At 47.8% G+C, this 70201-nt stretch overlaps 2 protein-coding genes and 1 long non-coding RNA gene across 10 annotated transcripts; 1 reads left to right on the plus strand and 2 right to left on the minus strand.

The window, feature by feature from the left end:
• Nucleotides 1–8355: 8355 nt before the first annotated feature.
• LLGL2 (LLGL scribble cell polarity complex component 2) lies at nt 8356–42074 on the minus strand. Of its 8 annotated transcripts, none has more exons than XM_035342310.1 (27): nt 41928–42074; nt 34535–34642; nt 28111–28208; nt 27032–27113; nt 25642–25757; nt 24865–25023; nt 23920–24082; nt 23659–23791; nt 22823–22877; nt 22490–22644; nt 18975–19192; nt 18405–18472; nt 17335–17488; nt 17121–17225; nt 16537–16829; nt 16125–16278; nt 15653–15803; nt 14845–14961; nt 14131–14297; nt 13118–13382; nt 12290–12443; nt 11604–11641; nt 11105–11152; nt 10536–10578; nt 10245–10299; nt 9747–9808; nt 8356–9038 (listed from the first exon to the last, which is right to left on the minus strand). In XM_035342310.1, the coding sequence occupies exons 2-26, from the start codon at nt 34607–34609 to the stop codon at nt 9755–9757; spliced, it is 3120 nt and encodes a 1039-aa protein (XP_035198201.1). In that variant the 5' UTR covers nt 34610–34642; nt 41928–42074; the 3' UTR covers nt 8356–9038; nt 9747–9754. The 8 variants fall into 8 exon arrangements, with proteins under 8 accessions (XP_035198201.1, XP_035198194.1, XP_035198193.1 ...); XM_035342303.1 differs by lacking the exon at nt 41928–42074 and adding an exon at nt 40570–40818 and having other exon boundaries at nt 8356–9035; XM_035342302.1 differs by lacking the exon at nt 41928–42074 and adding an exon at nt 40570–40817.
• Nucleotides 40911–48373, plus strand: LOC118175773. Its single transcript, XR_004755126.1, has 3 exons — nt 40911–40921; nt 46715–46722; nt 48244–48373. It is a non-coding gene; the product is annotated as an uncharacterized LOC118175773 (long non-coding RNA).
• On the minus strand, nt 43685–53161 carry TSEN54 (tRNA splicing endonuclease subunit 54). The gene is made up of 11 exons (XM_035342311.1): nt 53050–53161; nt 52777–52938; nt 52053–52116; nt 51824–51907; nt 49891–49989; nt 49568–49620; nt 49119–49217; nt 47400–48034; nt 46778–46838; nt 46075–46191; nt 43685–44996 (listed from the first exon to the last, which is right to left on the minus strand). The coding sequence occupies exons 1-11, from the start codon at nt 53076–53078 to the stop codon at nt 44846–44848; spliced, it is 1554 nt and encodes a 517-aa protein (XP_035198202.1). The 5' UTR covers nt 53079–53161; the 3' UTR covers nt 43685–44845.
• Between the last annotated feature and the right edge of the window lie 17040 nt (nt 53162–70201).

Raw genomic sequence — 70201 nt, forward strand, 5'->3', positions numbered from 1 at the left:
GCAGATGGAAGAAAGGAACAGAAGGCTTTAAAGGAGGCTTCATTCCTTAAGAGAATACAAGGCTCTCCCATTTTCCTAATGATTCCTTTATGTTCAGAAAACATTAGGTCCTTTCATCTAGCATTTGGCCACTGCTATTTTTAAAATGTTATTAAAGAGAGAAAACATATCAGACCCAATTTTCCGTGCAAATTCTTCTTAAATCAAAAACAGAAGACAAAAGCATTCATGTCATTGCAGAAAAGAGCTAAGAAAGTCACTGAATTAAACAAAAAAGGCTAAATCACATGAATAGATGACTAGAAACCAGCCATGACTGATCAGAAAAAATTACACTTTGCATAGGTTCATAGCAACCTTGTTCATCTAGTGGCAGTCTGAGAAAGGGGGATGGCCAGTGCTGTGCATAACAGATTTTAAGATGAAGCTTCATAGATGTACATGTAGGGTCTTGATATCATTTCGTTCTGTAGCAAGCAGAGGTGACAATCCAGACAGGACCCTACAAGCCCTATGTCCTCTAATGGTGGGTTGAAATATTCCTAACTTTCTTTGCATTAATATAGAATATCTGTGCTGTTTCTTCCATATTACATCCTTCCACACATTGAGGGAAAGCATCCTTACTTCAGCCTGTACCTCAGGCTGAAAGAGAATTCCTGTCCTCTCTTTGCCTCAGTCGTAAGGCCTCTGACCCCTTCCTCCAGCTATTTGAAGATGAGCTAGGAGGTCTCCAAGGTCCTCTTCCCCGGCAGTAACCTGAGGAAGCCAAATAAAATATTCATGACTGCAAGAAGAAACCGAAACAATTAAGCTACACACGTTTGAGAACAGCCTCCTTGAATATTTCAGGAGCGCTTTGTTGCCCTATTGTCTGCCATTCCGGTAGGCTGGATGATCCCCTTGCACTGGAAGCCAACATCCCATGGCCTCTGCCCGAAGGTCAGCCAAAATGACAGACTGACACCCTGTACAGATGGTATTACGCCCTACTGAAGGGATGGACTTTATATGGGTCTGAGCCAAAAGACTCAGCCAAGACCCAGCTCAAGCTTCCTCCTTTTAATCCCTTCATCTAACTCTGTTGTTATTGCCTAAAAAGACCAAAGTGAAGATGCACGGTCAGGTGAATCTCTACTAATTTTTATCTTGCTGGTTTCATAAGCAGAACAGGTAACAGACTAACTGCTAAAGTACCAACAGTACTGGGAACCATGGCATGATTAGATAGAAGCAAACAGGCCCACCTGGCATTCTACTAAATCTTTGCTAGTGTTGTGTCCTGTGCTAGCTAGAGTGTAACCAGAGAGAATGCAAGCACTTGAGCTTGCATCATACCTTTTTACTTGGCACACTACAGTGCCTGGGTGGCCCCAAATAAAGCACCATCCTTGTTCCCCTTTCCCTTTTCTGTATGGCTGGGAACCACAGATTTGATACAGAATTCATCTGAGTTGGTGAAATCCCCTGGATTTCACCTGGTTTTCAATCCAATTATAGACAAATTTGAGTTTCCCCACTGCGTGGGCTACAGCTGTGGCTGCCCCCAGGGCCCGTTCTCCTATGAGAAAGGATTTCTCTGCAGAAGGCAGCATAGCCCCTGAAGTATAAATCAAAAGATCAAAGTAGAAAAGTTAAGATTGTCCAGACTGAAGCGATTACACCCAGGTATTTGAGAATCCCCAGCAGAACCTAATGAACTTGCAGAGATAAAGGTAGAAGGAATCAAGCAGATAGAGGTGAGGTTTCACATTACAGCTAAACTGACTTTATTTATGACTGTCATCTGAAAGGGGCTGCTCCTTACTTCTAGTCTCACCTGCATTCCTCAGTTGTTTCCCTTGCACCGGTTCTGGTGGTCATGTAGGTACAACAGCCTATCTAATAACAGAGGAAAAAGATTTGGCAGACATGTCTTTTTCCACTGTAAATATTTTATTTCTTTAACCTGTAAATAGATTCCTGTTGATTTTAGAACAGGTAATGTCTCTCCCCATGCACAGGACATCTTCATAAGTAATAAATATATCTTAACAGATACCATTTTAAAAATGAAACTTGAGTCATTTCCATACATTATACATTCTAATGGAAAGTTCCTTTTCTCTTCGTAAGCAATCCTGAGACAAGCACATCAGTGAGCAAGCAAACCTGCTGAACAGCAGCATATGTTTAGCCTTACAAAATAAAGGATTGCAGCTACTATCTGCTGCTTCTTGTCAAAGAAAATCTACCAGTGTTAATGGCACCTGCCTCCAATGTTATCAACTAACGAGGCACACAGAGGTCTGATACATTCCTTTATGGCTGTGATGCAAACTACTGAGACATGAGCATTTTTCTTATGCACTAAAAATATTTACCAGATGAAGACCCTACCCTCAAGCAGGGTTTTCTAATGGTTGAACACACAAAACAAACCAACCTCTATGTAACAGTTGAATGGGCACAAAGAACAGTAGGTAGGAATCTGCTTGTGCAGCATCATTAAACACCGCTGACTAGGAGCCATTTACATTCAACCCAAGCTTGGAGTCTTTGAAAACGCAATGCACTTCAGAGAGATGACATGATACCATTTCCCTTTGAAATTCTTATGTCCCACTTGTCCTGAAAAACGCTGGGTTTAGCTAGGGTAAAACCTGAATGTTGCTCAACTGAGAATCCAGCCACTGTGACTTCCAGTTGTTTTTAGTAAAGGTTCCTTTTTTTGCTTTCTGAGCTTTAGGACTGAGGCATCACTACCTGCAGGGGTTCATGTGGAGTTCCCAGCAAGTCTATGAAGCTAGTCTGTTAAAGGTTATTTCTGTAGTAGGTGGTTAACACAATGTGCTTAATTATTATTATTTTTTTTTTTTTCAGAAAATGTGCCTCATGGGCCTAACTTGACCTAACTGAATTTCCTTGAAATGGATTCTTTAAAGTCTTCGTCACTGTTCATTAGCATTCAAAATGTCTTCCTGTAATGAGTACAGGAAAATACCACCAGGTCTTAACAGATAGCCAGTTGGGGACTATCATACCTCCTTTAGTTACAAACCTGCATTTCATCTGCTCTTATCTGTGTTAGTTAGAATCAGAACAGCAGGACGTATATAACTGTAAAATAACCAGACCCTTTAAGAATACTTCCACCAAATTTGTGTGACTAAAAGAACAGACACTTCCACATCCAATAATCCTCGGATTTTGAAATAAAGCTCCCTCAGCAATAGCTTAAACTGCTTTCAACTCAATATACTACCTAAGCTACCTAGTTCTCCCAAAGCAACACTAAACCTTTACTTGAACTTCTGTAGTCCCTGTACTCTTCCTTGGACTCTTACCTCTATCAAGACTTGAGCCGTAACATTTGACTTTGAGATGGCATTCAGCAGCTCAGAGATGTCCTTGTGTAGAACATACGTTTAAGAGCTCAGCCTGTTTTTCAAGAGCTCGGCACAGTAATCTGATAAAGCTAAATTCCCTTTGAGGAGAGTGTGAGCAGAATCCAAGCATCTCTTTTTGAAGTCACTGCCCTAAGCACAAGCAGAGAACAGGAGATTGACTTCAAACAAGTGAACAACATTCAAAGACTCTTTAGGAATAAGCACGCAAGACGCAGACTCATTTGCCACAGAAGCTTATAGGAGGAAGTGAGAGCTGAATCTTCTGAGGATGAAGCACAGGCTGGGCTCTCCTAGAGAAGAAATGGGTCCCTCCTACCTAGGGGAATTCTCCCCAGCTGCTGCCAGCATGTGCTCAGGACTATTCATCTTGAAGACTAACCCTCACCAAAAAGGCATCTTTAAACATAACTTAACTCTGGACACAAAAGCTATGCCAAAAAGTGCTGGAGAGCAGTACTCTTTACTTATTTAGCTGAGGAAAAGGTGTGTAGTGTGGTAATTTAAGTACCTTCTTGGCTAATTTCCTCTCACCTGAAGCAGGCCATAAGTGCAAAGAGCTTTTGTTGTGCTTTGGCCAGCTCTCTTCCTGCCACCCCCACCATTCAGTCAACATTTAGAAAAATATCTTGAGATACATGAGGAGAATAAGGAGTTTGTTCAGAGTCTTGTTTCATTACAAGAAAACTAGTCCCTCTGGAGTCCCTGGCAGACCTTTCAGGGTTTGACTTCTCTCAGCACCAGGGCTGCTGGTGGAAGAGACCGCTCACTTGAATTTCACCCACCTCCCACACACACTGCTTCATGGTTTTCAGTCTTATTTTAGGTGGTGAAACAGAAGTTGCTCCAGAAGCAACAAGAGAAACAGCATCACTTGACTCTCTGTTGAACACCCAGGCCCAGCTCGAGGGTGAAGTAGCAGGGAGGCACAATATTTTGTGCATTTCTACCAAGCTCAGCAGGCATTCAGCAGGGGCAACCACTCACCCGGGACACTTTTTAGCCTCACTTTCTAGGGGACAATGGTGCATTCTAGGGCTTTTCTGGCCTTCCGCAGCCGTTACTCGTTTATCACGAGAGAAATGTTTTAACTGCCTACCTCTAGACGGCGGCGCGGCGGCCTCCATGCACGTGGGCACGGCCGCCTCACAGCAGCAGCCATGGCGGTGCCGAGCAGCAGCGCCCTCTGCCGCCCCCCGCCGGGCAGAAGGGTTGGAAAATGCCGGGTCTCGCCCTGAGGAGACCGAGGAAGCCTTTGGGTCGCCAGGGAGGGCGACTGGGAATGGGGTGGGTAGCACCCAAGCCGAAATTTTCGCTCCTGCAAAGCGGGAGGAGACGGCAGGGTACCCCACAAGCAGCTGTGAGAAGGGAGGCTCGGCCCTTCAGCTCTAGGAACCCATCATGACAGAAAAACATCAAAAATAATGAAGACTCACCTCTCAGTAGGCTGCAGAGCATCCAGCTTAAAGGGAAGAAACGTAACCCTCTGCCGAGGGCCTCAATTTTTTACTGAGACTTAAGCCTACACAGCATTGCAGCTACACTCGGTCAGTGGAAGGCGACCACACATGCTGAGAAAAGCATTTAATTCAGTAACTTACTTCCCAGGCTGTGGGGAAGACTAAGTACAGGGTAAACTAGTTAGGGGTGGGAAAATAATCTTCTCTACCCACAATCATTTAGTATTATTGTGGAATTTGCAGCTGCCACCCGAGAGAGCCAGGCCTTTGCAGCCTGCCCATCTCCACAGGCGCAGCACAAAGGAAAGGCCTTTCCTCAGCCAGAAACCGCTACCCAAGGCGCTTGTAAGAGCACTGTGCTAGAGAGAGGGACCATTTCTACACCTAAACAATAGCTGGGACATAAATTAATCAACAGTAGGATGATCTCAAGGGCTATCCTTCTGCTACAGCATAAGAATTTGTTGGTCCTCTTATATGTGCAAAGCTTGTCAAACTCTCCACAGCCATCATGACTAAGGAGGTTGATGAACTATGTGGAAATAATCCCATCACGTGGACTTGCAGCTGTCAGTTTTCTGTGACCAACAACTTGTGACAGCCATTGAAGGATCCATAGTCCTCCCACTGAGGTTTACCTCAGTGAATCAGCTACAGTTGCAACACAATCTCGGCCTTTTCTTGAGGGAGATCACCAAGTCAAATGTGCCCTTAGGAAGGGCTGTTGGATTTCCAAGAAGAACATTTCCACACTAAACAGTGTCTCATTCTTCACCACCCATGACAATTCAACTCCAGGTCACAGTCCTCCTCTTAACATCCCAATCCATGAGGCGATGTAGCCAAGAGCTGAACATTGCAAGCTGAATTCAGGCAACCAACGGGGCATACATTTATTCTAGCTGCAATAGATACAAACCATACATTCTAAGAAACGGACCAATTAAGTTGTAAAAAATTTCATTCTCTCACTAACCAGACCTGCCTTAGGCCTTATGACTACAATGAGAAGAACATAATACTGGAAGGAAAAGTACTTTTTATGGAATTGTTAGACAAATTCAGCAAAGATGCAATTACTAAATATCTGAAGAAGTCTGCTTTACTATTGAAAATGAGCCCCTTGCCAAGATTTTCTAGAACCAGTGAATTTGGGCACTAAATATGCAACCCTATGAAAGAGCTCACATTACAAGGAAGCATATGACCTGAAACACAGGCTACTGTAAAACAGCATCCTATATCAGGTACAAATATCTGTATTCAGATGTGGAAGATTTGGACCGTTCTTTAGTTGTGGATACAAGACTTTCCCCTATGCAGAGAAACAGGTCTGCAAGGGCTAGGGGACATGCTGCCAGCACAGCTATAAGAAGGATTTTTTTCAAGCACTGGCAGCCACTGTTTGCAGCTCAGTTCCTGCAGTGAAGGGGCACCATACAATGCCAGATCCCAAAGACTGCATGGAGCACAGGAGGGCGAGAACACTGCCAAAGCCTGACTGGCAGTAAAGTTAATCAGGGCCAGTGAGACCTTTGAGTGCTTCCAAGCATTAAGCATTAGCTCTTGGAGACAGCAAGCTGCTAACAGGGATCCCAGACAAGCAGTTCAAGTGAAACTTAGAGGTGGGCACAAAACTCAAAGAGTTTGGCAGCAGCTGAAACCTCTGATCAGAAATGAGCTATTATTACTACTGTCAGCTGACAGGCACAGTAATGTTAACAGCAAGACTTAGAAGGCAATTCCTGAAGGGGAGAGATGCAGAGGGATTTTTTTTTTCCCTATTACATTCATAGTCTGCTTACAGACATTCATTAAAGCATGTCCTTCACGAAAAACCCATCCTATCATTGATTTTACTTGGTTGGGGTTTTCTGACAGCACAAAATAATCCAGCCTAATTCTGAATATCACATGAGTCTTTCCACCCTCCCCTCAGCTCAGAATACAATTGAAAACACAGCATATGAATTCCAGTCTTCCTCCTGCTTTGCTCCTTTTCTTTCTTCTGCATTTAGGCATGGCAGTTCTAATAAAGGATTCTTAATGCCTCACTCGCAACAATAAGCCAAGCAGCTTACTCCAGTGAATCCTTCAGCTGTAGCTTTTAAATAAGTATTGCTAGTAAGAATGTCCCATACTTCAGCACACAACCTAACCTACTCCTATGTTTGCCTTAGCTGCAATCCCAGTAATAGACAGGCTTGTGCTTACAATCAAATAATGAGAAGCTCAGATATGTAAAGTTTGTTTTATTTTTTAAACCAAATTCACAAAGGGGTATGAATTGTGACTTGTCCAATAGGGGACTTATTTAATTTTTCAAGCAATGTGGGCAAGAAAGGGGAGACATCATAAACTGCTTTGACCTTTCTGAGCAGTGCTGCCATGTCACTTTCCCCAAGCCTGCCAACAAATGAAATACTCAGAAAAGTTATTAGAATCAGTCCATCTGTGAGGAGCAGAAAGGAGCAGCTGGGTGCAACCAGGGCAATGCACATAATCACACCAGCTCAGACACCGCTGATTAAATCATAACTTCCTATAAATTTGCAGCATCAACATCTGGCACAAGAAGTGGAAAACAGCAGGCCACCTTTCTGTTAGCAATCCTGCAGCAACAGAGACAAGGAAATAATGAAGCTAGTAGAAATAAGGAAATGGAAACTAGTTTGTCAGACCCCGCCGAGTCAGATGGTAGGCTCTCTAAAACCTTATTAAATTGGGTCTCAAATGAGATACCAGTACTCCTAGACAGAGGAGCATCTGAAACCTCACCTGAACAATAGAAACTCAACAACCATGTTCTCCTGCAGGATAGGAAGTGCCACCTTAGCACTCTAGAAAATAAATGATCACTCTGCCTTGCTCAAGAAGATAAAAACAGAGCCTAAAGAGGGCTTCCAGAGAGAGGTTTCCAAAGCATGCCAATGACGACAGCTCAGCACACAGCCTGGGAGGATTTAGCCTTCTTTGTCACTGACTTACATCGTACTACAAGCAAGTTACAGGAAATAAATACTCTGTTCTCTTTCTTAGCTGGAAAAGAGGAAAGTGGCATTAGGTCAGGGACAAAAGAACAAACTAGTGCTTCTATACCAAAATTTTAAAGTTTAAACTTGTCTTTGTGGAGTTTCATCAGCTTCAATTCATAATCCAATGGCTGCCTAGTACAGAAGTGTTGCCAGATCAACTTTTCCTCCCTTCTGTGCCATTGTCATCCAAGTTACTTCAGGACAAGCTAGCAGGTGACTTTCCAGGGATCTGAACCAGTGCTCTTTTCTGGCACGATGATGTACGAATTGCAGGACTGTGATATATCCAACTTGCTTGCCATGTGCATCTTCTCCAAGCAACCACCTTGCTTAAGAAGGACACAATCTACAGTAGTGTTCACTGCCTCTGCAGCTCAGAGAACAGCTCCACCTTCTTCAAGAGGTAAGTGGTCATGAGCCTGTTGCCTGTATCAAAAAATTTGCTGATAGAAAGGATATGAGAGCAGACAAGGATCACAAAGGGGAATTCAGAGTTTTATTTCAAAAAAGCAACGTAGTGTTGAAACAAAATCAAATTCAATTAGTTTTCCTCTGATTTGAATGTCTACAAAAATAGATTCTACTCAAATCCATAAAGCCAGTTAACAGTACCATAACAAATAAAAACCAAAGTTACTCATTTAGATACCACATACAGCAGTCACAGGAATCTAGCATATATTATTTAATGTATTGTTTTTTTAAAGTAAATTTCTAAAGTGTTTCTGTTAAAACTGAAATACCCATATGATTTTTAAAAATTGTACAAAAAAATAATTTTAAACCAGTTGGAGGTAACAGTGTGCGTTTATTAAAATCCTGCACCAAGGCAGTAACATTTATAATTTAAAACCCAGCCCAGTAGAAAAGAGAAATGTGCAAACATTTAAAAGTTAGATGTACTCAGAGGCTTGTGGTGCATCAGACCTGGCAATCCACTTCTGTCCTAACGCAAGGCGGGCTCCAAGAGGAGATGTGTAATGAGGCACTAAAAGGGGAGGCAGAGGCAAGCATGCATATGCATGCAAGTTGCAGCTCAGTAGCCTGCGATGCCAGGAGCAATGATGCCCTCTCCCCAGGGACGGTTTGCCCAATCAGTAGTGTTATGGCACGCAATCCAATGCCAGGAAAGTCCTTGATGGATTCTGGTCAATCTGCTGTGGGGTATAAGAAAGCAAAAGCCATTTTTGAAAACAGAATTTGACAGCTAATTTGGCCTACTGACCTGTGTCAATCCATCAGCTACAAGAACTCTCACTGGGCCCAAAAGCTCTAACAAAGCATCTTTTCCACATACACACCTACGCTAGATGTGGGCTTATTTTGAAGGACAATTTCCTACATCATAACCTTCCATTCCCTCTACTCCCATATTCTGCCCATGGGTTTTCAGAATTAATACAGACTCTCATATTGCTGTGGTCACTATTCAGACATTTTTTCAAGCCCAGAGAATGGGAAAAGGGTAAAAAGCAGCAGCACAGAATTCTGTGTGTCCTGTTCTGCTTAGTGAAGGCACCCATATATTTGAGAGTCCTTAGTAAGTCCCAACAGATTATTGCTGCGAGCAATGACTACCCTTCAGGATTGTTTCATGGTAAGATTAAGAATCACAAAGGAACCTTCAAAGGATTCTTCTCTCTTCCTTTACAACTGGTGTAGCAGATTTACTTGTGTGGCACATAAGGTGCTGAACAGTGGTACTACATGATACAGCCAGCGGATTCCCAGCCTGAAAATTCAGACCAGAGTTCTGCACTATCACAAACCATTTTAAATATGCTGATTCTTATAAGAAATTTCATTCTACTTTCTCTTTCCTTTGGCTGTTTCACTTGGCCTGAAAGGTCTTTAGCCTCACCTACCTCCTCCATTACTTAGTCCATGTCCTAATGGACTTCTTGCCAAATTTCTTTCTGCATAGCTCCTGCAATGACACAAGGGAAGATTCATTATCGCAATGCAGTATCGTGCCATCCACTCCCAGCTGCTGATAGAAGACCAGGATTAGGTAGTGTCCAGAGGAAGTGCGCAGAGCAGAGCATGTCAGGCAGTCACTTATCCTTAGACACCAGCAGTTACCAATCCCACCAAGCTTCCTGCATCCGTTGCAAATAGTAGTCCTTTGTCTCCACTTCCGTAGCCCCTGTCACCTGAACATCAGTTCTCTAGGGAGATAAGATAAAGCCCCGCACCCATGGTGGTAGTTTAGCTTTACTGTATAGACAGAATGGGAGCAGAGATGCTGAACACGTCCAAGTGGCAGTGTCAAGACAGGATTAAAACTACAGAAGTCCCATCCTCGGCCAACTAAGCCCGTGTGGCCTGCCCTTAGATCAGTACGGGTTGACACAAATAGAAACCTGTATGCGAATACTCAGAGTCCTGTTCCTTTGGGATGTGGGAATGTGATCTCTCCTGCTTTTCGGAGAGAAAGAGACAAAGCATTATTCATTAAAAAAAGTAAAGGGACAACACGTGAAAGAGAACCTGCATCTCTCATTATTTTCACTTCGATAGTCTGCGGGACACACACATGACCAGATTCCAGCACAAGGAACACTACCATCGTGGTGGACATCCCCCTGCTTTCACTAGAAAGGCCCTCCCTTGCCATCCCCAGCCGTTAGGAACAGCAGTCAGTTGATACTCACCCTCTGCCCCCCTCCAGAGTACTCTGGATCTCCTTCAGGACCTCTGGAAAACAGAGAGTTAAACAAAGCAGTGAGCCAAGCCAGCGGAGATCTGCTTTCAAGACAGCAGACGAGCACATTCCACCTCCCGGCGGCTGAACAGCCTCTAAATCCTGCCTCCCACCACAGAGGTTGGACCTTACAATATCATTCCCTCTTCAGTAGTACGAGATCTTTACTAAACAGGCTGGCATAAAGGACTGAAGCAGTCATTTGCCAGAGGAAACATTGCCAGTCCCAGCGTACCAGAGAACCAAAAGGAACAGTCTGTTCCAGCTGTCATTTGACACAAGTCCTACTGGAACTTCTCTTATCACTGTGGTGAATGCAGCTATGTGGAACAACCCCAGCCTTAGGGCATGACTATCGGTCCAACCCCTCACTTCTACTGATTCATGAAAAACCCAGTATTTCTACCAGTCTGGTGTAATTGCAGATCCCTTGGAACTGAGTGTCGGAACACACAAAATTCCCAGCAACTTTTTTTCCCCCCACCCGGAAAGGTGCCCTGTCAGCAAGACTTTACTCACTTTCATCATTGAGTAAGGCATGTTCCATTAGCCTCCCAGATTTTCTTTCTAAAAAATAGAAGAGTAGAAAAACACTTATCTAACAGTATTTCCACTTCTCATGAAGCATGCATTTCTGGAAACCCAAACCAGAATTGGATATTTTTCTCTTAAGTACCTTTTGACTTCACTGAACGCTTCACAACTAATCCTTAAAGCCTCTCACAGATGGAGTTGTTTTTACCAGCAAGACAAGTTCAGCTAGCAAAAGGTATAATCTGTAATTTCAGACTTCACCTTCCCACAGCCTCTTCCAGCAAAAGCTGTACTCTATCCTCCTAGGCAATTTTGCCACAAGCAACCTACCTTCAAGCTAGCAACTGCTGTGTCGCAGTGTTCCCCACATGTCCCTCTTTGCTTTCCCCTTTCTAATGTAGGGAATACCAACTGTAGCAATAGGAGAGATGTTGAAGGGTTTACTTGTCACCAGGCTATATTAAGGGCAATCATTTGTGCTTACCATCTTCTCCATAGTCACTTGAACTCCTTCCTGATCCCCTAGAAAACAAAAGGTGGCAGAAAAACAAACACTGAGGCAGAGGATGCAAAGAACTCATCAATACTCCTGGCATTAAGAAGCTCCCCTGCGTGCCAACTAAACAGCCTGCTGAGCAAATATGTAGTAAGGGTTTCAGCACACAGTGGTGATAACGAAGTCTGTGGGCACCAGAGAACCTCTCTGATCTTTTGGGAAAAAAAGAAAAGGCCTATAGGACCTCCATGAGCATCAAATCTACTGTTATTTGCTGAGCTCCTGAGTGGAGAAACATTGGATCTTCCCCTTCGAGATAAAGGGTTCAGCCTCTTCAGCAACACACAGCCCCCAAAGTATGCAAGAGTCAGGTGTCAGAGACATCACTGGGAAACAAGTAAAGCAAGCCAGAGCTTACACGTTCCGACTCTAGCTTGGGGACACCAATTCCAGTGCTTGACTGCTGTGTACTGCAAGTAGGAAGACCATCAGGGAGGTTATGCTTCCTCATGCCTATCCATCCAGGAATGTTGTAATCAAAAGACTTCTAACAGCTTGGAAAGGGAGACAGACTACAAGAACTCATACCAGAGCCTTGTTTATATCAACTACAGGACAGGAGCAGATCTCGATACTCAGACATAGTCAGCATGTGTGAGTTTTACAGATTTTACCTGGATTTTCTTGCAGCATTCTCCATGCCAGACCTGGTGTGCATGTGATTGTTGCTTGAAACTTCTGGCATGTCCACAACACACCGGGGCTCCACTAACCATTTGGTAGAAAGAGAAAACCTCTCAAACTCTGATGGTGAGATCAGATAGAAACCTGTAGGAGATGGTGAATTTATGAGCAATTCTGAAGTCCAGGAAAACAGAGGTGAGCCAAAAAAAACAAAACAAAACAAAACCAAGTACCATGGACCTAAGCGTATTCTCTGTTTGGCAGAAAGGGTTTGCATAGTCACTGAGGAAGATAATACCCCAGTTTCCCAAGGAGTGGCTAGCCTCCAGCCCGGGTAACTTATTGTGCTGAAAGATTGCTTTGCTGCTCTTCAGAGGCATCAGCACAGGACACAGAAAGATGCAAACACTGAACTGAAAAGCAGACATCAACTTTCAGCAGCCACAGGATGTTGGATGCCAGCTTTGCAGTTTGAGTGTTGAGCCACAGGAGGTACAATGCAGCCTGCAATGCCCGCTGCTTAGAGAGCTATTCTCTTATCTCCAAAGAGCAGGAGGATGGCCAGATGGAAGCTAATTCTGGGGCACATCCAACCTGTTAGCTGAAAAACAATGTATTCGTTAACAATAATGGAATAAACTCACTTCTGATGATTTGTGTCAGTACCTGTTGGCAACTGGTATTGGCCAGAAACCTAGAACAAACTCATGTAATACTCACATACGTATACAGCCAGTTCTAACCATTAAGCCCTACAATCACTACTCTGCTGTTTCTAACACAGCAGAAGGAGGTAATGTGGGAGAAGCATTTCTTACCTTGGCCGTATTTGGTGAAGACGCAGGATGCAATGCCGCTCACATCCTCTTTACGGATGCAAGGGTAGCGGATCTGTAACTTGAGGAAGGGCAGCGAGATGATCTGGATGTCTCCCAGGTTAGTCAGGACAGCCAGGTCATTTTCACTGTAATCGTCGGTCTTGCAGCTGCCAAAGTTAGCAACCGTCACTTTTCGTACCCTACAGCCTTCCAGTGCCGTCAGCTTGAGCTTCAGTTTGGAGCTAACCTTGGGTAGCGTGAAGACCTGTCAACAGAAACAGAACGCTGACATCTCCTTCCTGCACAGTGGCAGCCGCCACACCCCAGGACATCTGCTGCTCCCCCGCCTCTAACAGCGTTTTCATTCACAGCAAACACACACAAGTGTAATCTGAGCCAACCTGGCTTCCTGGGATAAAAAGTAATCAGCCACAGTCAGGGCTAGGATCTGTCTCTGACATCAAGCAGTTTTACCCTTCAGGCTGCAAACTGCATTTCTCTCCTGGTTCTCTCAAAATCCTTCCATATTTGGCTATAAATTATTACAGAAAAAAATGGGTTTACACTAACTGTGCATTCTTCTGTTTTAAAAAGCCAGGGTGAGCCTACAGCAAGCTACTTAAAGCCTTCTCTTTTGCGCTGACTGGTTAGCATGCCAAACAAGAAACTTTTCAGTTGCTTCATAGAAATGCCTACCAATTGCTGCTTCTGTACAGCATTACACTCAAATAACCACAGCAAAAGCTATTTCCCAAAAAACAGAGGCAGCCTTGTCTAAAGGGTACAGGAATAAAACGTGTACGTTCAGCATGCACACCACTATGCTGAGTACCCCGTTTGTCAGCACGCACTTGATTTCTGGACTGTACTGAACAGAAATGCTGTCCTGGGAGCATTATGTAGGTACAGAAGAATAAACATTCCTACGAGTCTCACTCACTCCGCTGAACACTGCTCAGCACTTCAGCAGACTTTGACGTGCAGTCCACATGTCCCTCCTGGGTGATACTCACCTTAAATTGCTCTTCAGACACCACCAGTAGCTGATGGCTGCCTTGCATATCAGGGCTCTTAGAAAGATCATGTGCTACTTCCAGAGGTTCTGGCAGAGGTGTGCTGCGCCCATCCAAGACAAGTATACCCACAACAGGAGCTCTGTGCATCAGCTGAATTTCTTTGGCTAGTGAAGCAAGATGAGGACAAAAAGTAAACAAGAAAACAAAGAAACCAAAGAGAAGTCTAGTTAGAGATGCTATGTTAAAGCCTCACACATCCTCTCAGAACTGGGGACCTACAACATTTCTATAGAAATTTTCTACAGGAACACTTCCCAAGAAGATTTAGCTCTTAAAGGATAAGTGAACACAACTGATTCATGTTAAACAGTAACCATTATTACATAAAGGTAACAGATTCTGCTGTCAGAATAAGGTAGATGTGCAGTGTGGCTTGATGGCAAACTTCAGTGACAGCTGATACAAGTTTAAATTTGTGAAGCCAGTGGGAATTGAAGCTAAGGTACATCGAAGAGCGATGGAGTTCACTTACTCTTCAGTTCAGTTACTGTAGTGAGCACTGCTTATCGCAGACACTGCTGCATTTAGCTCCATTCTCTCACACTGCAGTAACTAAGCTACTTTGCTCTTCTGTGGTTAAAGACATGCAACTCGTGGTTATACAAGTGGTATCTCAGATTCATTAGGACACTTTTCTTGAAGCATACTTACCCTGCTCTGCCCTGACAGGTTCATCCATCCTCCTTTCTGCTGGTGGAACACGTAAACAGAAGGCATAGACCGTACCTCCATTGGTGCCTGCCCACAAGGACGGGCAGTGCCGGGAGCCTGGAGCAACGAGAGGGCTCATGAGCTACACATCCAGACAACCTTGGATAATGATAATTGCTTTCCTTAAGCACACTAGCTGTATACATCCTCCCTTTCCTTGCAGCCTAAAAAGCTTTATAACAAAGCAGACTGGCCAGGGAAAATACAGCTTCTTAGCACTTCTTTTTCCAAGGTGTCTCTGTCAGCAGCCCTGAATAGAGGACACGGCATGTGAGTGAAGGGAACAGAGTGGCGTTTCCATCATTCACCACAACTGCTGCATCTGGTTTTCATGTTTTTATATCATGTATGAGCAGAGGAAACAAGCACAGTATTAGTTTGGGCTCTGATGCACAGCTGCTGTCACCCGCACTAACATCAAAAGCTGGGGTCAAGGATGAACTTCAGAGCAATGAGACAAGGAAAGCTCGTACTCAAAAGTCAGATGGCATTCCATCGCATTTGAAAACAATACATACAGGCTGCACCTGAAGATGAACTACTACTTGCCTTGGATTAGCCAGCAGACAGAATGACTAGGTAACAATTGTGCCTGACAGCACATGTTCTTGTTCTATATTAGTTTTTCGGCACAATGCAAAGTAGGACACAGAAGGTGCCGAAATTTCCTGGCAGTAGAACCTAATGCATTGCTTGGCAGAAGGAAGAACAATGTTCAGAAGAAAGCAGAGATGCTTTTTCTACTCACTGTCTCTCAAGAAGGTGTCAGCAAAATATAAGGTGCGCACAAAGCCAGTGAAAGAGTCTTCTGCAGACCGGGCTTCAATCTTCCTCTGGACGGGAGCCAGTTCCATTTCCTGCAGTGCGTCTTGGTCAAATTTGGCATTTGCTTCTTGCACCTTCAAAGATGAGGAGACATTTTGGCAGTCAGGCAAATAGATAGGGAGGAGAGTGAAATAGTAAGAATGGCAGCAATCGAAACTGAAAGCAACGTCATACCAGTGAGCAGATATATTCTGAATAACAGGTTTGACTACACATAGTACATTTTCTCTAAAACCCTACATTTATCTAATAGCTAGCAGCATTTTAAGTTGCATTATTGTTCTCATACCAACAGACAGCAAGACTGCAAACCATCTCCTGCTCTAGGCAGTTAATCAGGAGCCTATAAGCTCCAAGTTGTGAACAGACGACATCCCAAAAGGAGGGCCCCTCACCTCTGAAACATTTCCACCACCTCCTCGTCGCTTCCGACTGGACACTCGGCTTCTTCTGATCCGCCTGAATGACTGACGGAGGGACTTCTTCAAGGATTTCACCCGAGACAGTGGCCCTTCTAAGGCCAATTGGTCACTGGGATGCAGTGTACATCTGAAAAAATTGAGACAGTAGGCACACTGTCACTTTCTACTGGGTGGCAATCACTCCCAAGAGTCCAACAGGACGTACACACCTGGCAGAACAAGAACATATTTATATTCTTGAAGATCTTACACAGTCCAACGAGGCAGGGCTTCTTGCTATACTGACTACTCTCGAGAAACCTCTTCTCGTGACATGCTCAGTTAGCAGTTCCATGCCAACTTTAAAGGGGAATTACCACAGACCTCCTGGAAAGAAGATACTTACTTGACAAAGACCAGTCGTTTCTGCTGGTGGTCAAAAAGCCCAAAACCATGACTAGTACCAAAGGCCACGAGCTTCCATTCAGAGTGGAGGGCCAATGAGGTGACCACGGCTGGTGGTTGACACTGGACAAGGACAAATGGCTGAAAACCAGCTTCAAAGCGAACAGGTCCATCTCGAGTCTTTAATTTCTCGTGACCTTTCCATCGATAGCCCTCTTGATCCTGTAGGAGATCTGCTTCAGCATGGTCAACAACATGCTCTGCATCTTCATCGTTCAGTTCCATCACCAGCACCTGAAAGGAAGAGAAGTTCTGCTACAGCTTCTATTGTTCAAGCAATCCTTCCGCCCACTGGCGGCCCCAGCAGCTCCATAACCACAGCACCTCTCAGAGCTGCTGAAGTGTTAGAGAAAAAAATCTAAAATACAGATTAGAGAAAGCAGAGAACAATAAAACAACTTTTCCAGCAACTGGATTGATTTACCACTACGGATATGAGTGTTTCCAATTTTAACACATCTCCAAGTAGCACTGTGACAAGCTGCATTAAAAACAAGGTTTATAACGACTGATATATTCCAATACCTGCCCTGCCGTGCCAGCTACAGCCAAATATCCGCTGTATTTACACAGGTAGATCTTCTGGATCCCAAGTCTAGGATCATCACTATAAGGGTCGAAGGTACCAACCTAGGTGAGAGAATACACAGTGGGTGGGCTTCACAGATGCATTACTTATGCCCCAAATCAAAAACTGCTCGTGTTTTCTGAAAGCTTCCACAAGCAATAGCTAGCTTACCTTGCGGAGTGGAGGCCACTCGTCCTCCCCCAGTGTGTTCATATTGTCATTGGGGTCAGCATCCGTGAGAAATACTCTCACTGTGCTTAGCTTATAAAGGAGGTGTAAGCAGACACCAGATGCATCCCAAAATCGCACAGTGCCATCTTCATGCCTGCATCAAATTGGGGAGGATGATAGAAAGCACACATCATACAGGAGCACATCAAATCGCAAAGGTGATGACAAAACAGAAAGGAAAATAAGATAGCCAAAGATTAAATCACTCTGTACAAACCCCCAAGCCGCGGCAAAATAAAGCTTAAAATGAAAAGAATGGCTTTCTCTCAAAATGCAGCTTGGTCTTGGTGATCTGACACCGGTACAGAATTTAAAATTACTCCAAAAAGCACTGGAAAGGAAATAAGCTTGGCATATAGAGGGAACAAATCATCCTAAAAACACAGTTACTAGAAAAGCAGGGGGGATAGGCTCTAATCTTAGTTCTCCAGGTGAAAATTGGCAACATTCATCCAACCTAAGGCTACAGAGTTCTAACAGTTTGCTGCACCAAGAATGAATTGTCTGAAGAACAGCCCAGAGAAATACTTAAAAGCAAGGCAGCCTCTTGAGAGCTACTTCCTTCCACTGCCTCGCTGGATCTGTTTTCATGCTGATCAAAACAGACAGGAGTCCAAGCTAACTTCTTTCTTAAGATTTACAACAGTGTAAGATGGGGAAAAAAGAGCTTCAAAACGTGCAAGATTGAGCTCTGCATTTACATCGTTCCCTTTGAACCTGTCTGGATCACCACCTGCACTTCTACGCTGGCGTTTGTGGGGGGAATGGATAACTAAGAAACACAAATAAGGCACCGTTACAGGTCATCTGTGGACACTGCAGCCAGCTCTCTCAGAAATGGTCAGTCTTACAGAAGGGACAATACAACTTCTCAAAACTGGGTTGCTGAAGTTGCAGCCTCCTCTCTACAAGACAAGCAGACTTCAACCTTACAGGGAAAGCTTCAAAAGGAAGAAGAGAAAGTGGAAAGGGCTCCTTGATTCATTTTTTTTAAATAGTCAGGTACATACCCGGTTAGAAGCAAGTCCCTCTGAGGAGGATCTGGAGCTATGTTGGTGCCACCATCAATCGGCCATGGCTACAAATACATTAAGGGAAGACCGTGACTTCCTCGCGGTGACAGTGTGAAGAGAATACGCGGTCAGCACGAGAGCATGAACTTCAGTGCAAGTGGCAGTGAAACAGTCCGTGCTGTTAGCTTTTGTTTGGATTAGATATTCCTGTTCTGACACCAGCTGTGCTTTTTAGTGGAAGACACTACACATTTCCTCAAGAAGCTGTTTAGAAGCATGAAGCTTTCAGCACAAGAAGTTTGTTACCACCGACAGCTGGGAACACTCAGACTTTCCTTCTGGCTTGTCAAAGCCTGAAGAAATATCACATTTTAATCCCCCAGCGAGAGCAACTGCATTGGTGGTGCTCTGGGAAAAAGCCCTTCTCAGCCCTCTCAAGAGGCAGGATGGCGTCTGTTGGGACTCATCCCTTCACAGGCACTGTCAGAAGCGCAGACCACCCACATGACGAGCAGTCGTGCTCTCCTGAAATGCACGGGGATACGTGTACCTTTACAGCTGCCTTACCATATTCGAGTAGTGAACGTTCTGCTTGCTCCCAGCACTGATAATCCTCTCCCACAGTTTCAGCGGGATGTTGGAGACGTGGTGCGAGCAGGTGATGGCTGAGCAGTGGAGAGAAGCCAAGTACGGAGGATGGACTGCTGGCCAGCCCGCGGATTTTAAGTCTATGACTACCAGCTCTTCTTCTGCCAGCACCACCATAGCAGAAGGGTCATCAAACTCTGCAGAAACAAGGTTCATTAATGCTACCAAAAAAGACTATCCAAGGTTAATACAAATCACCTTCTTGTAAGGCTTATATGAAAACTGCGATCATGGAGCTCTACAGAACCGTGTTTTTGTTGGCAATACCTCTAAATGCTTCCTTGTTAACTGGGCCCATTGAGGCACTAATATTAAGAGATTCCAAGACAGATATCAAGACATTTATTGAAAATTCATGTTTCTTTACCCCACTGCTGGGGCTGTTAGAGCACCTCTTTATGGATTCCATGCAGAATAATAAAAAATTGTCAGCAACATCCATGGCTAAATAACACACACATATTCACCAGAACTGACACATACAGCCAGAAGTCTACTTATCTGCAGCTAATTAGCAGCATGGGGCGGACAAACATGCATACAGTCCAGCAGTGACCCATTTAGTACTGTGTTAGGACCGCAGTCCATCTAGGCTAAGCTGCTTAAACCCAGTAATGCCTTGGGTCCTGCAGAATGCTTCTCTGCTTGAGCTGACAAGTGTTTATGATTCAGTTCTTACTCTTCAGTTCTCCCTGATGCTAGCACGTTGTGCCATACCATCCAATATTTATTTATACATCAAGCAGGATTACAAAAGAAGTCTGTTACTGTAATCTTATAGATGACACCTGACAATCAAGAAGTAAAGATTTTTTCATTGTAACTAGAATTAAACCAAGTGAGAAATTCAGCCTACAAGGACAGTATTGCAGTAACACATGAGACAGGCACAATAGCAAGTGTTGGAGAAAACCAAAAGCATGGATCAGCTCACACCAATAATGATTAACAAAGCTACAGGAAACTTAAATGAATGTATAGCTGTAAACGTGTCACAGCAGCAGGGGTCAGGGTGATAAACAGCATGAGCCATATGCAAACTAGGAGCTCCTCGCTGACATTCCCTGCTAACCTGTACTTTTATTTCCCTTCTTCAGCTGTTCCACTACCTGGAATATACTTGCAAGAAGGCAAGTCTATAAGCAAGCACATACCAAGGCTGTTCACTCAGCAGAATTAACTTCAAGTAATTAGTACTTGACACCACTTAGTTAGACATCCCAAGTTTCACCTCAGACTGGCCACAGCCATAACACAACACTAATCGGTTCAGTTTCTTCCTGAAAAAGTGTTTCATATTCAGTCTATTTACTTTCTTATGGGCTGTTTTCACAGTTACCTACAGGACTTCTGCATGTAGTACAGGTATGACATTACCTGTTCCATTAGGCATGGTCAGCCCTGCACTATTACTGCAACTGCCAACATTAGCCATATACGCTGTTTTACAAATAATACTTTCCTTACAAAGACATGTCTGAGCTCACTGCTTATGGCGTGAATTTATTTTAAGTTGCTGAAATATAAAAAAAACTAGTTTGTTTGCTGACTGACATACACTCATCCACATGATGATGAAAAGTAATAGAAAACAAGAAGGGTTCGGTTTTTTAAAAAATTGTTTCCACAGCATATTCAGGGTAGTGCAAAGTCACCACCTACCATCATGCTGCAACCCATGAGCTTTGTGCTTATTAAATTAAGTGGCTTTGGTATACAATTAATACCTTCGTATTGCCGTTGCAGGGAAGACTGCTTAAGGGCAAACAAGGCAAGCTACGTACATCCACTAAGCTTAGGCAATCAGCCACAAGGAAGCTTGTCAACCACAGAAACCTCACTTTATTGTAAAAAACTTCCTTGTCTAAGTGCAACAGCTTCAGCTTCCTGTAGCAGTTCCTGGCTGTAGCCACTAGAAGAGGTATTAACTGGATACTTCAATCCTTGGGAAGTATAAATCTAAAACCTAATAATTTCAGTTACTTCTTCCTAAAGGGTCTTACAATTCAGTTCCTGAATATGAATAGAAGTCAATCCCTTAACTAAAGAATTCTCAGCTTTCTTTCAGCTTTAAGACTTTGTTCTAACATCTTGAATCTCAGTTCTGACAACTTCATAGAAAGTAAAAGCAACCAGTTTCTTTAATGGTAAGAAGCTAAACAGCACCTCAAGATTAATAGCATTATTAAGCTTGAAGGTTTAGATTTACAGGTTCTGCACATTTGGAAGATGTTTATAAAAAGCAGCCTTGTGTCGGTAAAGTCTATAATAACAAATATATACAGGCCCTTCATCTCAGTTACCGTCTGCCTGTTTCGTTGCTGCTTTTTCAGTGACATAAGAAGGTCTGTTAAAGACCAGTAGGGAAGAACTCCCCCCACCCCACCCCCAAAAAAAAACAACAACCAAAGCTGTTTCTTTATGCCTGCATTCCCAAGACATTCCTCCACGGGATCTGTGGTCTGCTCTGTACAATAGGCCAGAGAGAGCCAACCTGCATCGACACATTTGAATGCCTACTGCTGCACAGCGTGTAGCTGGGAGCTGTCACCACCACCGCTTGCAGTGTGCAAGACAAATAGGTTTGGAAACTACTCGACTAGGCAAACCAGAAAACCTGGGAAGATTCAGTAACACAGAAGATTTGCCTACATGCTCCTAAAAGGGCTCAGGCCAAACTGCAGAAGTCTAGGTGCAACTTCTAATCCTGCACATTTGTGGAGCTTGAAATAGCAATTTTATACTCAGTTATTTCAAATTAACCAGAAGCAAAAACTACACGGGCACAAGAGGAACAGTCCTTGGGGAAATTCCTGACAATCCCATTAAAAGAAAAAAAATATGGGTATAGTGGAAGCAAAGGCAACAAAGTAGAATTTAAAATCTGACAAAATCTAAGCATGTTGCGGGATGAGTGCTGTTCACTGAAGAACTGTTTACATTCAGGTTCACCAGCAGTGAGTAAAGTAAGTTCTCTGTATACTGACCCTTGGTTCTGTGTCACCCTCTGATTTATTACCCAGAGCCCTACTCATAAATCCAGGTAGTAATTAAAAGAAACACTGTCTCAGTGGGAGTGAATTCTGTTTTTAATTACTGCCTCCTTTGAAGTGCTGCTTCTAAACAGCAATATTCTGATCCTGATTTCATAACCTGGTTATGTCCAGTGTCCAGCTTCTACAGACATGAGCTTAAGAGACCTTTTCTCATTAACGGAGTAGCTTAATTTTTTGAGGAATGTATGGCATTTGCAACCAGACCATTCTTTCTACCCATACTTCACACTTCATTTTTAAATAGCAAACTCTGTTTGAGACTCAAAAAGTCCCCAAACAACTCAATTCCTTCTCATTTCACATGTTGCTTATACCAAGCAGATTTCTAGATGAGCGCACAGCTATTTAATTCTTCAGTAATAGCCTGTCGCCACGTACCTGCAGTAGGCTCTGAACTGAAGATGATAAAGAAGTCTATCACCCGCGATGTGAAGTCAAAGGCTGTTTGCTGGCTGCCATGGACAACAGAGATACTGTGCCGGTCACCATAGCTAGCCCGGGGCATCCCTCCTTGGAATATAATGTAAGGAAGCCTGAAGAGAAAGACAGTGGCATATGCTGAAGTAAGGAGCGAGCCCAATTTCAAAGACATCACCAAAAAAAAAAATATCTTAGAAAGTTACTCTAAACGGCTCTTAGGGCATTACACACGGCACCCTGTAAGGGCTTCTTGCCAACACCACAAGGTGAAGGGATACACCACGACCTTACCCATTCTTTGTTGTCTGCCAGTAGATCTTGGAGATGGCCTTGCAGGGAAAAGGACCTAAGAGAACAAAGTTAGTTACTGTGATTCAAGAAGCGCACTGTCACATACGTTCTTTATCCTGCTTTACCAAGGTCACCTCAGTGGCCAAGAAAAGGAGAGTCACCTGGACCATTAAACACTACCACCACCACCTCCCCAGACCAAGCCACATCAGACAAGTCTTCTGGGACGTGCTGACCACAGTACTCCTCAGCAAAGCAATGCTTACACTCAGGGGAACTTTTGAACTATGTTGCTGACGGCTGACAGGGAGTGGAAGCGCTTTTGTAGAAGCTGATTAATTAGGAAGGATTGTTTAAAAACACAGACATTCCTGAAATGAATGTAAAGGTGATAGAGCTTTAGAAGCTTCTATATGCTTGAAAGATGAGGTCATCCCCATTTGATGTGTTTCAGCAAATCAGAGGCATCATTTCATCACTGCTCAGGTCAACCAAAAGTACACTTAGCTCACTATTAATTACAGAAGATCCAAGCAACTCCTGCTGAACAGGACACGAACTAAACCAATGAGCTGAATCACCAACACCCTCTTCCATAAGGGACACGAATTTGTTCTTCCTGTTCAAGACTGAGTCAATGATGCAAAGGAGATTAAAATCCAAGGAAAAGCTGGACTGAAGTCCCTTAGTTTATGCTCACCACCCATTCAAAAGGCAGTTCAGCATTTTGCCATCAGGATTAAAACACTGGGGAGAACCACTGTGAATATCCTATAAAAGCTCAGAACAAGTTGGAGTTCAGATGAACGCGCAGCAACTGAACCTCACTTACTGACCGTAAGGCACAACGTTCTCCAGAGGCTCAGGCTGCCTGTTGTCACTGGATACTGGCCACTGGGTGTAACTTCCATCATAGTGACAACTAACGAATTTACTGCCATCCCGCTGCCAGTAGAGGTTCTCCAGTTGCTGAAGAGGAGGAGACAATGATGCATTCTTAGTTAAGAAGCTTTGTCTGGCTCTCCCTGTACCCACTTGTCTTCCAAGTGGAGAGAGCTCTTCCTGCCTGATGAAATGACTTCGGACTGAGCTAGTACCTGGCTGCCAAGGAAATGGTGTGTCACTTTATTATTTTGCAGGTCCCAGAGGACAATCAGTCCCCTGCTGTATCCAATCAGGATCTGGTCAGGGTTCTTAGGATGCTCCCGAAGGGCTTCCACCAATTCACATGATCGTCTGTTACAGTAATCTTCCGGTACCCTACAAAAGGGGAAGAGAAAAGAGAGAAAAGTTTATTCCAGGAACACCCCCATAGACTATAGCAACAGTTAAGGTATATGAAATTAAGCAACAACAACAACAAAAAGACAGTAAGTGTATTTTCATAATCCATCAAGAAGCAGAGAAACCTGAGGTGAGCCAACACTCCAGACCTGCCAATGAACTTGCATCCAGCCCCATTTTGTTAAGGGAAACCCCAAAGCTTACAATGCATTCCAGGACTGGATCCTGAGAGTGTAAAGACTGAATTGCCTGCCCTATTGTCTCGTAACCCCTGCCAAGTAAAGGTAACATGGAAGTTTCAGTAGGAAGCAACTAGGACATGAACTAGGACAGTTTTCAGCAGTAGTTCAATCTCCAGAGTGACAAAAATCCTCAACTGCACAAAGCAGCACTAGAGGTTCTGCTTACGATCAAAAAAGTAAATGGGTAGCTCCAGTTAATGCAATTAGCTAATGTGTAACAATAGCTGCAAAGGTACACAACTGACAGGGCTCAAGGTGGCAGATTTGCTCCCAGTGTCTCCTGCATGGTTCTGCCCACACTCAGCACCACCAATGACAGTACTGGGTTGACAAGGACACAAACTGTCACTTAACACACCCCAGGACCCAAAGCTGGTTTCACAGAAGTCCTGCAGGTCTGGATAACGAGTAACACAACAGCGAGGCCCCAGTATGTAACTGGGGGTGACATCTGAACAAAGGATCTCTGCTCGTGGGATTCCACTCCCACCCAGCAGCGCCTGTTTGCTCACTCACCGCTGCAGCACAGCCTCGGAGGTTATGGTCCTGTCCTCGAGCACTCTGAACGATGGAAGCTCCACCACAAAAATGTTGCCACTCTCTGTGCCAAGATACAGGACTTCCCGCGAGGAATGGGGAAGGACGGCTGTTATCTGCGTGGCACTTGGTGGAGACCTGGGGATGCGGAGAGTTCGTTAGCTGCAAGCAAGAAGACTATCTACTGAACTTGAGAGAGCTAGCAAGTCAACAGGGTAGCTACAGGCATCATTTGTATTACGGACACAGATTGAGCCATGTATGATTACATTGGAGGAGGAAAGCACTAGCATTGAGATAAATTACTTCAAATTACTTTTGACAAGTGCATGGAGAAAGACCCTGATGCCTGTTTACAGCAGTCTCTGATTAAGCTGTCCCCACAGGAGCTAAAAAAAAAAGCTCACCCAAAACTGGCAAGATCAAATGAAACTAAAATCATACTGGTATTTCAAATTCTGACTTAAGGAATGCATCAATTTGCTTAACCTTAAGATGTACAGCTTCTGTACACACAGAAGGGGATGCACAACGTTTTATTTTATATTTTAACGTCACGCTACACAGTGCTACAATAATCTTAAAAAGTGGTCTCCTAAGCCCCCAGCCAACTGCTGCTGGTTTCTGTGGATGCTCCTTTAATAGATTCATAGGAATCAGAGTCTGTAAGATCAAGACAAGCTCTAGACAGATTAATAGCATAATCTTCCTCCTTGACTATCCAAAAAATAGCTCAAAACCACTCTTGCAGATTACCCAGGTGGCCCTTTCAGTGTGAAGCGGTGCTCCTCCCGCAGCTCAGATGCTCCACTGTGCTGCTTCAGGCTCCAGAGATGCAAGCTGTTATCATCTAGTAACGTCACCAGCTGGCACTAAAATACCACACAACATCTTTTTTCACAATCACAACATTAAATATAGCACCACAAACCTAGCAATAAAGTTGCTGCCGCTCATAATTCTCTGCTAAAGCAGAACTGGAGTCTGTGGCACTAGGTATATGCAGTTGTATCCAGCTGTGCTGCAGCAGCTCTGCTGGCTAACCGCTAAGCCCTTAGCGGTTAGAGGAAGACAAGAAGTAGCCTAAAGGCTGAAAACCCTCTTATACAGGACAAAGGCACAGGTTATCGCTGAGAAGAAATACGAGAAGTTAGGTTTTTGGAAAAAAGATTAGCCTATGCTGTAAAGCTCAGCAAGGCAGCTCCAAGGTGTTAGTTCACCACCTTCTCGCTCAGCATGGGTTGCTGCAACACACCCCAGCTTTGGGTGGGGCTGATACAGTCTACTACACCGCACTCCTTGCATTCTTCATGTCCAACCTCATTCTGGAGGGTTGTGTCAGAGTCCTTTTATGAGCCCAGCCCTGCTGGCTGTATGCTCAAACTGAAGCATTTTGCCTGCTGAAGCCACACCTGGTGCAACACTCCCCATGGGAGTTTCAGTTTATACCATTAGTTAAGCAAACAGACACCCAAAACTGCCTCAAGAATTAAAACTCTCTCTCAAAAAAAAAAAAAAAAAAGAAGCCACTTGCTGTACTGGGCAATACATCGGGCAATAAAATACACGGCCAAGATACCAGCCCGTCAGTCGAGGGAAGGGAAAGTGGTTGGACAGCCACCAGCCACTTGGAAATTCTGCCTTTCTCTTTTTAGTTTGCGGCAATAGCAGCAGCCCCCAAAAGCAAGATTCAATAACCAGAAACACATACAGGTAGCAAGCGTAAGAGGAGGCTGGGTTAGCATTTCTGTTTTGAACTCCTGAAAACACTTCAATCAGCTACCGTGCTATTTGTTCTGCAGAAGACCACCCAGTCCCACTGAAAGAACAGGGGTTGCAAAAGGAAAAGGAAGTTCACAGAATCACTCACCTCTGCAACACTGTCTGAACTACTCCGGCCTTACCACCATTCCTACCACATTACTGGAGATAAATGACTAAGTTACAAGCAATAAAATGGGTCTGAGTTTTAACAAGCATCTCCACAGCTACAAATGCTGTGGAGAGGACAAAATCCTGGGATAAGCATTCCCAACCAGTAGCACTTGAATAAACTTGATTACAGGAGAGCAGTTAACTAGAACAGACTCAACATACGTTTAAAAGTGATCTACATAAGTCACAGAGGTACTGAAAATACACTCACCTGATCAGGTATAAAGTGAATCTGCATTACAGTATTGTTTTCTTCATGTAAACCCATGAACTCCACCCCAGGAGCACCATATCTGAAGGGCTGGTTGAGGATCTCGAGTATTTAAGATGACCCACGGCTACAATTAATTGATAAGAAGCTTGCTAGCTAGCAAGATGAAGAGAGATTAGTACGAAACTGTGTTGTACTGTTAATGGTCTGGACTGAAAAAAAAAACAACAATGCAAATCACTGGAATCGTATGTGCTTATGGAAGGTAACCACGCTGCAGGAGAACTTATTTCATCCTTTGTCCACATGCAAAGTGTCTGGACTGCCATCCCCCCCGCCCCCCAAAGGGATGTTTAGTGGTTTCCCAGACACTACAATCCTGCTTAACTAATTTGTAACCAAGAGACAGATGGCTGCTGCTTGCAACTGGAGTCCAGCCTCGGAAGGCAAACAGCACCAGCAATGATTAAGCAGGCAGAGACCCAACTTTTCCTTTCTGGGCTGAGTGAGTGATATACGCCTGCTGTACATCACGCTGGCTGGCACGGGGCCACGGGAATCACCTCGGTGCCTTGCGTACACACAGCATTCAGACTGGCCTCTCTGTTTCAGCTAAAAGTCACCACCCTCAGTGTTTAGGTCTTTAACGTCTGGATGGTCACAAACCCAGGAAGCTGAAAGCCTTTCTGACTTCAATTTTAACCTTTGAAATACAATTGCTTAAAAAAAAAAAAAAAAAAGGAAAGAAAAAGGAACCTTGGCCCAAATATTTCAACAACACTGGAATTTACAACATGAAGGATTGCTAAACTTAGGCCAGATCTAGTCTGACCTTCTGTGTAACAAGAGCAGAGTCTTGTCTAATATCAGCATCAAGCTCAGCTTCTGTTTGAGCTATAGGTCAGCTCTTGGCAAGATGAGCTCATTCTGAGCAAACCGAAATCACTTTAAACCTAGGCAAATTGCTCCAGTGTTCAGTAACGCTTGCATATTTATACTTAGTTTAACTTTTAGTGTCTTCACAGTTGCATATTCTCATGCTGTCAGAGAAACCTAGCCAGAGTTGTTCAAAAGAATACAGTTTGACGGCTCCCGACCGCGTCCCAATGGCCATAAGGTGGAGAAACGGGCTGTAGCCCAATGCGCTGGGCTGATGGGGAAATCCATGTTCCACGGTCTAGTAGAGAGAAAGAAAAGTCATGATCAATAGCACATTTCACAAGCATTGTTTTAAACAGATTAAAAAATTAAGTATGACACAGCAGTCTGAAATACAGTTCTTCACAGTAGCTTTTTTTCTGTTGAAAAGTGTTAAAACAGAAGTTAGGTTTGCTGCACAATAGCCTCAAGACAAATCTGTTCCAAGAACCCCTTGCTGCACAGCCAAGATATGCAGAAATATAACAAATGAAAAAGCAATATTCCGAAAACAATAACCCAAACAGCTCTGTGTGTTAAGATTATAAATAATTCTGCATGAGCTCTGCTTACTCAGTCAACACCATACTCTATTGCTCCACATCAACTTTATTTCTGTATGCCACCTGCTCAGCACAATTTCAAACTCTGGTACCATTACTGCTTATTGTAAAGTTGGCTTAATCTGTTAAATTCCACGTAAATCAGTATTCATGAGCAACTCTTGTCAACTGAAAGCTATGAAGAAGCATTGAATGAGCATCAGTGCTCACCAAGAACACTAAACAGAGTCGGGGGAAGTCAGGAAAACTCCTGTAACTGATACCCATTTTCCAAACTCAGCACAAGAACATCAGACTTTAATGAGAGCTGAAGCCTGCTAGAGCATCTGAGAGAAATTCAAAGCCATTTGGTAATAATAATAAAAAGATGTCAGTAACTATCACAAGGAACAGTACGTCGTTTGGGCTCAGTGACTTCCCTACAGTACAATTTACTCTGCACCAAGAACGAGATCTGGAACATGCTGTACCTGCCATACAGAACTGGTGCATTTACACACTATGGCAGAATGTTCTGCCATGCCTACAGGTTGCAGCCGAGCTATTCATAAAATAGCTCAGTCAGGTGCCTGGAAATGCTAATGTACAGCTGTTGTCACTGTTCAGAGGAAGCATGTGTGGGCGTTCAAGAACCTATGGCCACGTGAGGAGGGATTTGTGTGCCCGAAGATCACCAGGGCTACTTCCCAGAAAACATTCCGTTACCCCTACAGTCCCATCTTCCAGAAAATATGTTCTTCTAAGGCAAATTAGGCAGCTGCAGAGAGGAATTTGTTACAAACCAGCCTGAGGACCACTCATACAAAAAAATGGCTAAGCGGAGGACCCTCCATCTATAGAAGCAGACCCTTGTGCCTCACCCCCATCTTCATTTCCATCATCTCTTTGAGACAGGGCTAGCACATTGCTTGGCTTTATGGTTTATTCAACCTAAACGTAACACCTGGACTTTATTTCCTGCGTAGTGATTTCCCAATTTAGTCCTCTGCAGGAGGAATCAAATAAAGCTGCTTTCATTCGTGTGGTCACGCCGTTAGCCTGAGGTGCTCCCAGCTGAAAGGCGGCTACAAAGCGTAATGCCCTTTAACTGCTCCTGCTCAAAGGCCCAGGAGGATACAGCCGGCTCTGGTCTCCACGACTTCAGTTTTGACCATATGATTGTAATTGGCAAGTTGTAAAAACAGACCTCCTTCCTCTAATTCATCAGTTAACCTAATTGAAGGTCATGTTAGGAAAAGATGAGCCATTTCAGAACACACAAAATTGGAAAGATTGGAGCATTTCCCATGTTTGGCCTCCCCAGCTCACAAGGTTTGGCAAAGGGGCTGCCACTAAATGTTAACTTTTATACACCGTAAGTTAGCACTACTGGCTCCAAGAGTTTATTTCCCTTTATGATAGCTTAACCTCCTGCATCACTAATTTCTATTCCAACAAGGTAATTTAAGCATTACATTTGTACTATTAAAACACATTTTAAGAAGTCAATCTTCTAAATGTCCTACTTGAAGTTGTTGCTAACCAGCCTCTGCTTGGCTTGACATACAAAATTTCCTAGAGGAAGCTGCGTGAAATTAGGAACTATATCTGTGGATTCAGAACTCAAGACAGGACAGCTTCCTAACCAAACACTGCCAGAGAAGAATTTCTCTGTGCCATGACAGCTAGAGACAACACAGAAAACGTTTCTGGTTGGCAAAGTTGTTGGAGTATGAAGCCTGGTATACAATTCTGGGAATAAATCAAGATAACACGTTACCCGAACAACAAACCAGACATTTAGTTGATATACCCACCACTACACACCATTCTACGCTCTCTCAAAGAGAGCAAGGAACTTTTTAGGGAGAGACCAGTGTAATTCCACTGTTGGCTTTCCTTTCAGCCTGTTCAGTCGCTGTGCTGGCACATCACCAGCAGCACTAGGTGTCATTTTCAATGAAACATCGATTAGAAACTGCATTGAGTCTCAGATTCCCTCCAGCCAGGAACATAAGAAGGATTTAGCTGTAATTCTCATAATAGAAAACGATGACTTATACAATGCCATACTGCATGTTAGGAAGCTGTCAATACCAGCCTTAATATTAGCCTAATTGCAAATCAACACTTCAAAGCCAAGATAGAAGCACATCACACAAGGCAGTATAAGCTTTAACTTTCAAATGAGACCTACAAACTGCTTGACAGAGAACTGCATAACCATTCAGTCCCACCGACAGGACGGTAATTTTACATCCAGATTATTCTTTAAAAGAAAATTTGATGCACCCCTCCTCCGAAGCCCGTGGACAAATTTGCAAACGCTGCACTGCCTCTTACAACCAGGAGCACACCGCTAGTAACAGATGGCCGCTGCAGAAAACAGTACACATGCAGGAGGAGCACAAGAAGAGAGGATCAGTAACAACCCCGGCCTGTTACACAACTGCTTGTGCAGTAAAATAAACATACTAATGGTTCCTGATAGCCTCGAATCTTCAACCAAGATGCTCGTAAGAGGGAGATATATTCCATTCTGTCTTATGTCGTTTCTTTTCACATCCCACAGCAGGGCGAGAAGGGCACCGGGGTGGCTTTTTGGCTGTATGACACCACCAGGACCAGGCATTCACAGTCACTGTACTTATTACCCAGAGCTTTTCCTTGCACTTATTTACATCCAGGACCCAGCTTTTTTCTTTGCTAAATCACATCGAGTCAGCTGTTCACTGGCCTCATTTCCTCCCCTCTCACACAGCTTTCATCAGCCGAGCCTTTCACCTGCTCAGCAGGTAAACCCAGCAAGGGGGGGCAGGCAGGGAGGTTACAATGGAGCCTTTCAGCAGAGCTGAAACGAGAGACTGGAGTGGCAAAGCGTGCCCTCCTGCTCAAAAGAGCCTTTGTTTCTTCGAGGAAAGGTAGGAGCTTTCATTTTCATTTTCCTCAAACTACAGATTTGTCAGACTCGGTAAAAGCAAGCCCCATGTCAGCAGCATTAACTAACAGAAAAGCTTTGTGTCAGTCATATTTACTGCAGGAAAAATGTGGCCAAACTTAACAGTTGTTGCTAGCCCACACTAAAGCTGTGCAGATGGAATTCAGGGCTCTCTTCCTCCTTTCATTTCTCACCACTTCTCCTCTCGGATTGTTTTATGACAAAGCAGAGACAAACCAACCACAGGCAATACAAACCCCGTACCTTTGTTAACGTGCCTTTTGAAGAAACAATGAAGCTAGCATGTGTTAAACCTACTTTGCATAGACACTAATTCAGTATTTAAGGTAAGCTGTCCATCACGCCATTAGCAAAGAGTTAGGAAGACTGAAAAGAGGGGAAAAAACAAAACCATAAATTAAGCACGATGTTCCCAGTTTGGTAACATTCAGCTGTAAGACAGGCTGGTTCACCTGTGTGCTACCCATCAGCTAGTCTGACAGTGCCAGCCTGAACATGTCTGTTCTGCAGGGCTTGCGCTGAGCCAAAGGCATCCAAATACTACTTCCAAAAGCAGGATAAACTTCAAGAAGGAGGCTGCCAAGTACACATACCTTATTCTTCATTCTATCCACTGAGCTAAAAACAGATTCTTCCAACAGGTACACACAAGTAGGGGAAGTTCTTAGTCATACAGAGAAACATATGCAAAGCTAAGTGACTAGCAGAATTTAGGAAGGTGTTTGTTGAAACAAACACAATCTTGTGGAGAATCTGAAGAGCTAGCCCAGTGATCAGTCAGTCCTTTAGAACCATCTGGCCCGCCTCCTACATGGCACAGAGATGTAAGAAGGAAGCAGTAAAAAGATGGCTGCTATTGAAACTTGAGGGAATAAACCAAAGAAATCCACTGCCACCCCCAAATCAATCACTTTTTTAGATTAAGTCCATTACTAGGCAGGATGGCCAAACACAGTCCACTACACGAATGACAAACTCACATGGCATTATGCAGTCATCCTGAACTTGTGGAAGCAACAAAATTAGGTGGGGAACCCCTGGTAGTTTACAGGTACCAGCCTTCCGTGGAGTCCCTGCCAGCATCACAGGTAGTCAGACTGACGAGGTGCAAGTGTCCCCTGCAATTTCTCTAATCAGCAACATCATGGTCCCACAAAACATTTCCCAAGCAGGTTCTTGAGCAAAATTGTTTCAAAGGCCTCAAATAAATGTTAAAAAACTTGCTCACCAGCACACTGTTTTTACTAGCACATCAGACAAGGACAGTGTTGGCACAGAAAGCACTCTAGGATTTGTGTCTCCTTGAAGCCACAGCCTTCAGCAGGTCAGAATCAAGACCTGACTTTCCCAGGTTTTCTCCGTCTACCTAGCTGTGAGTAGCTGCTTGTTGTATCAAAGGGTAGACTTTCAAAGGATCCATTATCTCTAGAAATACTGGAACTGGACACAAGACTTTAAAAAAAAATTATGTAAGAAAAAGGTATGACGTAAAAGGTTCTGGGGTAATGTAAAACCATTGGATCATTCTCTTTCCAATTCTTGGTAGAACAGAACAAGGTAGTTTGGCTTAAAAGTGCAAATGTGTTTCTCAAAGCCTTTAATCACCAAGCTGTTAATGAGGGTAAATCACTAGCAAGTGTCCAAAGTAGTCGCCTCCCGAGAAACAGGATGCCATTTTTACCTTCAGGACTGAATCAAATGGAGTCACAAATCCTGATGCTGAGTTCTAATGTTTGGAAGTTTCCCTCTGCTGCAAAAGCTATTTCTTTCAACCCTGTTTTGCATCACCCAAATTAGCCCGTCTCTGGGAGGTAAAAGCTTCGCCAAACATTCTCATAAGAGAAAGGTTTATTCAAGGCAGAGACATCCCTGAAAGAGCAAAGGCTTTTTTCAAGGTATGTATGACTTTATATGCTTTTAAGTGATTCTGACCTATCCCTGGGATGTCTCCCAAAGCCGACATTGTATTCAACTAAATGTTAGCAACTCAATACTGATTTTTCATTCACCAACATTTCTGCTGCCCCTGCACAAGCATTCCCTCATGGTGGGAAGCAGAAAACAGGTCTGAAGCAGTCCTGAGCTCCTTTTGTCTCCCCAGTGGGAGGCGGGTGTGCTGGGAATCGATGCTTGGAATTCTAGTACCAAGTTACATCAAATCATTCATCTCAAATACCCGAAGTCCCACTGTAAGCATGTAGCTGCACTAGGATTTTAATGAATCAAGGAGATTACGTCCTAGGCTGACTTCATTTATCCATTATACTTTTCAGCAAAATTCCACTTAAGCTTTGGAAGTACAAAACCTACAAATATATTGCTGATACCCAACGAAGGTTTCTGTAAGCAGCCATTAGCCTAACAATGACTTAATATTAAGCATTTACAAAGATGAAAGCACTATGCTCACGGTCAGGGCTTAAAAGAAAACACGGGGAGTGCTGGATAGCTAGTACAACCATTGGTGTTTCCTCTTCACGGAAAGAAGGCAAAAAAAACAGATACAGAATCAGACAAAGATAATAGCGAGTTCATTGCTAACGGCCATTATGCTGCCTTAAGTGTTCCCACATCTCTACCAGACTGAAATTCACATTTGAAAACAGAGCGTACTTACAAACCCAAAGTAGAATCGTGATCAAAGAACTCTGGCTCCAGTTGCATCACAAACTGTGTCTTATTTGTGTACCTCAAGAAAAATATTTACTTTCACAGTGATCTGCAAGGACTGCCTATAACATACGTAGTCACGGCACATAGCAGGGTGAAGCGCACAACGCAGAGTATATAAAGGTGGCACAAAGATCTCTTCCGGCAAGTGCCACTCAACAGCATGACAATATCCTTTTTATAAAAAATGAAAGCCAGAACTGAGAATACGTTCATGAGCTTAAAGACAAGCACTCAGGCACATCAGAGGGGAAAAAAAAAATACAATACCGAAAGCTAGAACAAACCACCTCTCCTAAATTTAACTTTTCCACCCACACTCAAGTAGTTTTTCCTTCCTTGCGCACGGTGCAATGGCTCTGGATAGATTCGCCTCATACACGTATCCCTTGAAGTTCGAGGATGGCACTGTACCTTGTTAAACTGGAAAAGGTCGCGCTTGAGCCTCTCTCTTACTGGATCATGTCCGGGCCTTAAGAACCTTCTCATTTTCCCCGCTGTAATATCTTGGCACCAGAAATCCTAACAAAAAAAAAAAAAAGCACAGCCACATAAACAAAAGCAGCTTGAGAAGAGAAGCAAGCAGAAGGAGGTTATTTGTTTTGTTTTAGCAGGTAACACAAACAAGACAGAGCAGGAGGAGACAACACAGCTATAGGGTAACTAACACCTGACACCACCTCATCTCTAGTGGCAGGACTTCCTTACACCACGCCGCAATCACATCGTGGAGGCAGACCAGAACAGGTAATCCGAGGGGATTTTTGAAGACTTTTTACACTCTGCCATTTTGTGATCATTTCAGCTGGCCTTATTCAAAGAGGAAAGCAAAACTGCAGCAGTTGCTTAAACATTTAGACCAACCCCATCGAAAGGCAAGCTCCCAGGCTCGCAGCATTATTGACCGGTGTCAGTTTTCACCCCAGGTAACCCTCTGGCTACTGAGCTACAAAGAATTGCATTTTCAGCTCACTCCATGGGCAGAAAGGGTGCAGTGCTGCCTGCAGGGCAGCTCCATTAATTATTAACCCGCTTCTGTAAAATATCAAGCCTAACTTCCCTGCTCAAGGTGGGGGCAGGGGAAGGAAATCTTGCACCTGCAGTTCAATATGCAGCGAGAAGCACAAGCCTTTCGCTGTACCTCCCTGCCTTGCCTCTCCCAACAGCAGCAAATTAGGTACCCTGGCTTGTGATCCAGCGATCACCCAGTGGGTACCTGGTTACAGCCTCCTGTTGTGTGCAGCTCAGTAAATCCTTTGTCCCATCTGACCCCTGCAGCAGTGCTAAGCTCCACCGAGAGCAAAGGCTTGGATCTCATCCTGACAACTTACCTTAGGAACAGTGCTCCTGCCTGCCCCAGCCACCGTTCACAAGTTTCCAGTGCCCAGGCAGCTCAGCTGTTCGTGAAGCAGCGACTGGACACTCCAGTCTGTGTTAATTTAATTCACTGGGCCAGAAGTTAAAGTAATTTAGCAGCTACTCTGTGCACAATTAACACGTGCACAGTGGGAGCCAGAACTTTTGAGGAGCGGTGAAGAATCAGCAGACATCCCACGGTAAGCCACGGGAAGGTGCACGCACACAAGGCCCGGAGCTGGGAAGATGGCTTCGTGTCCCAAAGGGAAGAGAGGGACCAGGAGCACCGATGGATTGTCAAATCAATTGGGCCCTTGATTCAAACTGAGGTGCTGGATGGGTGCTTGAGGGATCACAGCTCTCACAGCCCCTCTGCACAGGTGTGAGCTGCAGAGCTGGCAAACCACAAGGTGGCTGCGCTCCTACCAATAACAAGTGGCCTCTGGTTAATGACTTAAATCAGCCAGCCATTACTGAGAGCATGAATTGTTTTTTGGATGGTTTCTAGCAAGGCCTTAAGAGTCATAAAAGAGCAACAGAAGAAAAAAGTATTATCAACAGAGTGTTCTGTACCATATTTTAAAAAATCCCTTGAGGAACTCCCCAGGCTAGGAGCTGTACTCCCTTAGTGCATTACTTCCCTTTTACGCTTCCCGCCTGCTCTCCAAAATCTCCAGCCACCTCCTCAGTGCTGCCCAGAGCTCGCCAAGAGGACCGAAATGCAGTCCAGGTTGAGAGGACCAGGAGATCGCATCAGCGCTAAGAAACAAGCCTGAGTCACCGAGTCCCCACCTAGAAGCATTAGCATCTCCACTCAGCGCTGGGAAGGTGGCTCTGAGGCAGCTGGCAGTGAACAGTGCCATCAGCTCAAGCTGGGACGAGGAATATGCACAGAAACACAAATAGCAGGGGATCCCCCTAAAAAAAGAGGAAGAAGAAAAGCGTACCTTACTCAGAGAATACATCTTTCTACGACAATTTAGGTAGGTACCTGAACTGAAATTTTTAAAGCTGTATCAGCCCACGTGTCTTCTGTAACAAACTTTCACCAGACATTCCTGAGCGAAAGAGGGACATCTTTACACCAAGCTCTGTTTACTGTAAGCTAGCAAAAGCCACAGAGCAGTGACAAGCTGCTGTGCTATGCAAGGAGAGCACATCACACCCATGTATAACACAGTTTGCCCTTAGCCAGACGAGGCAAGGAAAGTGCCAAAGAGACGCACCCTTTCCCACTGTCAATCAATAGCCCGGACCTGTTAAACTGGGCAAACCCACAGAGAAACTCTGCTAATTGTGCTCCTGACTTCAGAAAAGAACTCCTCACCTCCAAAGCAGAGGCAAGCTTACAGTTAGCAGCAACGTAGGAAGAGTGGGCTTGATTTGAGAGTCACTACTTTATATTTAACACCCTGCCAAAATGTTTTATCCCGAAATATTAATTGCATCTAGAAGCATGCTGTTTTAACCTGCTTATGCAAGAGCTCCAACATTCACGCTCCAGCCCACAACAACTTGCTCAACTGGCTAAGAAGCATCGTAGTTCACAGAACGAAACAGTAACTCACTCGAAGGAACGTCACCCTGGCACGCCGACGTGGCATTAGGATGAGAGAGGGCATGCTACAGGAGTCGTCTCTCATTGACTTGTATCAGGGCTTCATGCCTGACCAAAGAATTCCTGAGTGTCACAGGACAGAAGGAGATGCAAGGAAACGTGAGGAACAGCAGTTTTCAACAAAAGCAAAGGGCTGGGAAGTAACAGCTAAGAGAAAGGCAGCCACTGCAGCACTGGCTGCCCAAGGGGAATTACTGGCAGAAGTTCACAAGGCTCTCGTCAAGGAGGAGAATCTTCCTTTTAATACAATAAGCAAGTACTTTTACCAATTTTGGTCAAAACAAAAAGATTCCACAGTCTGTATAATCTTATCTTCCAGATGCACATTTGCATATTAGCAGACCAGTTTCTCTCCCACACACCTTTGGTGGCTTACATAAGACTCCAGCCCCATGTGCTCCGCAGTTATCTGCCAGTCAGCACTTAGAGCCATACGGCAGCGGTTGTGGCTGCCGGTAGCCAGAGAGGAATTCTCCACTAGCCTCTGAAGCCATGCCAGGTCTGCGTGTACCTCATATTCTTATTTTCCAGGGAAACAACTCTTCAGGCTTTCAAAGATCAGCCTCGTACCAGAAACTATATACAACATTTTCTCCTAAAATGTTACCTACAAACAGCCTGACCTCCATACAACAGCCCGAGGCTGAGTCAATCCCAATTTTGATCACATTCAGCACACGGTCACCTGACAGCAAAGCTCAAAGTGTGCTGTACATTGAGCTTCTGCAGCTCTGGCACCAGAACGCTCAGCTAAAGATGAGGAGGTACCCTTCTTCACCTCCTTTGATTAGATCCAGCCACAAGATAAATGCTCTTCACTATTCATACAGAAAGGCAATGAAAGCACAAGTTGCAAGACGATCCTGTTTCCAATCAGACTGAGCAGCTAACATCAAAACCAGATTTCATTCTGGCTTCCTTGCTGAGCTCGGTTCATTTCAGATGTTGAGATTTACGGCAAGTCCTCCTGCCAGGTCTCACAGCAGATCGATACTCAAGAGAAGACGAAACGCCTCTTCCCAGGAGAAGCAGTGATTGTTGCTCACTGCCGTGCGTTAGCAATCCCATCGCTGAGCTCCACATTTCCCTTTGCCTTCAGTGCTTCTGTGCTTGGCCACGCGTCTTGGTGCGTGCACACAGCTTGCTGAGACGCTCTGGATTTTCTCCATCAACCAGGCTGGGGGGAAATACCCTTTGTAGAAAAGTTTTGCATTTTTTGCTTATGTCCTCTCGTGACAGTGAAAGATCCAGACAGAAGTGTAACAGAACCCATGCTCGAAGTCCCAGTCCTGCAGGCTAATCCAACCTTACGAGGTGAGGAAGCTCTATTTTTCATATGTAGACAGCATTAAATACGGCTATGGTCCCAAGTTAACCCCACAGCAAAGCCGTACCTGTATTGAGTTGGTTTTGCTCACACAGGAGAGTTGCAAATTACTGTTTGTAAGCTCCCTAGGTATTCGATTTGAACAGCTGTTCAATGGGGTAAATCCAGCAGTTTTCTCTGCAAAACGTCATCAAGCATCTCGAGTATTCCCGACTCCCTCCATGCTTTAGGTCTCCTGGTTTTTGTTTTATCCTTCCTCATCACCCCTTCCTGCTTACAGGATCCTTAAAGGGAAAACTTCTACCTGTGCACCTGGCAATACTTTATCATCCCTGCTAACGTAAGAGTCCTTATCAAAAGGCTTTCTTTGAACTGCAAGCATTCAGCGCTCCTGTAACAGTCACCGCCATGGCTTCGTCTGAACCGGGCTTCCTCCCTGCACCCAGAAGTCTGCCCTTGTTCCTGTTACCAACAGTAACAAAACAGAGGCTGCATCGATTTCACAGGAAAAAAACTACTCCTTAGTACCAGTTCTACTGGTGCTAACAACAAAATAATGATCAAGGCACCATTTAAATACTAGTGTTATCGAGGTCAATCATTCCAGGAACCATCAGACTCTTAAGACGTGACTTTCTGTGCAATTATAAGTTTTAGAACACTTAAATTGAAATCAAGGAAACAATCCCTACCTAATTTTTAATTGGGCTGTCACTGGGAAGCTCATCTCTATGATCTCGCTTGGCTGTAACACGCTACCACGACAGTTACTAACGAATAAAGCACAGGCCAAGAATAGCTAGAGCAAGGGAAGGAGCAGTTGCAGTAGGTAGAAAGCTTGGAAGGGTGAGACCATCTCCTGTCCTGGGATAAGGCTTGTCCGGGCTGACGCTCATCAGAGAATCTGCAGGATTCTCCGAGTTCAGCGGGACCCCGCACACACCTCCCTCGCACCACGCGACTGCTGAGCAACTGCTGGCACCCCAGCAGCCCTATAGGAACGGGGAGCATTCAAATCCAACTTGCATGCATTTGTCAGGTAGTAGCAGAGAGATCTACTGAAAGATCCTCCTGCAAAAAGGATTTATTTTTAACCTAGAGTTAAACGAGGAACTGAACCGACGGCGTCAATGTCAACACTAGCGCGGGCAGCCAACCAACACGGGAAACATCAAATAAACGACGAGAGCTGGGTTCACCAGGACCTCCTGTGAAGGAGCTGAGAGCCAATCAGAGAAATCGGACAAGTTCATTTACTTCTGCAGCTTTGGGCTCGCAGTTAGCAGAGACCGCCCACTTGCAATAAATTTACTAATTGTGCGAGCCCTGTGTGTCACGACAACTCCTGCTGTGTTCTCCTTGTCATGGGATCATGACAACACGGAGCTGCGGTAGCAGAACAAAGTCTTTGCGCTGGGCAACGTTAGTGCACGTAACGCAAAGCTCTTTGCACACTTCTGCTAAGAAGCGTGATTCAGACGGCCGTGCACACACGAAGACACTGAGTCGATAGGGGAAGGCACAAAAGCGTTTTCTTTGTTAAAGCAACGCAGCAAGGTCCATCTGGAAGAAACTCAGATAAGAATTGGTGCTTCCGTAGAATTTCTGCACAGAAATCAAACTTCCAGCTACTGCCAGCCCCCCTTTGACAAGCCATTTTAAATAAAGATCAGGCTACTAGCGGTATCACACGCTCTTACTGGCGTGGACTAACTGCATTACTTACATATGTTTAAATCCTCTTACTCTAACATCTCCTACAGTGTCCGGAAAATACCCACACCTCTCCCAAGTGCAAGTCACGGTAACAACTGCTTTACTGTACCAGAAGGGAACTGGAACCTACAGGAGTCTCTGAAATTATTTAGCTCCTCGTAGTTTTTTTCAGTAAGGAATTAGAGCAGATGCAACTTGTACAAAAATGTCTAAAAGATTATGTTCCTCAGCACCATCCTATGAAGATGTTTGAGCACTTCTCTTCCTTTTCAATACCATGAGCTAAGTGGAGCCCCCCGAGTGGTTACAAACAGCCCTGAGCACAACGACAAGCAGCTCACTACTTGCACGGATCATCTTTGCCCCCTCCCGTGGGCCAGGCTGCCTTTCCAAGGAACGTGTCGGGATGCACGGAGAAGCCTTGGGACGTACCACGGCTTTGCATTCTGCTTGCCAGAAGCACCAGCTTCCCAAATCAAAGGTAAAATCACCAGGCAGCCTGCTTTGGGCATTCAGCTTCGCCTGGGACTTGGTAAAGCAAGATATTCCAGTTGGCTGAAGTGCTCTCAGATGACTACAAAGAGCAGCATTCCCCACCACGTAACACATTACAAAGAACAACTTGGATTATCTCAGACGAGCTCTCTCCCCATCTTATCGTTATCCTCACGTGAGCACAGCGCTTTGCGCCGCTGCAGAAATACAGCCCCGTACGCCTGCCTCAGCTGCCCTGTTCCAGTAACAGCACTGCACACAAACACACAAACCTTCCTCCAAAGCCAAGGTTAAGCCTCACCTCCAGGAGGCGAGATGTCAGCAACCACTTTGTTCCACTGCCACAACTGCAGGCAACCCGAGCCAAGGCTAAACAACTTGCCTCCCCTTCTTGTCTCACCTGCTCACAGCTGGTTAGCAGTAACACGGCCACTTGCCCAGCAAGCCCTTACATCTTTGGGAAAGAAAATAAACGCGATCATGTATTTGGTCGTGGCAGGAATTTGGAGGAAGATATAAGTGCTAACAGCTCGTCCCAAGGGACGCATGGCAATTCTTATTCATTACTTCAGCTTGGAGCCTGCTGGAGCAGGTGGAGCCCTACAAGAGGCAGCTGCAGACAGGGATCCTTCCCACGGCAGGACGAGGCTCAGGCTGCAGAAGCGCTGTGATGTGCTGCTCCGGGATGGCTCCCAAGCAGCTGTAGCTCATGCAGGAGGCAGCAGGGCAGCTTCGCTCCACCAGCCTTGCCCAGCAGCCCCCAGGCAGGGCCCAGCACCCAGGCTGGAGCCCCTGGGCCGCGACCCAACTCGCGCCAAGGGCTGAACCAGGAAGTTTGGGGCGAGCGGCCCCAGGAGCAACCTCCAAGAAAATCCCAGGATGTAAAGCTCCCGTGCAGCACTCCCCAGCTGCTCGCTCCGGCCAGTGCAAACAAACCCAGCTCAGTAAGCATTTTTTTTTTTTTAAAAAAAAAAGCAAACAACAAAACCCTGCAAACCCCAAACCCCAACAGCAGCACCTGAACTTTTAGGGGCAAGCCACGCTCGTTGCGTCCCGGGGTGCTCCTCTCGGGGGGGCTTCAGGGAGCTGGAGCGGGGCAGCGAGGAGGGCGCGGGCACCCCATGGAACCCAGGGGGCGGCGAGAGCCTGGCAACCCCGGGAGCAAACCGGGAGCAAAGCCCCGGGGAAACGCGGAGCCCGGGAGGGGCGGCGGGCACAGCTCGGGGACCCCCCCGCCGGGACCCTCCCACGTCCCCGGAGCCCGGCCCGGGCCCGGGCCCGGCCCCGGCGCTCACCTGCGGGGCCTGGAGCCGGGGCCGCCCCGGCCTCGCTCCGCTCCGCGATCGCTCCCGCTCCGCTGCGGCCTCCCGGGGCACCTCCGGGCGGGGTGCGGCGGGGCGGGGCTCCGCGACCTGGACACGCCCTCTGTGGGCGGGGCTTCGTATGCAAACTAACAACGGGGCGTGGTTCCGATTGTAAGTAGCGTTCCGGGGGCGTGGTTTCGTATGTAAATCAAGACCCGGGGCGTGGCTCCTCATGCAAATGAGGGCGAGCGGCGGCCTCGCCTCCCTTTCATCCGGCGCGGTCAGGGGTAATTCAGCGCTCGGCTCGCTCCCAGCCAATCAGAGAGCGGCCGCCGCAGCCACCGCCCTATGGGCGGCCGCGAAGCCGGGCTGGGGGCGGGGCGTGAGGGGACGGCCCCGCCCCTCGGCAGCTCCGCTCTCGGTGTGCTCCCCCCGCGGGGAGCCCCTTCCCGGTTGGGACACGGCCTCTGCCTCCTGCCCCGGGCAGCCTCCGGCCCCACGAGGAGCAGGAGCCCAGGGAAGGCTCCAGCCCAGCACCAAGCCCCGCGAAGGTTCGAGCCCATTGTCACAGGGAAGGCTCCCACCCCTCCTCCCTGCACAAACAGGAGGTGGAAAGCCTTAACAGAGGGGTGAAGCCTCAGTAGTGAGGAGCAGCACAGCCCTTATCTCATCAAACCACTCTGCCTCCCGATGCAAGGAAACAGGAGCTGGGCAAGGAATCGTGGTAACGTGTCAGTGCCCTGGCAGTTGGAAGCCTTTGCAATCCATGCAAAGCTTGAACTTGCCTCTGATAAGGGCCAGGTAACAGCCCAGCTTCCAAAGGTGAAGTTTTTAAATGAAGATCCTCGCTTCTGTCATCGTCTTGCAACATCCAGTTGATCCACGTCGTGGGCCAAAATGAAGCAGTGGTATCAGTCTGCATCGTAATCCCATCCTGGTGGAGGCACTGTCTGATGTTGTGGTGCTGAGCAAGGCAGCCACAGTTTCTCAATCCTCCCTGCAGTAGTTATTAAATTGTAATTGTTCTGTGCTGAATCAGGGAGTCTTTGCCCTAGCGAAACTCACTGGGTGGCTCTTGTAGAGTTCATCGATACAGTTCCACCTTGGCATAAACAGATGAGGCTGATTGAGGTCACCAGGAGTGAGTTTGACCTAATTCTAGGACAAACATGAGCCCCGTGGGTCAGACTAGGGCTCTGCTGGCTGTGCCTGTTCTTAGAAACTCTCTCCCCACCGCCTTTAATCTGCAAAACAGTCTGGGAGAACGCTGAGGGCACAGACTGGAACTGCCAACAGCCCCGGCTTTAAGAGGACTATCAGAGCTAACGCGCAGCTCCCAGGAGGGAGGAAGAGCGTGGACAGGAGGAGCTGTCAGCCCCTCAGCTCGCAGGGCCCTGCTGATTTCCTCCATCTGATAACACGGGTGTGTGAATCAAACAGGAACAAGCAGTGCTTGCAGCAGCTCGCTGCTATGATACTTGTGGCCGTGCAGGACGAAGATGGCACGGCGTTGTGTGCCGACGGGAGCTGCGTGGGGACAGAATCCACCAGGGCCTGAGTGCCGCTGCCCTCCTAGGAACAAGGCAGTAGCTGGACACAAGCACACAGCGCACAAGTGGGGTTACGGCTGTGTGGCCACGAGCAGGCGTTCACCAGATGGTGCTGTTGGGGTCCCAGCAGTGTCCCCAGAGTCTCTGCTAAGTTACTTACATTTAGGGGGAATTAAGAACCAGACTCAGGCGCTTCCACTGCTGGAAAAGGCTTCTTTATTGCTTAACCTTCTCCCCGTCTCCAGAAAGAACGAAAACATTATCACATAAAATGCATCTAAATCAGTTGCTATTACACTTCTGAAGAACCCAGATACTGAACACAGCTGTGCTCAGCAAGCTTCCACCCGCTGAGCAGACTTTCTGGCACCTGTCACCGGCACTTTTGCATAGAGGCTAAAGCAAATTTGGTACCTGGATATCCTGGCAGAAGGCTCCCATGTAAGGCCCAGAACACAACCATGTCCTCAGCCTGGAGCACAACAGCCACAGGACTGGAAGGCTCACGAGGAATTTCTATCTTCTGTCTTTATTCAGGGATCTCACTTGAGGAACAAAGACAAGGATCCACAGCCAGGAGAGAGGACATTGGGTTAAAACAGGGGGCTGCGGCGCCATGCTGCTGAGGTATCACAAACAGTGCACCAACAGTGGTGGCATCACTTTAATTTGCCATGATGTTGTGTGGCTAAAATACATCTCAGCACAGCTGCAACAGGAGGCTGGGGGCCATCCGCCGTATTTTGGGGCTTTCTGTGCTCTCGGACTGATGAAACCATGTGCAAGGGACAGCTTCCTGCTCTCCAGTGCATGGAAACTTTACTGGGGGCTGAATTTTATGGCTCTTACTTTTTCAGATCAGAGTCTGACCTGATAGCTGTTGGTGCGACTGAACGACAGAGGCTCAGGACACCATCACTGATCTGATCAGCTTATTCTGTCCCTGACTGACCTCAGCGACTCCAGCCACAGGGGTTCTTAGCACAGGACAAGGGATTTACACCACTGAAGTATTTTTGAATGGTCCACAGGTCAGCCAAAGCTGACACAAAGGCAGACTGGTGGTCCAGAAGATGAGAAAGCTGGAGAACCGGTGCCTTCAGGAACAAGCGGTGTGTGCTCCAGTCCACAAAGCCCCAGCTAAGCCACCCGCACCTGTTTGCGGTACATTTTGTTGTCATGCGAGAGCCATCTCCCCGCAGTGTGAAGCCTGTAGCAGCAAACACAACAGTCAGCTACCCGAAGTTCCAGGTGGTTATCACAGGCTCTATTTCCCATAATATTTCGTTAATCAAGAAAGCAAACCCTGAGTGAAGCTCTTCCCTTTGTCTCACGCCATTTTGGCGAGCATCAGTAACTTCAGTGATTGACATCAACGGGCAGCTTGAATTCCTTTAGCGAGTAAAAGGCAACTTCTCCGTGTTCCACCAGTGCAAAGACCACCGGGACGTCCCCGCTCTGATACGTAACCTGCTTCAAAGCCCGAAGGGATGGGATCTGCTCGTCAAAGCTGTGGAGGGAAAAAAAATAGCCTGTTGTTTATATATTCTTGCTTTGAGAACAAAGCCGTCCTGGCCAGCGATCACAACAGCTCCTTCTGGTCTTAGGAGCTGGTTGTAAACCTCCCCACCCCTTTCAATCAAAGCAGGAAGCTGATGAGCACCCTGAGAGCATGAGAGCACGCTGCATGCTGGGAACGGGGAGCTGTCAAATCCTTTGCCAAAAGCAAAGGCAACTGCAAAATTGTCCACGCCGTGCCGATTAGATGCAGCTCACTGGGCTACTGGCCAGTTGCCAATCCAATGCAACCTTAATTCCTTTGTGCTTGGAAGATCTTTGGGTTACTGGGATCAACACCCAACCTGCTTTTCCCTTCCTTTTAATTCTGCAGAGTGTTTGCTCATAAATGGAAACATTTATGCAGCAAGAATCATCCTACTTGCCCGTGACACAGACCTTTGTCAAACTGCCTTACCACCTGCCCTCCTCTGCCTGCTATAGAGGGAAGGAGGGACAGTTTTAGCACACCAAAGTCAGAAAAGGCAGGGACTGAACTTTGTACCTGTCTACAGAATTTAAGGATCAGATTCTGCAGCCAGCAAGAAAGGGGACACCTATCCTCTGTCCGTACCAATTCTACAAGTTACATTTAACAAAGATGAAAATGCTAAACCCATGGTCCTGAGCCTGTAGGGAGCTCTGTGGAGGTACCTCCTTCTGCAGAAATCCACGGGGATCTGCACTGGCTGAGGATTCAGCTGCCATACAGGTCCCTGCAAAACTGAGCTCTAGATGAGCTTCACGAGTGTTGCATAAATACAGCTGTGGCTTCTTATCCCTGACTCCAGTAATACTCACAGACACGAGTAGCAGCTGTATGACCAGTGTGGGCTGAGTGCAAGGGCTAGAGGAATTGTGAGCCACAGCCTCCAACAAAAGAGGAAGGAGAAAAAAAGGAAACATTTCTGGGCAGGACCACCCTAAGGGAGGCACTCTGATGAACTGTAAAGCTCACAAGATCCTGGGTCATTTACAGATCATTAGGACTTACTGCGTGTTTCAAAACCCCACATAAGACCCGTGCATACCTCTGAACACACATCCTGACGTATGGTTTCCCAGGGTTTGTCTTCTTAAACCTGGCCACAGCATCGGCTTGATACACGTTGAAGCTTATCTTCATGCTCTCTGGGTCCTCCTGCAGCCTGCAGAGAAGGGAACACATCCACGTACGTAAGGGATTGAAACATTGTACGGGGTAGATAAATCAGATGAAAGACGGAACAAAAGCTGTGAAGCCTGGCTCGTTTGGGCCTTGTGAAAGGCTTCACTCCTCAAGGGACTGACCCTGGGACTGCTACAGTTTCTTTCCACATCTACCTTCTGTAGCCAGACCAGAGCCAGCCCCAGCCCCCCATCTGCCACTCTCCTCTCTGTGCAATCCTTTGCAAGTACCACCAACAGATACAGAAGCAAAGCACTGCTCTGTCCTACAGGGACAGCACGCAAACACCACACAGTCCTTAAGGTAAGAGCAGAACGAAAGCTCCCAAGGCCCAGGCTTCACCATCGCTGCAGCAGGGACGGCAGCACATCCCAGGGATGGGGCAGAGGTGAGACCCAACCCAGATCTGCAGGACCACAGAGCAGAGCACTGGATTCTGTGGGCATTCTGGATGCCAGGCAACTCCCAAGCTGCTGCCGTGAGCATCTCCCAGACCTCACAAGCAGGGACGGTCACAAGACAGCCCCGCTCCCCACCAGCTACGAGCTGGCTGGCTGGCTACTAACCGGGAGGCTCCATCCAGGATGTGGGAGGGCTGCAGCACACTGATCTGCTGGAGGATCGCAGCTGGAGGGAGAAAGAACAGGAAAGGATCAGACCAGCTATTTCTCTCCCAGGGCACTCCAAGCACTCCACCACCACCCACGAGCCTTCCTCCTCCGACAATGGCTGGCAGCACCACAGTCACCACTGGCTACTTCAAAGACCTCAACTTCCTCATCTCCTCCCAGCGCACAGCCCAGAACACCCTGCAACTGCTGTGCAATCTTGCTGGCCCTGATTTCACATGCCTAACAGCCTAGCAGGAGGGACTGCAATACAGCAGGACATGGGGAACGGATTAGGAGACCTCCTAAGGCCCTGTTTATCCTGGCACTTGAGTGGGCTATAGAAAGAGACGGAAAGACAAGAGGACAAGCTTTCTTCTCTCTCCCCCATCTGTGGCTGGGCTCCTCTGTGCCTGCTTTGCCCAGGCCTTGTAATGAGGTTTTCCTTCTCAAGGCACTGCCCCTAAACTGACATTTAGCTTCCCCAAGCTGACATTTAGCTTCCCCAAGTCGTCTCTTTTGCTGTTGCATAAACAGGGGCAGGGTGTGCGTATCCCTGGCAGGTTCCCACAGCCACTACCTGTGGAAGTAGCTTCCTCTGGCCGCAGAAGCGGTGTGACAGCTTGGTCCCAGAGATGCGGCGGTCGTCTCCAAACCCTCTGCTGGCTCCTCTGCTTCAAAAGGGCTTTGTACTCCTGCCAGCTGGAGCAGCGCCTCACCTCCCTGTCAGCATTGACACTGCTCTTGTACCTGCTTTCCCTCTCCCGCTGCTCCCTTTCCTTCCGTGACAGCTTCTCCTGTTTTAGGTTGATGCGTCTACACCAGGAAGCTGCGTCAACTTCCCTCCCTGGCACATTTTCTGGCAGAAGCCCACTGTCAGGTGAGGGCAGATGTGTGCACGGCTGATCTGGGGCCACGTTTGGCAAGATGATGGTGGTAAAATCCCAGCACGGCGCACGGGTGCCAGTGCTGCTCGCCTTGTGGTCTCCAGCCCTGCTCCTAGAGGGGCTTGGGGAGTTCTTTTGTCCTGTATCAAGAGGAACTGGGTTTGATTGCTCCTCTCCACTGCCAGCATCCAGTTCCTTTGGCTGTTCTGACATGGGCTTTTCATGCAAAGGAAGGCAGCTGGAATCTCCACAGTCATCTCCAGCTTTTTCGGGGGTCTCTTCAGCTTCTGGAAGGTTTTCAGACACTTTGTGCTTCTTCTCAAGCGACCTAAGGACAGAAGCAGCATAAAAGACAGGGAGGGTTTGTGGTGGGACATCATTCCCTTTAAATCCTGCCTCCCCCCTTGTAACAGGAAGAAAGCAGCCTGCTGTGCCTGAAGGGAGGGTGGCAGAAGCCCCCAGCCAGGCCTGCAAACCCTTGACAAGAACCTCTTGGCTGAAAGGAGGGTCCTGCCTGCAGAAGGAAAAGAAAAAAAGCCAAAGGCAGCATAAGTGTCTCAGCAGCCCTACATGAGGCTTGACTTTAGTGCCCCGGAGAATCCCAGCGCCAGCAGACGCATGTTCTCAACCCGCCCGCAGCCTCCACACCCCAGCTACTGACCCAAACAACTCCACGCAACCATGATGGACGTCAGCCAAACTGAGCAGGCCTCAGACACCAGCACATGCTTGGCAGAAACCTGTCTGACAGCACTCTGCTATGACACTCAGTCCCTAGCTCCCAGGAAAGATGAGGCAGTTCTAAAACCAGCAGTTTTATCTCCCAGTTCCTAAAAGTTCAGAGCTCCTTGGGCACCGACTTCCTCGGTAAGAGGAGGACTGGAGTTGCAGACCAGTCTCTTCCTCCTCGTTTCTTAAAGGAGGACGCCACCTACTGGAAATTGTCATAATTATAACAGCTAAATTAGCAATTATGTCAGCTTGTTTGCATTTTGGCAACTTCTAGAGGCCATGTGCAAGGACCAGGACCCATCCCTGCTCTCTGCTGTGCAGTCTTAGCATGCAAGCTACACTAAGAGGATGAAAGTGCACGATGGGCACTGCGGAGTCTTGCGCTCCCTCTAAAAAAGGACAAGAGAAGACATCTGCCACATTTCTTCTGCGCTGACCTCTCTCCCCTTCTATTTTGGCATCTCATCGCTGCAGCTGGGAAGCTTGGTGGCAGCTTGCTCCCATTGGACCTGCAGGAAGTGCGGATGTGCCAAGAGCACGCTGCAAAGAGCTCAGGAAGTGCACTGCAGTGCCTGGGGAGGGCACCCACAGCACGAAGGGCTGAAGACGCTGTAGCAAAGTGGTCCTGAGCCAGCAGGGCCTGGGAGAGCATGGAAAAAGGCTTTGGGCCACATCCTTACCCGGGGCTGGAACTCCTCCTCCTTTTGCGATGGTGTTTTCCTGAGCTCTTGCAGTGACTTTCCAGGTTCAGCTGCCTCTCGTAGGGTGACAGGACCGTACTGCAAGGAGACACCAACACAGACTGAGAGCAGGGCAGCGTAGCCACACTACCCTTCTGCTCAGCCCCCAGAGTACAGCAGCAAAAACCTTTTCTTCCAGGCACAGGAAATCCACAAGCAGGACCAAGACAGTCCTCAATTCATGCCCCATTGCATGTCCCCAGTCACCTCCTCAAGAGGGAGGAGCAAGGAAGGGTAGAGTGCCACTTTTAGCCTTTAATCCTCCCAAGAGGCGGAATGCAGGGTCAGAGTCCTCTTCTCTGCTGTTCCATTAGAGCCATGTAGGGGGCACAGGGCTGCTCAGGATCTTCAGAAAGGAGAAAGCAGCGCGGAAAGGAAAAGCTGGTTACCTGGGGTTGAATCTCAGTACAATATAACCCAGTTGCTTCAAGTGGCTGAAAACCTTGGAGCAAAGGAAAGCAAGAAGGTTAATTTACTTCAGTTCTGCTGCAACTGGGTAAACACCGTGTGGCACGGGAAGAGTAAAAAAAACCCTACAGTTGGGACCCGAAGAAAAGGTAGGGAAACATGAACCGATCATCTGGAAAAAGATGAGTGGGGAAAAACCTCAGAATGCCCCCCCTTCCCGCCCTACCTGCCTACCCTGCCCTTAGCCCCTGCAAGAGGCCGTGTGGCAGAGGCTGGGCTCCCTGCTTTCATCCTCCCAACACACCTGGTAATGGGACAGGCTCATCTCCTCCTGGGACAGCAGCATCTCATAGGCTTCTTGGATCGACAAGGGCAGATTCCTGTAAAAGAGCTGAACAGAGCCCTGCAGGGCAAAAACTGACATTTAGAGAATCCCAGGGAACAAATCTATGAAAGGTCACAACGGCCTCTTCCCACTGGCCCTGACAGCTGGACCCAGCACCCTCCTTCACATCATATCCATGCCTCCCCACAGAAGAGGGAAAAAAAGCCCAGGCACTAGGAACACCTCTCCAGCGGGACAGGCTGAAGGCATCTATCTGGTCTTTTGTGGGGATGGATCCTGCACTCAGCAACTGACTGAGCAATTTTATTGCTGTCAGTTTGTTTATTATCTATTGCTTGTCAAATTGCCAGAGGCAAAACCCCTTGCATTTGCAATTAGGATTTGATGGATATCATTAGATGTCTATAATCCAATTACGTTTTGCTAAGGGGAAAAAAGCTCCCCTTTAGATTGGCGCATCTGTGCCTCTGGTAACAACTGTGGAAAGAAAAAAAAATATCTCTACAATAAAGAAATCCAACCAGCATTTCTGCAAGGAGCGGAGCACTGAAAGCAACTTGGTCTCGCTCTCCTGGGTGCTACATTTAAATGTCTTTGTCGTATGTACAAGGGAAGAGATGCCAAGCAGCAACACCAAAGATCTCAGATCAAATGTAAAAGCACGCACAGCACTGGCTGCAAATAGCATCTCCTCCCGTGCCAGTAAGCTTCGCAGGGGAAGATCTGATTTAGTGTCTGACTGCAGGGATTAGGAAGGTTGGAAGAGTCCGGAATTTTAATGTGGGAAATTCTTCATTCTAAAATGATGCAAAGGGCTATATATCACAACGGGGATATGATTTTGCTCGACAAAAAGACACTGCATGCCGCCAGCCCTTACACAAGGCTGTTCTGTGCTTACTTCATAAAGGCTTTCTTGATACACAGACAGCAGCTGCCATAGCAGCATTTGTTCTGCTGGACATCCAAAGGCTAACTTATGTTTGTACAGACAATCAGAACTGCACAGGACCTTCCTGTTCCAGTTGCAGTTATGTGGACATTCATGGCTTTTCATGAACACAGGCATTTATACCGGGTACGTGGCCCTAACAAGCTGGATAAAGTTCCACTAATTCCCATCAGCTTATTAGAGAACAGAAAAACTGTGCTAATGAACTCGTGAACCCTGTTATTGCAGAAATACGCATGACACCCTAGATAAGGGAGGAAGTCAACTTAGGACAGAGAAGGCACTGACCAGCCTCCGATGTCCTAATTAACAGTATACCAGTTCTGAGGAAAAGGATTTCTCAGTGTCGTAACTTTTATTCCAATTAACTCCTGCAAACCCCAGATAATGGTTTGATCTGGTTTTCAGAAATCCCCAGAACACGGAGTTTCCCAGCCCAGAGCAGACTTTGGTAAAATAACTGATATATCAGCATCCGTCCTTCACCACCCTCAAAGAAAGAAAGAAAGAAGTCTCCGTAGAAAGCTTTGTGAACGTGCTCCCTATGCTTCAGACAAAAGAGCAGACTTACTGCTTTACTAACAGAAATTCAGATCGCCCAAACACTCTCCCAGTCTCTACCGTCATATTTGATGCAGGAGTGGGTTAAAGACAATACCATCCGGATAAACTCACCCCTGATCCAACCAACACGCTATCAACACCGCAGAGACTGCTTTAGAGCACAACATGCAAACCCCTGGCCTGGAGTCCAGCACCTCCGTCAGCAAACAGGCAATTTCACGAGAACTAGATGTTTATCAACTGCTCAAACTGCAACAGCAACCAACATATGCTAACTGACTTCAGTCTAAAGGGGAGAAAATGTTCGGCTTCTAGAGCTCCTTCAGTCACCCAGGAAGAGCCCAACGCCCCCACCCACGTGGGTAGCCTACTTACACACTCCAGCAGGTACAGAGCCTCCTCGGGCAGCAGGCACTGTTTGCCACGCTCTGAGAACCCCATGGTGTGCCAGAACTTCCCCTGGAACAGAAGCACAAAACCGTGATGGGCTTTTGTCTGCTCTCTGCTGACAACCAGTCTCCCTCTCACTTCAAAAACCAAAATAAGGAACCTGCAGTTGCCAGCAGGAAACAAAGGTACTGAGTACACTCTGCAGCAGACTCACCGCAGGGGACTGCAGCTCCACAATGCCCTTTTCTGGCTTCCACTCAGCTTTCACCAGGTTCCCCCTGTGAAGGTTAAAGATTAGGGTTCTTTATTATCAGCATGTTCTATGATCAACCACAATCAACCCCTGTTTTAGCAACACGACAAGCTCGGGAAGGTGTCAAAACTCAGCAAAGTTTCAGGTGGCATTTTTACAGGGTAAAGCCCGAGAAAGGCATCGCCCTCTGGACCTGAGGGTACCGCGTGAAGGTGTTCTCATCACCAATCAGTTAAGAACATCTTCAGCCAGCACCGCAGGTATCTGTCCATATGCAGCAGCCTGCTGGAGACACGTGGCCCAAGCTGACCCATGATGTACACGCTGCATCCCACCCACACAGCAACGTACGCGGTCTCACAGGAAAAAAATAATGGCTGAGAGAAGCAGGGGGTGACTTTGCAAGGATGCAAAGAACTTTGAAGAGGAGACTCAGGGGAGACCTCATTGCTCTGTACAACTGCCTGAAAGGAAGCTGTGGGGAGCCGGGGGTGGGCCTCTTCTCACAGATAGCTAGTGATAGGACCAGAGCCCTCAAGTTGTGCCAGGGGAGGTTCGGGTTGGAAATGAGGAGACATTTCTCCTCAGAAACAGCGGTCAGGCGTTGGGACGGGTTGCCCAGGGAGGTGGTGGAGGCACCGTCCCCGGGGGTGACAGACAAACAGACTGACACAGGCGGACTTACAGACGCTCCACGCGCTCCTCGGCCAGCCACCGCCACTGCTCGTCCAGGCAGAGCCGCAGCCGCTCCGCCTGCTCCTCCGAGCCGTCGGGCGCGGCCTCCTTCGGGCCGCAGCGGTACCGGGGGGCCCTGCTCCGCCCGCGGGCCGTCGGCAGCTCCGCCGCGCTGCGGGGAGAGAGCGGGGATCGTTGAGGGGGCTCCGGGGGGGGCTCCAGAGGACCCCCCCTCCCCGGCGCTGCCCCTTTAAGGCCCGTCCCGTCCCGTCCCGCCCCGTACCTGAGGCTCCGCGGGCCGCCCGGCTCCATGGGCACCCGGCGGGAAGCGGCGCCCGGCCCAGGGGAGGGCAGCGGAGGGGAGCGGACAGCGGCCCCTGGCGGAGCGGCGGGCGGCGGCGGGGGGCGGGCACGGGGGCGGTGCGCCGGAGCCATGCACTGAGCTGTGCACCGAAGCCGTTCGTTGAGCCGTGTGAGGAATTGTGCGTTGAGCTTTGTGCCACGGCTTGCGGTGGAGCTGTGTGCTGAGGCTGTGCACTGAGCCGCGCACCACGTTGTGCCTTGAGCGGTGCTCCGCACACCGTGCACCAAAATATGCCTTGGGCTCTGCACCGAAGCAACGCGCTGAAGCCGTGTGCCAGGCTATGTATGCGTTGAGTGTGGACACACGAGTGTTTTGCACTTTGTGCCAAATCGTGCACAGAAAGCGTTGCACAGAGGCCATGAGCTGGAGCACACACCCAGGCTGTGCCCCTCGGTCACACTACAGCACGTGCTGGGGGCCCTGCACCCCGCATTGTCCCCCACCACTGAGCTGGGTTCCTCATGGAGCTGCTCACCCCTCTCTCACAATGGGACAGGGCAGGAAAAAACTCGTGGGTTGAGTTAATATCAGGGAAATTGCAAACCAATGACCGTCATGGACAAGCTGCCTCAACTGGTGGAAAATTAATTAATACAATTTTAACAATTAGAACAAGTTTGGATAGTGAGAAAAAGAGAGAAAACAACACCCCCACCCCGCACTCCCTTTTCTCTCAGGATCAGCCCCATGTGGGGAATCTGCTCTGGCTTGGGCTTCTCTTGCGCTGCCACTGGGGTGCTGTGGAACCACCTGGAACGTTCTGGAACAGCCCGGAACCCTCCAGAGCCACCCAAACCTTCCAGAACCATCAGAACTTTCCAGAACTGACTGGAACTCTCTAGAACTGACCAGAACATTCCTGAACTGAACCCCCACACACACCCCGGAACTGACTGGAAACCTCCAGAACTGACTGAAACCCTCCAGAACTGACTGAAACCCTCCAGAACTGGCCGTGTCTGGCAGGGTGCCGTCCTGACGAGAGGCCTGGCTGCTCCCTCAGCCTACACCGGCTGTGCCTGAGCACTCAGCGGGGCCCAGTATCCTCACAAAGTTCCCTCCTAAAAATGACGTGAGTGTTGTTGTTATCCCCCAAAACCCCTGCTTTGGTGTGGGGGACCCCCAGCTCTCAAGCACTTCCAGTGCAGGGCAGCCAGGCCGTGAGGCAAGTTATCACAGCAGACACAGAGCATGGGAGCATCACAGCCAGACCCAGGGCCAAGGCGTTGGTGCCTACAACCCAGATAAAGCCCACAGCTTGCCCCAAAGTTCAGGGTTCAGCCCCAGGACTGCACCACTGATGTCCACGTGGCTGGCAGGGATTTTAATTCCTGGGATTTGCAGCCATCACAAGCGGTCAGATGTGAAACACGACCTGAGGAAGCCAGCAGTGGCACGCAGCCTGCTCGCAAGTGTTTCTTTCCAAGGGTTTTCACATTTAACCAACACAGGGAAAAACAGCAAAACTGAAACTATGGCCAACCTGCTGAAATCACAGCTCCTCTCACCCATGGATTCGCTTCAAATCTGAAAGATTTGCTGAGCATTTCCACCTCCCCACCATGGTTCCAGGTGCAGCAGTGTGGGGCTCAGCTGGGCAGAAGGAGCTGCGGTGCTGGGGAAGGTTTCTCTCTTCAGCAGATGTCACTGTTTCTTCTGGTTCAGCCTCAGGCGGAGGCCGGCATGGTGCCATCACAGCAGGGCTGTGCTGAGCGTGCCGCGGTCCGGCTGGGATGGAAAACGAGAAGCCTCAGTGCGCTGCGGCCTCACCTCACTGCTGACGAGGCTGGATTTGCTGCTTAGGGAGGCATCAACTGACCTGACAGGGAAACGCACCAAAAGTTCAAGTTTCACCTCAAATCTGTCTCTTGTTGCTGTGGAATAGCTCGCAAGACTCAGCTATCCTCAAGTAGGAAAAATGCAGCTTTTTCCCCACCAAAGTGCCTGGTTCCCAGTGCAGTTTCCCCATAATAGTCCTTTGACAAAATGCCAACATAGGCAGATGAATGCGAAAACCATTCCTCTCTGTTTTCCACTGACTGGTTTAATTTTCACTTCCTGCCCACTTATTTCCTCCTATTGAACCAGCCCTTAGTCCTGCAAAAGGGTCAACGATGCTGGCCAGCATTGCCTCCATGCAGCATGCAGGGGCATGCCATGAGGGACAAGGACTCAGGATGGTTCACGGGGCAGCAGCGTGTGCAACAGTTACACTTTTTCCTTCCAATTTACAAGTAGGTATTTTGGAGGATACTCAGACTGCTTGATTTTAGTGTAATCCCAGAACACCACATAGCGCTGCTTTCAACTTATGGGCTGTCACCCCTTTGTTTAACTCAGTCTTCCCTTAAAATAGAGAGGTTTAAATTGTTCTGAGAAAGGCTCTGATCCAGAATTTGCTTTTGTCACCCACTGTGATTACAAGACCCAGAAATGTCAAGACTAATCTCAGTTTACATTTCCTTTCAATACCAGGATTTTAGCTGTCACGGAGGGGTCCTGTTCCTCACAGAGGCACCAGCAGCACCTTGTCCCTGGTGAGACTCACGTTCTCCGCAGCTGAGGCCTGTTAATCAGCCCTAATTGACTGAGTCTCATCTGCTGGGTATGGGTGGCCCCAGTGGGGCTGTACTTTCTTCTCCTCACTTACAAATAGAGGGTGAGATGGAAGCTTAGTGGGTGTTTTTTTTTTTTTTTTCCTTCTATGTTTAAGGAGGGTTTTTTGATGTGAACTTTTTACTTTTTATATGATTGCCTTGAAGCTCTGCCTGTAGCATTTATTTATAGAGTTTCATTTTCTATATATTTTTTTTCCTTGCTCTGAGTAGGTCCTTGTTGACTCTTCTTCAGAGTAGCCACATGTGGTAGGAAACCTGAAAAGCTATTATTGGGATTGTCCTGGGCTCTTAGTAGTGATTCTTTGTGGCAGAAGAAGATCTTGTGAAAAGATGGATAGATGCAAAATGTTCTTATTTGAGCTGAAATAGCAACAGAAGGGTTGCTCAGCTGAGTGGTGGCAGAACCTAGCCTTGGAGGTGAGCGGTCTGCTTAGAGGCACCGTGGGCTGCAGTAAGGAGGGCTGTAGGACTGTGATCCTGGCTGCTGCTAAGGAAGAAGAGCATGGGAGCATGGCACCACGATCAGAGCAGGACCCAGCCTTCATCGTCTGAGCAACACGTGTGGCCATGGAGGAGCGGCAGGGGAGGTTGGTGCCGGAGGCCAAGGCTGCTCTTCGCTATGGAAGACTGCTTTTGCCCCAAGGGAAACGTGCAGGGGTTGGCTGGAGAGATGCAGCACTGAATTTGCCAGCACAGCATCCTGAGCACATGGGTTCTCAGAGCAGGTAAGCAGTGCAGGTTTTGCCTGCTTCTTTTGCTTTTCTGAGGGGGATAAAGTTGAAATGTTGGAGTGTAAGCAGACTGCTGGGGCTGGGAGAGGGTGGGAGGGGCTGTGCCTTTTGAACAGGGCAACTTGCTGCTAGCTCTCCTGTCTGCTGCTTACCCCAGGACTCTGGGGAGAGGGGAGCTGCAGTGCAAGAGAAGGGTTTTGACCTTCTTCTGTCCTTTTGAACCTTCTTGAGCTCTTCTAATTCTATTTATTTGTTGTGTCCAGGTCATGATTGTATAGCCCCCATAATTGCAACTTCCTTGTGGTTTACACTTGGATGAGCTTGGTGTAAATAAGCTAATAGTGTTTTTATTTGAGAAGATAGGAAAAAGTAGGGACTTGGGATTGTTTTTATGTTTCACGTAGTGTGTAAGGCACAGCCAGGTGGGAACTGTGCTGCGTGCCTGAGCTAAGCTGCTCTACCAGGTACTGCTACCTGTGTTAATCCCTGAGTTTGACAAATCCTGCCACTCTTGGCATGGTTTTTGGAGGCGATTTAGTAACTCGCAGAAACCAGCTGTGCCTCAACTGTTTGGGGCTCAGGCTTCAGCTATTCACCAACAAATGACAATGATTGGAAAGCAGTGTCAGAGGTGGGTAATGCAGCTGTCTGCTTTGATTTCGCTGCACCCTGTGGAGCATGGCCTAATATCAAGAGGATTGTGTGTAATTTGGGGCAGATAAGGATGCAACTCTGTAAGACTGTAAGTGCTTGAATTCCTGTGTATGTTGTAATACGTGTTATACTATCACAGTTGCTCAACTCTGAGATAGCTCATATCATCACTGTTCAACAGCCCTGTTATCGCTGGGGAGCAGTTGTTCAGCATACAATTGTCTTACACTTAATTATATTTTAGTGACTAATATCTCAACTCCTAGTTCTCAGAGCGTTATATTGACAACTTGAACTATTTACTGTAGAATATAAAAAGGGAGCATTTGGCAATCAATTTAAACTGGGTTTGGCAGACCTTAAATATACATTGAAGTGTTTGGCTTCATATGGGAAGAAGATAATGAGGCCAGGTGTTGCAGCTTGTCCTTGCTGCTGTGGGGTGCTTGTGATGCTGGGGGTGGTTCCTGTAGTGTGATACCGCTGGGAGCTCGGGCAGCGTGTTGGGAAGAGACTTTTGGTCAAAAGGGAGACTTCTGAGGTAGGTTTCTGGGCTAAAGGACTGGGCTGGGAAGGTGTAAGGACAAGGTTTTAAAAAAAATGTTGAGAACTGAACTTTGGGGATGAAGTGGTTAATACTTCTGCATAACCAGCGTGTGCTGCGGTTCACTGGCAGCTACTGCTGCCTTCTGATGGCTGAGGAACGGAGGAGCTTAAATTTCACTTTCTCCCTTCTGATAAATTTGCTGTAGGAATTGTCTTGGTGCGACCATCTGTAGGCTGCGGCTCCACTGATGGGGCTCTGCAACAGGAGAACTGATCACAGCATTGCTGTGTGGGCTGTGGTACGCAGTGAGCTAGCGAAGGTCCCAGGTAATGACCTAAGTCTAGGCTTTCAGTAATCACTGCATGAATTTCTAGAGCTGCTCTCTGCTAGTTCTCTAAGCATGTTTGAAATCACGTACCAAAGCCTGTGCGTTGCTAATTACATGTGAAAAGCCAGGGAACCATGGACCAAATCCAGACAGATTAAAATAACCAGGGTCTGTCTGTCTTCAGTGATGCACTGCACTAGGCTGGGGAAATGCTGAATTATTTCTATCTGGAAAGGATGGCTGAAGCTTTTCTTGTTTCCCCAATGTGCCTTGGCACCCTGCAGGTCACTCGAGCAGACTGACATCGAACACTGGGCTGCCTGCCTTGGGGTACAGGAGCCTTGCTGTTCAGAGTTCAAGGCTCTAGGTCATGCTTCTTGCTCAAGTTTCATAACTTCTTTGTGAGGTGTTTGCACTCACCTGGCACTTTGAAATGTCTTCCCTGGGCTTTGGTCTGGAGAAGCACTCACAAGCCTGCTGTTTGCTGTGGGGCTTTCCATGGGAGGAGCTGCCAGGTGGGGACCTGCCTCGGAGTCAGAGACAAGAGACTGAATCAGGACTCCCAGCAGGTCTTTGGACTGGGTAAGGCAAGGGACTGGGAGATAAGGGCCTGCTCTGCTGTGTTGTCTTAGCTTGTGAAGCTCGAGGCTCCTCCTTACCTGTTCTGGGCACCCCAGGCTTTAAATCAAATGGGATGACCAACCTGTGCTGTGCTGCCTGTAGTTACAGGCTCAGCCTTATGAGGCTCGGAGCAGTGGGTGTGGAGGTGCTAAGGAAGGGTGCTGCTATCCGTGCACCCTGAGACCACTCAACTCTCTCCTGTGCTGCTGCCTGTGTTTCCAAGGAGGTTTTTGCATTGATTAGTTGGATCACTGACAAAGCGTGCTCATCTGGGCTCTTGAGTTTTATTAATGTGCAATATCAAGAGGTTGGGATAATGAAGATATTTTAACAGCTCCTACAAATAAGTCAGCCCTGTGAACACAAGTTCATCTACACCTTGATGTCTGCTGGAGATGGCCTCAATTATAGCACTGCTGTACACTGATTTGTTCTGTTGGCAAAGCTGAAAAGGATGGTGCTGCTTTTCTTTGCTTGTGGGAAAGCCAGCGTGGTGCTGGGGTGGGAAGGGATGAGTCTCCAGCCAGCAGTGGGTGTGACACATACTGTGGAGTGGGAAGCAAGGTTGGTTGGGATTATTTTGGATGTTGCTAACTGGGATGTGTTTCTGAAAGCTGGCCCATTGTGGCTGGCAAAGCACTAACGAGGTGGGTTGGAGAGCCTGCCATGCTCTGCTCTCAGGAGGAAGGTGCTGTGAGGTTTCATGTCACATTTTTCAGATTAACAAGCATCTTTGCCTTGCTGGCTGCTCTGCCTGATGCCTCCCTTCCTGTCAGCCTGTTTCTGTGCTGCTGCCTGCTGTTGGGTACCCAGCTCTTGCTCCTGAGCATCTCTCAAGTGCTGCAAGGGGCTGGCACTGACATGACCCTTGCAGCCCCCTCGAGATCCCCTTTGGGCTCCTTCCTCCTGGTTGTAGGGTTTTGGGATGGGACCTAGGAGACTGGGGGGTGCTGCTGGGATACCCTGAGCATCCCCCAGAGGGTACTTGATCCCAGTTGTCCCACTTCTCGTGGGTCCCTTGGGGACCTTCAACAGATGTCATTCTGCAGCTGGCTTCTTGCCACCCTCGCACAGGACTGACCTCGACTTCAGGCTGTTTCCTGACCACACAGTGGTTCTTGCGTTCCAAGCTGATCACAGCTTTCAGAGCCCGCATCAAGGGCACTTTGTGACTGTTTCAAACTTTTAATCAGAACTTTGCGTATGTGGTTTCTTATGTGACTGGATTCCATTTGGACTAAAGGCAGGCTTACAGAAGTAGTACACTTGTGTGCTGAAAGCGCCCTGTAAGTGGCAAAAACACTCAACACCCAAGGGCTGTTATTGTGCTGCCAGTCACATATGGGTTTGGGGCCACCATGTCAAGCCAGTTACCTGCTTTTTACTCTTTGACAAAGCTTTATGCTGCAAGATAAAGTAATTTTCACTTTGTTCAACAAAAGTGTCTTAGTCACCTAAGATATATTGGCAGCAGACATGAGCACTCACTGGAGGTGTTGCAGGGTCCAGCTCTGGGTATGTGCAGTAGCCCTGGGGCATCCAGATGAGCACTGCATGCAGCAGGTCCTGCCGTGTGTGCAAGGCCTGTCCTGTGAGTCTCTTTCAAATAACCAAGCTGCTCCCCGCACCCATGAAGCTGCTGTAAAATAAGGTGAGAGCCTGCTCCTGTGCCGAGGACAGCTGTGTGCTTGTCTGAGAATGGGGGTGGCTGGGGGAAGCTCCTGGCTGCTTTTGGGGGATGGTTTGCAGCCTGATAGCTGCTGCTGGTCATCCTGGTGGCATGGGGCTTCACAAGAGCAGTTGGCAGGTGCCTCTGGTCTGGAGCTGGGAGAGCAGTGCTTGTTCCCCAGTGGTTACTGCAACCACCAAATCCCATGAGAGATGCTTCAGCTTCCATCAAGCAGCAGAGCTGTAGCTGTAATATGCCTTACAGACAGGAAGAGTATCTATATATTTCTTTAACCAATGTGAAGGGTTCAGTGTGCATCATCAGCAATGGGTTGTAGCAGACACGATGGGAGTGAGCCCTCTGCAGCCTCCTTTGATCCTGGAGTGGCTTCTCAGCTCCTGCACCAGCTGCTCCCTGGCTTGTGTACTGCTGTGCATCAGGGAGCACCACTTAGCGTTAGCGCAAGGACCACGTCCCTCTGCTAGTCCCCGGACACCTGGGTCATGTTCTGCCTCAAATATAGCTTCAGAGTAGTTCACATCAGTGTGCAACTAAGTTAAATTAACACCATTTAATCCCATTTATTTTAGCTGAGAGCACTGAGGACTGGCGCTATAAACGTCCTCCTATGAGGCTTTAAAAGCTAAAAGGTGTTCTTGTCCTGAACTTTGGGGGACAGGATGGGAGGTAATCTTTGTACATAATACTCAGTCTCAGAAATGAGCAATGCTGCTGGCGTGAATGGAAGTGTTTCTTCCTCCTAAAAGCTTAATTTTCCGTCTCTTAGGGGGGTTCAAACTGTTCCTGAGGTCTGTGAGTAGCTGTAGCCATGGGGTGATTTCTGCAAGAAGCTGTTCCAGCAGAAATGGCTGTGCAGCACCAACTTGAGCCAAGCGTAACTTTATCCTAATACTTAGAGAAACTATTTTTCCTCAGTGTGCTCCTAAAATGAGATTGCATCTCTGCCTCTCCCTGAGCAGGCTCTGCAGTACCTGCTAGCACGCTGCCCTGCGTGCAGGGAGCGGCATCAGGAGGGAGCACATTGTGTTGGGAGCCATCCGTGATGTGGGTTAGCAGTAATCCCAGCCTCGCTGAGCACAGCGGGGTCTGGTGTGGGAACAGGCGAGGTGAAAGCCCTCTGATTATACCTGTGCTTCCAGAGGTAATGCTGGATATAGAAACCCTTCTGTAAGTGGTGTGTGGTGCTGTACCAGGGTGCCTGCAGCGAGCTGATACCGCGTGCAGCACTGCTGTCAGATAGGTGCTGCGTGGTGCCTGCAAGGAGGTGGCAGCGTGTGGGGTGGGGATGGTTGTCTTGCTGCTCTCAGCTCCCGGGTGCCCCTCTGCTCATTCCTCAGCCAGAGGAATGGTTACAGCCTGGGGGCGAGGGCAGGGGGTGATTCCTTCCTGCTTTGGGCAGGGGCAAGGCCAGAGATGCTAAATTCACCTATGCAGCTTCAGTATTGAGGCTTTACAAGGATACTGAAAACTTGGAAGGCATTAGAAGGAAATGCCATGCAGGGAGGGAATGTGAGAACCCAGACTGCTTAGCCCTTATCAAACGAAGGGCCGGGTGACTTAATTACACTGTAAGTACTTTCCCAGATAGCAAGAAAGTACTTTAATCTTGGGGGGAAAGAGGCACAATGAAAGCCTGTCTGATGGATATAATCAGACCAATACAAGCTGGAAAATGCTGTGTGGTCTGCTAATGGCTTCCACCCCAAAGGGGAAACTGTCTCTTGATGGGATAGCATGAATTGGCTGGACTTGCCTTACACCTTAACCAACCAAGTGCTTGTTTGGCTGACGAGCTGATACTCATTAGGGCAGTTGGATGAGAACCGGCATTTCCTACCCCAACATGCAGGGAATGGTCTCCCTTGTTGGCACTGTGGGGCTGCAGGGCCCACGTTCTGGGGCTACTGCTCCCCTGGGATGTCTGGCTGTCCTCTTGCTACTGGCTGGGGTGTGCTGGGGGTGAGGCCGCAGCCTCTGTGGTCTCTGGTTTCTGGAGGCCATTCGATGAGCCAGCTGCAGACCTAGTGCTGAGCTCGCTGGAGGCAGTGGGTCGAAAGCAGACTGTGCCTCGTACATGAGCAGAGAACTACTTCTGCTGGCTCCACTCTTGCACTTTTATCACTGCTGGCATTAAAAGGGCATTTTATCCAGATTATTCATGCACTGCTAATAACTCCGGAGTGTTCTACGCTAGATCCTGCTTTCAGTTGCACCCAGCACTTCAGCTGCACTGAAGCCAAGGGAGCTGTACCAACAGATCTGGGGAAAGTCAGAATTGGATATTAGATCAGTTTGCATCCATTTCCAAAGCATGTCTACAGAACAGGAACAGCACGAACCCCAGTGCTGGCATAATTCCATTTAAATGACATGTCTGCAGATGGAAAAGCTGCCAGTGGGTTTGTCTGGTGGAGTAGGCAGAAATGGAGCGCTGGGCTTAAAGATGTGATAAAAAGTTAATGTGTTCTCTCTCATGAAACGGAGGTGATGGGTGTGTGGGTCAAGTGGATCTCCTGCCGCAAGCTTGAGGAGACAGTGGGGCTCTGAGGAGGATATGGTGAGCAAGGTAACAGCCACCTGAAGTTCTGCTCCCTCTGTGCTTGTCCTAAAGCTGGGGGATGCCAGGTCTGAGCCAGTAGGCAGGGGTGCAGATGGGGTGATGGGCTGTGGCCTCATTCAGCGGTGGGAAGCCTTCAGGGAAGCACAGCTCTGGAGGCCCATTTGGGAGGAAATGGAGGGGCTGTCTCTGGCACTGGCAGTGTGACCTGCAAACGGCCCCACGGGGCTGCAGGCAGCTCATTTCTCCTCTCAGCTCTCTGCGTGGCTCCAGAAATCTGATCATGCCTTGGAGGAAGGATCCTCGTTTAATTAAGTTGTGTGTGATGGGAGGTAACTTTGAATGATTTCCTTTGGTAGCTGCTCTTGCTTGGGGAATGGTTTGCCTTGTTCTTAATGAAACCTCTCCCTCCTGCTGTGCATGGAAAACTTTTGGTCTTCATTAGTCTCCAGACAGACCTTCCCGAGATGCCCTTGCTTCTTAAGGGCACCAAAGGTCACCGTTTGCTTTTAATGGAGAACTAAAAGTAGCAACAAGACACCCAGCTCCCATGCAAGCAAGTAAATAAACTGGATGTCGCAGCCCAGAGGCTGAATGCTTCCTCGGGGTGAATGCAGACAGCTCAGGGTGCCCAGGGGCAGGATTGCAGGGCTGGGTCTCGTCGTGCGTTCAGCACCCAGTGGTGCTGGGTGCTGGTGTAGCAGAGCTGCAGCTTTACAGCGGCACAAATAAGACGTGTGATCAGGCAGCCCAATCCCACAGGTCACAACTTACATGTAACTGAAAAACTAAATGTACCTAGCATGTGTACAGCATGCAGGGTCAAAGAACGGGGGCTGGGACCAAGTCACAGGTGGCAGATACCAAAGGCTGTGTTGTGGGATGAGATGGGAACTGCCCAGAGCAGGGCTGAGCCCCAGGCAGTCCCCCCAGTCCCCAGGGTGATGACCCCACAGCTCCAGCTGTGCAATGAGATGGCAATAAGGAGCAAGTTCTACAGATGCTTGTGTTGACTTTAGGTGTAGACCAGGGAAAGCTCCTCTCTTCTGTCACTAATTCTCCAAGATAACTTCTTTCTCCATTCAAATTGGGTTTCCCAGCAGCTGCCTGCTAAATCCCAGGCGGGTTTCATAACTGGCCCCATTTCCCTGGGGCCTTAGCAAAAGCAAAGCAGCTTTTCTCACCTCATTCCTCCTGAAACTTTTATTTCCTGATAAAGAATAAAACTTTTTTTCTGCTGCCTTTGGCTCTTCCAGGCCTGGCTTGTGGCGTTCTCCAGGGGCTGACAGGAGATGGGAGCCATCTCAGCCCTCGGTTGTGTGACTGCTCAGTTACTCTGAGCTCATGCTGTGTTGCTAATTTCTGATGATGTAGTTAATTAGGAGTCACAAATACTGACTTGGGCTTTCTATATTTATTTTAGTGTTGGAAGTAGCTGGGGCAGCAGCTGAGGCTCCTGTAGCCTTGTTGGAAAAGCGTCCTTTGGGTTAAGAACAAGTTGAACCCCATCTTCATCCTGCAGGGTCCTGTTGTGTTTCTGTGGCCGTGAACCTGCTGTGAGACAGCTGCGGGTCTGTGCTGCCTCCGCCTCCCAGCCAGGTCTGCCTTGTGTCTGGGGCTGGCCGTGTCGGCATCGGACAGGTCTCACCCTACTGCAGTTCTGCTGAACACCAGGAACAGGTCCCAGTGATGGAGGCTGAATCCTGTGTGCCAGGATGGGACACGATAACGGGGGCTGCAGGCAGCTGTGCTGTACAAATATGCAGTTTTTTGCTCTGTTTGTCTGATGCAGGCGTGGTTGCAGCCCCATGAGTGATGCCCTCCTTGCCCTGGGGATGCCAAGTGCTCCCAGTTTCCCCCAGCATTTTACCACTTGCTGCGGCTGAGCACAAGAGCGCCTTGCACGCATCCTTGGGTAAGAGCATCTCATCTCGGGAGCCTGAGGGCTCCTCACTCCACATAAATTGGCAGCATCAGCCCTTGTTGCTGAGCAACCCATGGGCAGCCAGTGGCAAATGAGGTGGCTGGAAATTAGAGAAGGATCCACGGCCCCTGCTGAACAGGACGATGCTCTAATCAAGGTCCTGGCCCTGGATGCAGATTGCAGCCTGGTTCAGCCGCCGCTTTTAATGCGAGCCCTCGATAAGTGTTTATAATCCTGTAGCACTCACAGCTTCCATCAAATAGTTCTTGCATTTGTTCCTAGTGCTTTGATCAGGGTAATAAATCCCAGCTCTGTTGGCAAATTGAGCTTCACTTAGGGAAGGCTTTGAGTGCAGTTAGTGTTGATGGTACACGTTGCTCTGTCTCCTGGCTCCCTGCAGCTCTGCAGGGCTGTGCCACCTTTCCCTGGCTGGCCTCAGCAGTGCCACTTGCCTGCTTTGGGGTCATCCCTGAAGAGGTGAGAGGTTTTTTCCCTGCCTCTTGGGCTTTCTGAGCCAGCAGTGCTGATGCCACACTGGTAGCGAGCGCTTGGGCTGGTGTTGTGGAGGACATAGGCCACCTGGGTGTCCCCAAGGTGGCTGTGAGGGTGACAAATCATCCTCCAAGGCCTGAGGCCTGTTACAGTGAAAAATGACTTAACCTTGCCTGGTGAAGTTCATCCTGGGTTAGAGGAGGAAGCATCCTCTCTGTTCAAAAGCAGTTTCCAGTCTTGGATGCTGTGCAGCCCTGTGCTGAGCCACTTTAAAAATTGAAGTCAAAAGACCCAAAAAGAGCTGGACCCAGCACCCATCACTGAGCAGTGAGGCTGCAGCCAGCCAAAAGAAGGGAAACGAAGCTTCTGCATGGGCTGGGGGGGTCCTACCAAGGACAGATGTCCTCCTTGTCCCTGGCTCTGGGTGCCCTGTCAGAAGGGTGCTGCCTAGGACAGCCACTGGGGAAAAGTGCATTGGGTGTCACTGTTCATGAGAAAAATGAGCTGTCCCCTGGCCAAGAATGGGACTTGACTGGGGACTGCCTTGCCTGCATGCTCCAGAGGTGCAGGTTCCACCCCAGGCCTGGAATTGGCACCTCGGTGGGGTTTGTGTCCAAAGGATGCTGAAAGGGAAGAGCTGCTGTAAGGGAATGGTTCTGCAGGGCTGGGAAATGTGGTGCTCCTGAAATCCCAGTGTGTGGCACTCAGCAAGCAGTCATCTGCTGCAAGCTCGGTGCCACCTGAAGGTTAATCCACTTGAGATCCATCTGCATGGCTTCTCCCCATCCTGCCTGGTGTCCCAGCTCCCATCTGTGCCATCCCAGTGCTGCCTGGGTGGGATTTCAGCAGCTTCCTCCATGTGTGGGTCCCTGAAAATCCTGCGTTGTCTTTGCACGTTGCTTCTGAAGGCTAACTTGCGTTGTGCTAAACAGCTTGATCTGTTCTTGTTGGGTTGCTGCCTCCACCCCTGACCTACCTTGCACTGACTTTCTGCTGGCAGCAGCCTCCAGTTCCGCATCAGCTGCCATTAGGGGACACCTCGTTACTGACATCTACATGCCTGATGTACAACCTCGTAATTACTGTGCAATTTCACACCCAAGCTCATCCAGTCAGATACTATAATAATTAATCTGCAAATTAAGCTTGCTTTTAAATTAATCCATGTGTTATAGCAGCATGATGGGTAACTGCTTGCTCAGAGTGAGACGGGTGTCGCTTGTTCCCCCCTGCAACTAAACCATGGTGGCTTTAATGCTGCTTTTGTCCCATCAGGCCCAAGCAAAGCTCTTCTTTGGGCAGTGAGAGCAGAGGGTGAGGCAGTATGGGTTACTGGAAGCTCTTTGATGGGAGCCTGCTGCTGTGCGCCCTCTGCTCAGCTCCTCAGCTTTCTTTCTCTAGCTTGTGCCTGCACCGTGCAAGAGCCTGGCTGAGCTCTTCGGGTGCCCAGGGAGTTCTGCTGGGTGCTGTGGTCACTGGCAGTGACGGTGGTTGCAGCTGCTGGGTTTGTCGGAGCCTTTTGTATGTGGGAATGGCTGCAGAGCCTGTGCCTGGGGCACTTGACATGGGGAGAAGGGTTGGGCCATGGAGGAAGGGAGAAGAGGGGTTATTGGATGGCTTCAGGCAGTGCCTGGGGCTTTTCAGACATGATGTGGTGATGGAGGAGGCTGTGATGGGCTCTGCATGTGGAACAGTCATAAGAAAGGATGAAAGGGTGGTGCAGAACTTCCCTCGTATCTTCTGGTGACAGATGAGGGGGAGGCTCTGTATATCCCTGCTTCTGAAAGGAGCAGCTGGGTGCAGACTGTCAGCAAATGCTCTCAGCTGTGCCTGGGATCCTGATGTTGGCAACTGCCAGTGACCTGCTGAGTCTTCTGTATTTCCCTGTGTCAGAAGGGCTTGTAGGACTAAGAGCACAGTTCTGTGGTCAGCACGTGGCCGTGGTACAATGAGCCAAAAAGATGTCCTGTGCTTCCTGCCCTCTGGTTGGTGTCCTGCTGCTTCACAGCAGTTGGCACCATGGACTGACTGTCTTCTGAGTCAGAGCAGCTCATCCCCTGGGCTGGTTAATCCTAATCCTTAACTTTCCCTAATCCTTTGCTGTATCTGACTGCAAATAGTTAGAAAATATGGGAAAGATCTGCTCTAATTTGTGTGTGCAGCTTCCACAGGGCTCCTGACCCCATCAGCTAGGTCAGAGTCAGTAGGTCTTGCATGAGCAGCACTTGGTATGGGGACCTCAGAAAATACCAAATGCCTTTTTGGTTCTCTGCAGCTTTTAAGACTTTGGCAGGAAACATGGGTTCATGGCTTTAGGAGGACCTCTTTGAGAGGTCAAAAGCTTCTGGGAACTGAGTGCTGTCAGTTCAATGCTTCTGCAAAGCCAGAATTTCTGTATTTCACTGCAGTATTGGTCTGGTCTAAATTTTAAACCCTTCCTACCTTTCTCTGTGTTTGGTTTCCCCTCAAGTGAACCCTTTCAGAGATGCTTGTTAGTCGATCTCCATTTGAACAGGGTCCCAGGAGTGCTGGGTGTCTGTAATGCTAAACACCACAGTGTGGGTTATCTCACTCTGTCAGTCCCTTGCATTGTGGCTCTTTTTCCCCTTCTTCCTGCAGCTGGGAGCCCAGGTCCCACTCATTCATTCATTAATCCCTTTCATTCTGTGCTCGTTTGTTCCTATCCTCTGCAGCATGGGGAGAAAATTGCAGTCCTGAGAACAAATAAGAATTCTTCTCATCTTTGGAAATAAAAGCCGGTCCATTTAAATCATTTGTTCTCTTGGAGATTTGCCTGTGTGCAGATGAGGAGGAGGCCTCCTATAATGGAGTCGGAGACTGAGTGTTGAGCAAGGACAATGGGGGAACCCATCCTTACTGCTTTTGTGTTGCTCCCTGCCCCTGCAAAGGGGATCAGATGAGATTTCCAGGGCAGATGGATCAGCTTTAATGATGCGCCTCTGTGCTGCTCAGCAAATGTAGTTAAAGAGAAGAGGTTTGCTGAAGGCTGCAAAGCGATGCTGTGGCTCCTGCCATGCAGCGCGTCCAGCACGGCCGTGTTTCTTCCACTTGTGCTCTGGGGGAGTGCTGGGCTGGGGGTCCATGCAGTCATGGATCTGTCTGCTGGGACATTGCCCCTTTTCCTGGCTGTGTTTGTATGGAGAGCCCTGGCAGCTCTGGAGGAGATGGGGTATAAGCCCAAGTGTGTTCTCCCTTCTGATGGCCATCAGGCCTCTCTGGGGGGGGACATCTCCCCCAGCCTTGTGCCAGCTGAGCCCTTTACTTCAGTTTGCCTTATTCTGGGAAATAAGTGCTGCCTAGCTTTGCTGCGCAAGCAGTTTAATTCAGAACTAGCAGGAGATGCTGGAGCTTCCCTGCCTGGCTTCCTGTGCTCAGCCAGGGGCGAAGTGTGTCTGCAGGGACTGGGCTGGGTGAGCTGTAGGTGTGGGGTGGCTCTTAGCCCAGCTCCTGTCTGTGGTGTGGATGTGGCTACCCTGGGGGGGGGGGGGGGGGGTCAAGGGATGTGGTGGGAAGAGCCTTTGGGAATTGGGAACTTGCTTTGTTGCACATGAGTGAGTGGAAGCTGTTCTTGTTCCCCTGGAAGGGCACAGCAGAAACCCACGGCTGGAATCACTGCTCCCAGGATGGACGTGAACAAGCTGCTTAGCTTCTGTAATTCATTAAGTCATCCTTTGAATGCAAGTTTCCCAGATCGCAGAGGTGTTGATTGTCAGGAGTTTGAGATGCTCTGCAAGTGTCTGCTGCCTTCTGAAGTGTACCTCTTTAAAGCTCAGCAGATCCTTGGATGTCTTGTCCCTGTTTAATGCAGGGTACTTCTCCAGCTCGAGCACTCAGCTATGTTTAATGTCATGAAACTTGTGGGAGTAATGAACTCTGGGAACTGCTTATCTGTAGTTAAAGTATTTGGAAAGAAGTGTTTTTGTCCTGGAAACCAAGTGATATCTTGCACTTAGTAAATAAAACTAAAGCGTGTCATCTCAGATGTCATGTGCTCACAAAACTGCTTGAACAACCTTCAAAGCAGAAGTTTAGTGCATTACTGACGGGGTTCAGTTAACACTGCTTTTGGGAGAGCAATATAGGGACTTAATTCTTGCCAAGTGAGAACAACTCTTAGCTTTGGTTTTGATTTGGGTGAGCCCTTTCACTTCATCCCACCCAAGTGAAGTGGTGCTGCCACTTCTGGAGGAAGTCGCTTACCTATAGGACAAAGCAGACCATTACCTGGCACTTGCTCTCCTTCGCTGCCTCTGTCATTGCTTTTGACCCTGGTGTGCTTGGGAAGCTGAACAAGTTCACGTTCCAACTTGGGAGAGGTTTGTCTGCCATGGTGCTGGAGAGTGAAGACCTCTGGAAACCTGTCCCGTGCTGCTGCCTGACAGCATGCTCATGCCCGGGGCTCACCCCTGCATGGGAATGGGGTCACTGGGATCCCTCAAAAGGTGAATGGGGCTTTTGAGACCTGTTTGCCTACAGTGCTGTTGGGGAAGCTCAGCCTTGCCTCTCCCTTGTCCCAAATCTCTTCCACCTTTCACCACCTCTAATTCCCCAGAGGCAAAAGCATCACCCTCCAGCCTGAGCTGACCAAGTAGATCGAGCTGTTGTGAGCAGCTGTTGCCCATCCTTCCTGCAGGATGCAGTGCGTGGACCTGGGCTGACCTTGGTGGTAAAGAGTGTCTCAAGTTGTGTGCTGCTGGGAGGCTAAAGCTCACCTGGGGCCTGGCTGCTGTGTGTCACTCACCTGCTCGTGCTTTGTGTGCCAGTGCCCTTGCTATGGTTAGAGGCAACTGTGCAGCCCCGTGCTGTGCTGCAGCCAGTGAACAGCCACTGAAGCAGCATTTCCACTTCTTGTTTAAAAACACTGCCTGCACTAAATATAGCTCTGCCC

The sequence above is a fragment of the Oxyura jamaicensis genome, chromosome 18 (genome assembly GCF_011077185.1).
Source record: "Oxyura jamaicensis isolate SHBP4307 breed ruddy duck chromosome 18, BPBGC_Ojam_1.0, whole genome shotgun sequence".
In the NCBI taxonomy this organism is placed as follows: Eukaryota; Metazoa; Chordata; class Aves; order Anseriformes; family Anatidae; genus Oxyura; species Oxyura jamaicensis.

Bases quoted from the DNA above. Each gene is read 5' to 3' on its own strand.
- TSEN54 (XM_035342311.1), bottom strand. From the start codon at position 53,078: ATGGAGCCGGGCGGCCCGCGGAGCCTCAG. The intron at 48,035-49,118 runs GTAAGGATGTGG...TTCTGTCCTTAG, and splicing joins AGGAGGAGTTCCAGCCCCGG to GTCGCTTGAGAAGAAGCACA. The intron at 46,192-46,777 runs GTTAGTAGCCAG...CCTTCTCTGCAG, and splicing joins ATCCTGGATGGAGCCTCCCG to GCTGCAGGAGGACCCAGAGA.
- LLGL2 (XM_035342303.1), bottom strand. From the start codon at position 40,746: ATGTGTTACGTGGTGGGGAATGCTGCTCTTTGTAGTCATCTGAGAGCA. The intron at 22,645-22,822 runs GTAAGGTCGTGG...CTTTCTCTTCAG, and splicing joins TGGCAGACAACAAAGAATGG to GCTTCCTTACATTATATTCC. The intron at 10,579-11,104 runs GTGAGTAAAGTC...TCTGTTTTCCAG, and splicing joins TGCCTTACTCAATGATGAAA to AGGTCCTGAAGGAGATCCAG.